This window comes from Canis lupus, chromosome 15 (assembly GCF_048164855.1).
Source record: "Canis lupus baileyi chromosome 15, mCanLup2.hap1, whole genome shotgun sequence".
Taxonomy (NCBI): Eukaryota; Metazoa; Chordata; class Mammalia; order Carnivora; family Canidae; genus Canis; species Canis lupus.
Genome location: NC_132852.1, coordinates 3,655,576 through 3,727,664, shown reverse-complemented (window position 1 = coordinate 3,727,664; position 72,089 = coordinate 3,655,576). Strand labels below are relative to the sequence as shown.

The 72,089-nt window shown below is 42.5% G+C and overlaps 1 long non-coding RNA gene across 1 annotated transcript; it reads left to right on the top strand.

Moving 5' to 3' along the window:
* Positions 1-20,632: 20,632 nt before the first annotated feature.
* Positions 20,633-47,889, top strand: LOC140605430 (uncharacterized). Its single transcript, XR_012008091.1, has 2 exons — positions 20,633-20,751; positions 47,397-47,889. It is a non-coding gene; the product is annotated as an uncharacterized lncRNA (long non-coding RNA).
* Positions 47,890-72,089: the final 24,200 nt, after the last annotated feature.

Sequence of the window (72,089 nt, the reverse complement as noted above, 5' to 3'; positions counted from 1 at the left end):
GGGAATTGTTGGGTGTGGGGAAAACCCAAGAAGTATCCTGGGTGAGCAGCAGAGGAAATAGGAGACCTCGTTCTTTTCACGTCTAAATAATCCCAACACTAGCTACTGATTTATTCCTGTTCCATGTCAGAACTGTCTGAACGACAACATCTATGAAAACAAAAATCAAGGTTTTGGGAATTCACTTGGTGCACATGGTCGCTTTGCAGATGTTGAAACACACGCCTGAAGATGTGAAGGGACCTCACGGTGGTCAAGCCAGTGCTGGCAGATGTGCCCGGTGCTCTATCACCTGCCGTCCTCCTGCACCACACAATCTCTCCATGGCCCAAAGATTTTGGAAGTTTGGCTTCTGTTCTAGCTGATACTGTGTGAATCGAAGTCAGAACCTCCCCAGGTGGCCCCAGATACTTGGCAGTGATCACCCCGGTGATATTATGTGCATTGAAGTTTGGAGACCATGGTAGAAATCAGGCTTGGGGACAGAAGGGTTTTTGGGACTTGACTCCCTTCTACCTGAAGAGCGCGGCCCTTTGTCCCTTCTCAGTGTGGCGGGCTGTGTGAGACTCCCTGGAAGCAGGCGGCCCCTTTACACTAAGGAGGCTCCTTGGCCAGAGATACCCTCCTCCTCTCCTCTCCCTCTCCCATTTGTCCCATCTAGCTCGGGGGTGCCTGCATGGCTTTCCGGGTCAGCTCCGGGTGGCCTTGTTCATCGAATCTTGTGTAGCCCATCTGGCAGCACTGAACGTGAGGCCTTCGTGCTTTCCTCCTTCCTGGTACACTGGTACACTTCTTCCATGGCACTGACCTTCTTCCTGTCTGACCTTCGTCACCCGCTGCTAGGACGTGAGCTCCCTGAAGGCAGAGACTAGACTTTGTCTCTTCAAAGCAAACCAAAGAATTTGGCCCTAAGCTCTTGAATGAATGAATGCATGCATGAATGAATGCATGGATACATGAACTAATTTCTATCTCTTTCCGATATTAGCTGTGTTATAATGAACAAGTCACTGAACTACTTTGTCCTTACTTCCTTTTAAAAATAAGTGTTTTCTTTAAAACTTGTTACAATGACAAATGAGAAAATATTATGTGATAGTGCTTTGTGGAAGCATCTAGTATTTTCTCATGTGGTCATTGTAATATATATATCACACCTATTACAGGTCATATATGTATGTATGCTGGACATTCATCCCTTCTTAGGGTTCATGTCTATACAATAATATATTCAAAGAAAAAAAAAATAATAAACCTAGTCAACCACCAATCTGTCAACCCAAAAAAAAGCAAGAAAAGGAAAACAAGCAGTCTGGTAGTAATCCCTCAAATACTTCTCCCTGTTTTATGCAAACAACCAATTGTGCTTACTCTTCTCTTTCTCATTGGTCTCCTCAACTTCTGGATGAATTATACACCTTTCTCTGGAAACTCTCTGCCTTTGCCAAGTAAATCAACCTGGCCTGTCAGTGTCTTTGGTTTGGGCTCTAGATTTGTTGTGCCAATTTTTCACACGAGTCAGGAAAGCCAGTCTCCCTGTTGGGGGGCGGGGGGCAGGGGAAGGGGCTGAGATGATATGTATTCTGTTTTCCTGGCTCATACACTCACAGACTCCTACATGCCAGTGCACCGCCCACAAATGCAAGCAGGAAACCGTTCACCGTGTGTGTTGTGACTACTTCTTTCCTGCTGTTCTGGGCGCCTTGCTGGGTCTGGGGCCTTAAGAGTTGAAGGCCATCTTGCATCCATGGACCATCTTGCATTCATGATTCAGGCTGAAACGTGAGAAGTGGGACATGTGCAAAGCAAAGGAGCACATGTACTAATCGGGGAGGTGTACCTTCCACCTGAGGACCTCTGTGTGAGTGGGTGTGATGTGTTGAGTTTGCAGCGCGCTCACGTGTTTAAGAGTCAAAATGACATGACAGGGTGTGGCGCCCCTTCCCCCTTTGTACATGGAGGACATTGTACTGTATGCACAATCGTGCCTCTTCTCCGTACCCTTGTCAGCGCATTTCCTGCTTCCTTGTGAACGCCACAGCATTGTTTTTCTCCTGTCTCTTGGGTTAGCCGATCTCATTCTCTATTGATGCATTATAGTCAGTCTCTTGCTTTTATGCTGATACAATTAAATCATAGCCCTGAAAACACCCTTATTTATGGCTTCTAAGAGCACTTGACATAGTCTTGATTGTGCTTCTTCCGACAGCATCTCTCTCCTCCTCTCTCCCTCCCTCCCTCCCTTCTACCATGTATCCCCTACCCCCATCTACTACACTTACTCTTCTTTCGAACAAATCCTTGCAGCTCCAACCTCTACCGAGGCTAAGAGGAATCAGAGGAGTCTTATTTCATGGATACTCTGGATCATCATCCTAAATTCCCTTCTTGATCTTCTTAAATTGATCAGGAAAATGAACATTTAATCACAAGCGTTGCATTGACATTTTCTGTGTTATGTTGACCATTATCCGCGCCGGAAAATGAGAGACTACTCGTTTGGATAGGTTCAGTGAACTCTCCTTCAGTTCACTGATTACATTTTACTCTAAAGCATTAGGCTGCGTTCCCCACGGGGAGCGGTGTGGGAAGACAAGAGCAAATAACCATTTCTTGCCATTATCAGCTCATCATTGGGAAAGGAAGACTTTGTTTCCCCATGTTCTATATTAGAAGTAGTTATTAATTCAAACTTCTCTATTGAGCAATTAGCAATTAATGCTTGCATCAGTCCAACAATACTGGACAATGGAGCGTTTCACTCAACATAACTTTTCTACATTGTCTCACTTTACCCGGAAAGTGTTAAATCTTTTCAAAGGGCCCCATCATTTTGGGTAGAAATTTTCCTAAAATATATTACAAATGTTTCTACCTTTAAGAAAGAACGTATTATAATGTGACCTTTTTTTCCTCACTAAAAATTGGGAGAGGCTATGTAAGACCTCTCCAAAATCCTTCTGCTTTTGACTTTGCACAGTTCAAGGATGACTATTCCATCCATCATTGCGGGGCGGGGGGGTGGGGGGGGAATGCCATGCTCGCTGGGCCTGCTGAGAGTCTGGTATGCTTGCTCCTACAATAAATGGTCCCAGGTAACTGCTTTAAAAAAAGAAAATTACTAATGTAAACACAAGGCAAAGAAAGCTCTGGAACTGCTAGGTTCCTGTCTTTGGCTATCTTCTAAATTTTTTTTGAAAACCAGTCACTTCAGATAATGTATTGCAGCATCTTGGTCTTTATATTTTTTTTCTTGACTATTTATTATTATTATTAGCTTATATTGAAAGCTTTGTCTTCCAGAAGTACGTGCCATTGCTAATGTCTGTGTTCTCTTTTGAGTTTTTACTCTTATTTTTTAGTCCTGCTTTCCAGGGCTTAATGCTGTGACTATTTTATTTTATTTTATTTTATTATTATTTAATATTATTTATTTATTTATTTATTTATTTATTTATGAATGAATGAATGAATGAATGATAGGGGCAGAGACACAGGAGGAGAGAGAAGCAGGCTCCATGCCAGGAGCCTGACGTGGGACTCGATCCCGGGACTCCAGGATTGCACCCTGGGCCAAAGGCAGGCGCCAAACCACTGAGCCACCCAGGGATCCACTGCTGTGACTTTATAGCTTTGTGTTTTGGGCAGGGGCTTGTGGTTCATCATATGGAGCCTGTGAGTTTTAGGGCCCTGCAGATGGATCTGGGAGCACAGGTTGGGGTGGAGGGGTACACTATAGTTAACTCTGTACAGTACCCCCGAGCACTCCTGCACACGCAAGGTGTTCCCCCGACAGCCAGGAGTGCGTGGAGGGCTTCATGGCTCTCTCACTTCCAGATTCTCTCTGTTACATCTCTGGGTTCCCTTCACTCCTGCAACTGGACCAGACCTCAGGCCAGCAGAGAGGCAAATGTTTCCCGTTCATCTCTCACAGAATTAATAATCTTGGCGATGTTGCCGCTGTGAGAGTTTGGTCCCCACCTCAAGTCATGTTGGCCCCTATGCAGTAAAGCTGCTTCTCTTGGTCACCAGCTCTGCTCCCCTCAGATGCCATCTCCATCAAGTAGTTTGCTGGGTGAGCTGCTCATGGACCTCCCCCTTGCTTACCCAAATGCTGCTGGCATGTCACAAATAAACACTTCTCCATGCATGTCGGCTATCCCTCAGCCTGTTCGTGCAGCCATAGCTGGAAGTCCTGCCTTTGAAAGACCTAAACATGGGAGGAAGGACGTAGAGATCTGGGGATGTTAGAGGGTCAGCTCCCCATGTCTTCTCATTCCTTTGTATCTACGTACATTTCCAGTGGCTGTAATTCTCCTGTTTCTTGATGAACTTCACTTAACACTTATTTCAGGGCAGAAAAGCAATGATCTCCTATATAAAATTTTTTTTTTTGGCTGAAAATAAATATTGTCTGGCTTTTAGTTTGAAAGCTTGTTCACTGGACAAAGGGTTCTCGGTTGACCATTTCGTTTCTCTTTCCAGGATATGAGTGTTTCGCCCTCGATTCCTGGCTGTGGTATGTGATGAATCACCTGTGATGCGTGATGCACTCATCCTCCCCAGCCCCCCATTAGACGTTTATAACATTTTCCTCTTTACCCTTGGCGTGCAGCGACATGATCAGGATTGCCATGGAGTGGTCTTTGCATGTTTGTTCTGCTTTGGATTTGCTGAATTTGCTGAATCTTTGGGTTTAGATTCTATATAAGTTTGGAAAAAGTTGGCAATATTCTTAAAATATTTGTTTTCCCTCAGTTATATATAAATCTAATATACACGAAGGTACACCAAGGTCTGTTGTACGATTTTTTTAAACTTTTTTTTTTCTTTCAGTGCTTTATTTTTAATAGTTTTTATGGCTGTGTCTTCAATTTTTCCAGTCGTTTCTTCTGGGATGTCTAATCTGCTCATCTGTGGTGTAGTTTATCCCTGGTGTTGAAGTTATCATATCTTAGAGAATTTATTCAGTTCTTTTTTATATATTTTGTCTCCTCACCACACTCCTGTTTTTCCTCAGCCTTCTCAAACATAAGGAGCCTATTTCTAATTAGTAAGTTTTATTTTCTGCTAGATCTATCATCTCTGTCATTTATGGGTCTCTTTCTATAGTTGACTTTACTAGTGCTCATGAGTTATATTATTCTTCAGCTTTGCATACCTCATAAATTTTGATTGGATGCCAGACCTGGAAAATTTTATGTTGTTTGTTACTGGATTTTGTTTCATTAATGTGCCGTAAGATTTTGTTCTAGCGTGCCCTTGGTCACTGGAATCTTTCAAGACTTCCTGTTAAACTTTTTTTAGGGTGGGTCCAGAGAAGCTTTCAGTCTAGCATAAACTTATTCCTGTGGTGAGGAGCATCCTTGTGAAGATTGGCCCTACGCATCTCAAAGCGTTTTTGCCACGGGCGGAGCCCTTGTGAGCTCTAGAATAATGCTTCTTAGGGTTCTTTCTCCCCTGTAGATATTTTCTTCTTAAACGTGCACCATTAGAACTTCACCACAGACTCACGAGCCCCTCCACATGTACCCAGAGCTGTCGCTGAAGACCTCTTGGGCTCTTCTGTGCTTCGCACTGCAAATTCTCCATCTGACTCTTTTGGTGTTTTCCCAATCTTTACCCCAGAAACTGCCTTCCAAACCGTCAATTGGTGTAAATGCATGATTTGTTTATTTTCCATCGCTGGGGAATGATGGTTCTACTCAGTCTTTTCTCGATGTCTGTAATATTTTGTGCAGTTTCCTACTTGACACTGACTTACAGGTAAATACAACCCCTATTGCTTGGCTGAATGCCAAAGTCCTGTTGACTCCTATTTTGATGATAGGCAACCTCATATTTTTAAAAGAAGTTCTATTATCTTTAGATTTTCCTCTTACTATTTTGTTGTGTTCTCTCTACTTATGTTTGTGGAAGATTTTTTACTTCTAGAAACCCAAAGGACACTAGGTTTCTCTCTATGAGCCCTGGAAGACTCATAATGTTCAACGCAATTCACCAATAAAGATGTCTGTACTGATGGCTTGCTTTTTTTTTTTTTTTTTTTTTTTTTTTTTTTTACTGATGGCTTTTTTCATGGGGCAAGTTTTTACAATAAATTCAGTTTCTTCCATAGATTATCTTGTGCCAATTTGGCTAGATTGTACATTTCAAGTAATATATCCACTTCATCTGAGATGTTGAATTTGTTGGCATAAACTTGTAATAATAAATTCTCTTGCTATCCTTTCAGCTTCTGTATGATCTGTCATGAGAAGTTATCCTTTTTTTTTTTTTCCTAATATTTGTTTTCTTACTCAGGTTAGTCCAATCTATACCAATTTTGTTGATCTTCCATAACCAGGTATTGACATTGTTTCTTTTCTCTTTTACTCGTCTTCTATTTCACTGATTTCTGCTCATTGTGGTATTTTTTCCATCTTCTTTCTTCATATTTAATTTTCTAATCTTGAGGCGGTAACTTAGAGAAAGTCTCAGATCCATATCCTACTTTCTTTTTTTTTTTTTTTTTTAAGATTTTATTTATTCATGAGATACACAGAGAGGCAGAGACACGGGTAGAGGGAGAAGCAGGCACCATGCAGGGAGCCCAATGTGGGACTCGATCCTGGGTCTCCAGGATCATGCTCTGGGCAGAAGGTGGTGCTAAACTGCTGAGCCACCCAGGCTGCCCCATATCTGACTTTCTAATAAAATTTAAAACTACATTTCCCTTTAAGCACTACTCTAGCTGTTTCGAAGAAATGTTAATGTAAATTAATTTTTTTTATTAGTTAGTGTAAACATTTTTTTTTTTCCAATTTCCTTTGTGATTTTTTTTTTCCCCCTTTGGCTCATGGATGATTTAGGAATGTATTGTCTAATTTCCAAAAGTTTGAGGTTTTCCTATGTATCTTATTGGTATTGATTTTTATCTTAATTCTGTTAACACTTGAGAATGCACTTTGTATAATTTCAGTTTGTTAAAATGTACTTAGACTTATTTTGTGGCCCATCTAATGGGTCTGCCTTTGTGAGCATGTCTACACACTTGAAATGTTTATTCTTCAATTCTTTTTTAAATTTTGTTTAAGATTTATTTATTCATGAGAGACCCAGGCAGAGACACAGGCAGAGGGAGACATAGGTTCCATGCAGGGAGCCTGATGTGGGATTCGATCTCAGGACCCCCCGGGGTCACGCCCTGGGCTGAAGGCAGACGCTCAACTGCTGAGCCACCCAGGTGTCCCTATTCTTCAATTCTTCAGTGTTGGTTCTTCTAGATGGCAGTTAAGGTAGTTAATTGTGCTTTTTATATATTCTGTCTCTACTGATTTTCCTAACTTTTCAATAAATTGCTGAGAGAATCTTAAAATCTCCAGTTTTAATTATGGAATATTGTAGGTCTTTTCTGTCAGTTTATTCTTTACATAATTTGAAGCTCTTTGGTGCAGACACATTTATGGTGCTTATGCCTTCGTGATGAATTGACTACAACATCATCATGCAGTCATCAGTGCATTTGGGAAGACCCTAACTTCTGCTAGAGTCTACATTATCAAATATGAATAAAGCAGCCTCCCTATTCGTACTGTTTGTCTGGTGTATCGTTTGTATCGGCTTACTTTCAACCACTATGCATCTTTTTATTTAAAGTGCATTTTTTATAGGCACAATGTAGTTCTTGCTTTTTATATCCAACGTGATCATCCTATTTTACTTCATTGAAATAATATATGTACACCAAAAAAATTGTATTCACATACGTATTTACATACTATTTTATATTTAGTGCATTTTTTCTATGTATTGATGTACTCTTTGTATTGTCCCATTGTATTTTCCTCATTCGACTCCTTTTCCCGTCATTCATTAAACGTAGATTTCCTACCTATCGCATTTATACACATTAAAGCCTCATGACATGATTATACTTTTTGCTTTAAAAGGTATGTGTATTTAAATATTTTAAGATGATAAAGTAATCTGTTTATTTTTATATTATATAATTGTGTTAGCAATACATATAAACAAGCCATATTAATAAATAATCATGTATGGATATTAATGCATGTTTATAATTGATATGTTTAGGGTATGTTTTGCATTTCTAGGATTTACATTTTTATCCTTGAACTTCTCGGTGATATTCCTGCAGAGTTGAGTTTCCCCGTGTCATCCTTTTTCTTCAACTTGGAGAGCTTCCTTTAATTCTTCTTGTAGAGCAGATGTGAGGTGTTGTGGTTTACTCCTGGGCCCCACAGTTTGAGGAGAGTCCCGTCACTCACAACAGGTATCCTGTGAGGATGGTGTCTCCTCTTGCTGCCTCCATGGCTCTCCCCTCATCTGTCATCTGCAGTACGTGGCCTCTTATGTGCCTTGGAGTGGGGCTATTTGTATTTCTCCCCTTTGGGTTTTGCTGACACGATTGAATCTAAAATACATGCCACCAATTTAGAAGTTTAAAGTCACTATTTTCTCATAATTGTTCTTCCTCTTTCTCTGCCTTCTTTCCTGATGCGCTGATTGTGCTTTCATTGTAATTTTTGTGGTGGTGACAAGTTTCTGAGGCTCTTTTATTATTTTTTTGTATTTTTTTCCTCTTTAGACTGCATGGTTGTATATATCCCCCTTCAAATTTATTGACTCTCATTATCATCTCTATTCGCTTGTAGATGCATTCAGTAATTTTTTTAAATAAAAATTCAGGTACTGTGTATTTTCAGTTCTGTGTGTACATCCGTGTGTATTGATACTCAAGCATATTTATATGATCTATCTCTGAGCTTTACTAATGTCTTATTTATATACTTATGTGCTATTTCCCTTTGCCCCACTCACCATGATTGTAATCGCTGTTGGAAAGTCTTCGCCTGGCCATTGTGACATGCAGGTTACCACACCATGGATTGCGTTTTTCTCTGGAAGTATATTGAAAACCTTTTCCTGCCCCTGTATCTTGAGGAGTGGTGGATTCCTCTGCCCTGCGAATGTTAGGTTGCAGAGATTTGGATTCCTTTGTTCTTTCCAAAAACATGGAAGATTTGTGTCTACACACAGCAGAATGGGCTCTACCCAAATTCCAAGCTCCATTGTGTACGTGGCAGGCAGCCACTCAGGCCTCTGCACTTTCCCACCTGCCCTGCACACCAGGCTTCATAGGTGGGCTGCAGGGGTCCCGGGGTTTATGGCCAGAACTGGGACTTCAACCTTATGGCGCTCTCCTTTCTGCAGCCCTGTGGTCCCAGGGTCCCTGTCCTGGTTCCCTCAACCAGGACTAGGACAGCTTGTCCAGCAGAACCTTCCCATCCCTGCCACCTGCCTGAGCCAGCGGTCAGGGGAGAGCTGCAAACAAGGGGGGCTCACCTAGAGACAGTTGCTTCCTTCCAGTCTCCACACTCCCAAACCATCTGCCTGCTTGTGTGCAGGCCTGAATTCACTCAGAAAGGTTTTCTGTTTGTTTTTCATTTTTCCCAGAGTTTACAGTTGCTATCTGAAGGCAGGTTGTTTTGCTAGAACTCCCTCCTTCATATTAGAAGCACAGTCTCCTGCCACCTGATTTGAAAGTGAATTTCTCCAGAAAAGCTTTGCTTCTGCTGGCTTCTTGATAGCTTATCACTTGGAGGCTCACATAAAACTGTACCTTTCTTTGCTCTTTTTTTTTTTTTTTTTTAAGGGAAGGTACTGTATTAAGTGTGGATTCATGTGCAGGAATTTCCAGGGGTTTTATATATATATATATATATATAAATTTATATACATATTTATATACATTTATATATATTTATAATAATTTATATACATATTTATATTTATATACATTTATATATATTTATATTTATATATATTTATATGTATATTTATATATTTATATATATATTTATTTATATATATTTATATATATTTATATATATTTATATATATATTTATATATATTTATATATATATTTATATATATTTATATATATATTTATATATATTTATATATATATTTATATATATTTATATATATATTTATATATATATTTATATATATATTTATATATATTTATATATATTTATATATATTTATATTTTATTTTTATATATTTTTATATTTATTTATTTATATTTATATGTAAATAATATATGTGTGTATATGTTTTTTCCTTTATCCAGAGGTAAATTTGAGGCAGAAACATACTCCTGTAGTTTACCTTGGGAAGTGGGGGGAGAAGTCTTGTTCTTGTGATTGTCTTTCCCCCCCCCCCCCTAAGTATCTCTGTGTCTTCATGCCTCCCCCTACAGTGGCCTCAGATTTCTCTTCTATTCCTGGATCGTGCACGTCCTTTAAACCCAGACTTCAGGGCACCAGAAATCCCGGGTTATAGACCCCTGAATCATTCAGGGCAAACCCTGGCTCCAGTATGTTCTTATCCCTGTGGATTCATGTGCGTTTGTTTCTGCCCCCTGAGGAAATCACCTGTTCAGCCTCCAGATCAGAGGGGTGTAACAAGAGATTTTGAAAAGCAGATTGTATCCACTAGGTTTAGGCCATAACAAAAGATGTTAGCTGGACTGTTAGCCATCCTTCTGCTGAATGCGACTGCCTCCACTTCCAGAATTTTCTCTTGGCTGAGAGTCTTTGTAGTAGAGATACACCTCAGGTATATGTTGTAAGCAACTGCATGGAGTCCAGTTAGGAAGACCAATGTGTAGGGGGTTTCGGAAGTCACTGGGGGGAAAACAGTGAAAATATTCCACTTTTATGATGTTACTAGTTATATATAAAATACTGTGCGTGTTTAATAGTGCCCAAAACTTTTTAAAGCTACTTTTTGTAATCTTTGCCGAAATCCTATGTTACCTATTCTCATTTCGCAGATAAGAAAGGTGAGGCACAGATGAGTTAGCTCATCCAGCATCCCACAGGTAGCTAGCTAGCCATCTTCCTAGTGACTGTCAGAGAGGGTTTCTGCTGGGCTTCCACCTGTGTTAGCTGCCCAGATTTCCTTAGGAGAGGACTGACTTATCTGCTCCAGTAAATTTTTCCATATTCTGGAAAACCACAAGATTGATCAATGAGGAAGTCCACCCAAGGTTCCACATACTGTGGCAAATTGTGATTTCCAGAGATGACCACAACAATATTTCCTATATCCACATATTTTTGTTTTTTGTTTTTTGACGTTTGCTTGCCACTCCTCCAAGAGGTGAAGTATAATTTTGCTTAGATGAGTCTGTACATTGGGTATGTACTCTGAGCACCAAATGCTAAGCCAGTCTTCAGAGGACTCTGGTCCTCATCCTCAGCTTTGGAGGTTTCCCTGCTGAGGTTCCAGACACCGTGAAGACAAGCCACTGTTGCTGGTGCCTTTCTGAAATCCCAAACCACGGAATGCATGTGCACAACTAGAAAGTTGTTTGTGCCTCTGAAGTTGGGAGTGTTCTATTATGTAGCAACTCAAACACATCCCTGAAGAATGAGTGAAGCTCAAGTGCACAGAATAAATCTTCAGAGCCTAGAAGCCTCCTCCATGCTTCGCATTGTACCTGTGTATTATCGTTTTGGCTGCTTTTATGACCGAGCTTATAGTGGCATGAACAATTTCAGATATTATCATGAAGAAAAGAGTGGGGAAAATGGCCCCAGGTAAGATTCCGTGAGATCAAATATCTCCAAAAATTCATGTGACAGAGATACAGAATTACGCCTTATCTTCGGAATAGTCTACCTGTTAGGATATCAGATCAGAGTCTACACATAAAAACTTTCTCCATTAGCAAAGTATATGAATTTTGCGGCATATTTTTAATAGGACCAATTATAGTCCTTAGAAAAAGTGTTTTTATTGGTTTTCACAGCAAATAAAGGCTCACAAAATGTATTTATAACTTTGTTATATCTGAGAGGCAATTAAAGATTCTTTTTTCCTCAGGTATCACATAAATGCAATCACTTATTTGCAGAGAAGTGGTCATTTGCAAATCAACACAGCAGTTGGAACAGGAGAGAATGGAAGCACTTGAGTGAGTGGTTGAGTTGTGCCCACTGCATCACCACAATTTTTAATAGTTGATTGACCTGTGTTCAGGTTAATAAGTTTGTTTCCTGAACTTTCCAGGCTCTGCAAGAAAATTCATAGCACTGTCACTTTATGCTTGAATCTAGAATGTTCCAGGGATTTAGTCAACCCATAAAATATGGTTGCTTTAAGACAGCAAAGTACAGCAGGAAGGACAAACTGTTTTTTTTTGCTGAACACAAAGCCACAGCTGATCTTCTTTGGTTTCTTTTGTCCTCTTTTATCACCTTGCCTGTTTCTTTGAAACTTAAAATAGGAAGCCATTCCAAATCAGTTTCCATAAGCAAAAATCCACTCAAAGTCAACTCTATCCATATTAAGAGAAAGGGAAAGATTAAGCACAAAAATTATGGAGGTTAATTAAAATTTTGAAACTTTTGCCAAGAATTTCGGCAAAGAATGCAACAAACCTGCCTTTGTGGTTCCCTTATAACCACTTAGGGGAATGCCACCTGAAGAAGAGTTAAACTTTGACGACCCTCCTTGGTCTATTTAGAAGTGGGCCAAAAGGCAAGGGGAAGTAATTAAGAACCCAGAATGCTCTTGAACATTTTAGGCGTTTAAATATCGAAGCCAAATTTGCTGGGGAATGGTGGTAGGCAATGAGAAACTTCTTTGCATTAATTAGAAGGTAGTGTTTGGTGCTAATACAAATGGAAGCCATCAATATCCAGTTCTCAGCCTGAACAAAGAGGGACTTCCTACCTCAAGGTACATTTACCTTAATTGCAATTCTCAGAGCCTCGAAGTGGTTTCCCATTGAAATTATATGGGCTTTTATCAGAAATGAGGTCAGCATATTCATGACATTTGTTATGATTGTCTTTTCTTACACTGACTTTCAGCCACTTTAATATAGAAATCTTGTTCAGCAATATATGTGTTTTCTTTCTCTAAGATTGAACTTTGATCAAATTTGTTATAATACCTGTAGTGGCTCCCAGAGATTAAATTAAAACACCGTGTAATTCATACTAATGCAGCTAATTAAGTCATGATCCATTCTTTGAATAGAACTAGCTGCTTCAGATCCAGATAACAGTGTGGTGTGCTGTGGAGGAAGTTCTATTACTAGCCTCCATGATAAGAAGCTGGGATTTGGAGCAAAGTGATTGGACCCAAATGGCAAAGTGACTCTTAGAGCATTTTTGTTTTGTTTTGTTTTTTAATCCCTTATGTAAGAAAAGATAGGAGGGTTCAAAGCCAAGGGCCAAATAAGAATTCTTGGCCTTATAACCCCTAAGTGGTTATAAGGGAACCACAAAGGCAAGTTTGTTGCATTCTTTGCCAAAATTCTTGGTGCAAAAAGTGATTTTATTAACACATGAGGACAGGGCTGGGGGTAGAAAGCTGCACAAGGAGTGACTGATGATATACTTTCAAATTAGGAGGGGATTTGGGAGAGCATAAGTCTCTAAGCAACTTGGAAGCAAGGTTCCCAGGATCCCGAGGGGGCGTGCTATTATTGGGAAGAGATCATTCACTACTATCGAATAAAACCTGAGTCATGAGACCTTTCAGATACATATCAGTGGGCCATGTGCTTGGGGATGATCGCCAACATTCACCTTGGGGAGTTAGAGATAAAGGAAATTTCTAAAGGAATTTTTATATGTTAGAGTAGACTCAAAAGGATCCTGGGGATTGGCTTAAGATTGCCTCTTACCTTCAGCAAAGTATTAACATCAAGGAAGTTGAGTCCCTTGAGGATGTCCAGGATTTCATTTCAAGGATTTGTCAATGGGCTGTGAATAGTAAGGACATTCAATAATTTTTCTTCTGCCTTTGTTCCTACATCAGTCCCTACTTAAATGTGATTGCCAAAATTCTCAGTGGATCAGAGCTACAGTTACAGAACTGGAAGGTCTAAGTAGCATCTAGATCAATTCCCTCACAAGTTATTTGGGATAAGTCTCAGTTAGGTGGGAATGAACTTTCCCAGATAACCACCAAGTCCCAACATGAACCTGGCTTACTCCATCCTTGCCTGGTGACCTACACAAGCTGTTAAGGGGCTAGTGTGTGAAATGCGTATGTGAGCTGGCGTCATGTGCCCTTGAAAGTTTAACTAGAACTGGACTGAGTTCTCCATCCTTCAGCATCTAGAAAGTCCAAGGCTTCCTCCAAGCCTTCTCTGAGGTTCCAAGGATTTATATCCTCATGAAGACATCACATCTGATCTTGACCACCAGACTCTTAGCCTAATCAGGTCCTACCTCTAGGGTATGTTCTTATTTCTCTGCCTCACACTTCCCCGGTGTGGAAACTGTCCTTTTGCTTTGATTCCCTACAAATACTATTCTCACAATGTAGTGGTTTTACTTTGACATTGTGATATTGTGATTTTTTTTTTTTTATGAGAAATATATATTTGATCCTCTTCCCTGTTTCTGGCACAGAGCTCCTAGACCCCTGAGGATTTCTTTTGTTAGGTTGATCAGGTGACTTTTAGAAAGTTCCTAGATAACCTGGGGCGGGGACTGGTTGCTAAGGGAACCAACCTTGTGTAAGAGGGTTGCAAATTTCAGTCCCACCCACTGACCTTCAGGGAGGAGATAGGCTGGAAGTTGAATCAGTCACAAATGACCAATGAGTTAATCCATTTTGCTTATGTAATGAAGCTCTCCTAGAAACACAAAGGAAGGGGTTCAGAGAGCTTACAGTTGGTCAGTCAGAAAGCGTCCATGTGCGGCTGTACTTGGCCCAAACTCCAGGAAGATAGAAGCTCCTTTGTTAGAGCTCTTGCCCTCTGTATCTCTTCATCTAGATGTTGATTCTTATACTTTAATATCTTTCATAATAAATCAGTAGTCTGGTGAGTAAATGGGTTTTCTGAGTCCGGTGAGCTACTCTAACAGATTAATCAAACCTGAGGAAGGGATCATGGGAACCTGATTTATGGCCAGTCAGAAGCACAGGTGACAACCTAGATTAGTAATTGGCATTAAGTTGGAGACGATCTTATGGAACTGAGCACTTCACTTAATCCAATGGTATCTCTGGGTAGATAGTGTCAGAATTGTGGTAAATGTGGGACACCCAGTTGGTGTCTGAGAATTGCTTGTTGTGGGGGGAAAACCCTCCATATAGTGGAACTGGGTGCCGAAGATCTGTAGTGGTGGGAAGGGACGCAGCATCACATTGTATGGGCAACAGTGAAATGTTAGATACTTCTCTATCTTAACATACCTATTTTCTGCAGCTGTCTGGAGCTCTGTAAGACCCTGCCTAGGATTCTGATGGTCTCCTGTCTTTTCTGAGCCCTTGAACATGCACTTGCTCCACCTCGGATTTGGCCACTGAGATTAAATCCATGTGGGACAATCCACATGGTAACATCTGTTGAGGTGGCTTCTCTTGCCCATCCCTGTCTCTGGTAAAGTGCCTACCACAAGGCAAGAAATCAGTTGTTCATATATTACGATGTGAAAGCATGTGTGGGAAGCTTATTTTCCATGAGGTAAAATTTTATCGAGGAGATAGAAGATTGAAGATGCCAGCAGATTAATTCCCTCTTCTTCCCTTCCCCTTTATGGATTATCCCAAGGCATGTTGTTTCTGTAGAATCATCTGAAAATAGCCTTCAAGGCCATGTGACAAGTAGAGTTTCCTTCAGAAGCCTTGGGTAGCTTGGTCAGGCATCATGAGGGTTTTCCTCCTACCGTCCCTCCCTGTTACTCCCCAGGGTTGTGCCTCCTCATAAAGCATTAGCTTGTAAGCTTTGCCTCAGGGTATTTTAGGGAACTTTGCCTGACTGATTCTGGAAAACAGGCCCTCAAAGTGGGACCTTGCAGCTGTATTGCCTTCTGTCTGAGAGCAGTACTGGCACAGCAGTGAGGGCACAACTCTTGGCATGTGGGGCAGCACAGTTTCTTACCTTCCACCTGTAGTCAGCTAGAGTAAGGGGTGAGTCCTGGGAAAACAAATAGCTACAGTGTGTATCTAAGTATGTGAGCAATGATGATTATACAGTTTGTGGGGGGATGCCGTTTTTTGGGGGTCTTTAAAGGCAAGTTTTATCAAACATTTAAGCAAAAAAAATCCACTCTTAAACTATCTTGGAGTATAGATAAGGAGATGATATCCCTGATATGATATTTTGAATATCATAGAATAATTTTGACAGGAGTATCACAAGAAAGGAAAATTATAGGTCATTCTCACTCATTAACACGTATACACAAGCTGTCAAAATCTAACTGTACAAAAATGTTAACATATCATTACTGAGTTAGGTTTATTCCTTTGGTGAAAGGTTAATTTAAGAAAAGTTATGAAAACTTAAGGAAATTATGTAATTAGTTTAATAAATAAAACTGATAAAAATTAATCTCCATTTGAATCTAAAAACCTCCACTCTCAAATTGCTAGAACTCCTACAGCAATTCGGCAATGTGGCAGGATACAAAATCAATGCAGAGAATTCAGTTACATTTCTATACACTAACAATGAGATTGTAGAAAGAGAAATTAAAGAATCCTGTTTACAATTGCACCAAAACCTATAAGATACCTAGGAACAAACCTAACCAAAAGGTAAAGTATATGTACTGTAAAAACTACGGAATGCTTAAGAAAGAAACTGAGAAAGACACAAAGAGATGGGAAAGCATTCCATGCTCCTAGATTGGAAGAATAAATATTGTGAAAATGTCAGTGCTACCCAGAGCAATCTACATGTTCAGTGCAATCCCTATCAAAATACCATGGACTTTCTTCACAGAGTTGGAATAAATAATCCTAAAATTTGTATGGAATCAGAAAAGACCCCAAATAGCTAGAGGAATGTTGAAAAAGAAAACCAAAGCCGGGGGCATCACAATGCCGGATTTCAAGCTGTATTACAAAGCTGTGATCATCAAGACAGTGTGGTACTGGCGCAAAAACAGACACATAGGTCAATGGAACAGAAGAGAGAATCAAGAAATGGGCCCTCAACTCTGTGGTCAACTAATATTTGACAAAGCAGTAAAGAATATCCAATAGAAAAAAGGCAGTCTCTTCAATAAATGGTGCTGGAAAAACTGGACAGCCACATGCAGAAGAATGAAACAGGACCATTCTCTTACACCAGACACAGAGATAAACTCAAAATGGACAAAAGATCTAAATGGGAGACAAGAATCCATCAAAGTCCTAGAGGAGAACACAGGCAGCAACCTTTCTGACCTTGGCCACAGCAACTTCTTACAAGGCACGTCTATAAAGGCAAGGGGAAAAAAAAAAAAGAACTATTGGGACTTCATCAAAAAGCTTCTGCACAGGAAAAGTCAACAAAATTAAAGACGACCTACAGAATTTGGAGAAGATATTTGCAAATGATAAAGGGCTAGTATCCAAGATCCATAAAGAACTTATCAAACTCAACACCCAAAGAATAAAGAATCCAGTCAAAAAATGGGCAGAAGACATGAACAGACATTTCTCCAAAGTAGACCTACACATGGCCAACAAGCATATGAAAAAAAATGCTTCATGTCACTTGTCATCAGGGAAATACATATCAGAATCACAAAGAGATACCACCTTACACTGGTGAGAATGGCTAAGATTAAGACAGGAAACAACAAATGTTGGTGAGGATGTGGAGAAAGGGGCACCCTCTTACAATGTTGGTGGGAATGCAGACTGGTGCAGCCACTCTGGAAAATAGCATGGAGATTCCTCAAGGAGTTAAAAATAGAGCTACCCTATGACCCAGCAGTTGTCCTACTGGGTATTTACCTCAATGTTACATTTGTAGTAAAATGGCAGGACACCTACACCCCAGTGTTCATGGCACCAATGTCCATTATACCCACACTGTGGAAGGAGCTGAGATGTTCTTTGACAGACGAATGGATAAAGAAGATGTGATATATATGGAATACTACTCAGGCATCAGAAAGCATGCATACCTAGCATTTACATCAATGTGGATGGAACTGGAGGGTATTATGCTGAGTGAAATAAGTTAATCAGAGAAAGAACAGTTATCATATGATTTCACTCTTATGTGGAATATAAGAAATAGTGAAAGGGACCATTAGGGAAATGAGGGAAACTGGGGAAAATTAGAGAGGGAGACAAACCATGAAAGACTCCTAATTCTGGGGAAGCAAAGGGTTGCAGAAGGTTGACTGGATGATGGGCATTAAGGAGGGCACTTAATGGGATGAGCGCTGGGTTTTAATTCTATATGTTGGCAAATTGAATTTAAATAAAAAAAATGACCTCTGTTGTCCATAAACAATCTATGAGCAGTCTAAGAAATAGAAGACGAATGACTAAAACCCTGAAAATATTCCCTGTAAGATTATATAAACTACAAGGGTGCATGTTGTCACTACCTGAGTTCAATGTTAAATTAGACAGACATCCTAGCCAGAATGATAACCCAAGAAGTAAAAGGAATAAGGACTGGAAAGGAATGATTCTAAGTATGAGGAAAACTAAAGTAATTTACAAATAAATTGTTGTATGCATGTGTTACTTCTTTTAATTAATTATAAGTAAAAAATGACAAATATCTATAATTATAACACTCAGAAGTAACTAGAAGTAACATGTTGGTATATCTTGTAATTTTTTTCCATTTATTTTTTAATAGAGCTTGAGTTTTATTTAGATGAGAACACAGAATAGCTGATTCACTAGTTTTTTGAATCAACTGATGAGATAAAATTATGGTTAGAACAATCAGTTTAACCTGAAGAGCCATTTATTTTAGACCATACCTTAACAGGAAATAAAATAATATTCAACTTACAGGATGATATCTTTAATTGGTTAAAAAACAGAGCCGTTAAGAGGATTTAAACCTCTTCTTGAGACGCCTGGGTGGCTCGGCAGTTGAGCATCTGCCTTCAGCCCAGGGCATGGGCCCTGGAATCCCGGGGTCGAGTCCCACATCGGGCTTCCTGCAAGGAGCCTGCTTCTCCTCTGTCTCTGACCCCCTCTCTCTCTGTCTCTCATGAATAAGTAAAATCTTTAAAAATAAATAAATAAACAAATAAATAATAAACCTCTTCTCTAACCATTAGGGAGAGCTTTATATGTACTCAGGAATTACTGAAATAACCTTTCTGATGGATCTTTTTTTTTTTTAAGTTTTAGTTTAAATCCCAGTTATAACAGTGTAATATTAGTTTCAGGTGTACAATAGTGATTCAACACTTCTATATAACACCCTGTGCTCATCACAACAGATTCCTTCATTCATCCCATCACCATCCTCCACGTACCTCCTCTCTGGTCACCATCATTTTATTTCTGTGGTTAAGAGTCGGCTCCTTGGTTCACCTCTGTTTTTCCCTTTGTTCATTTATTCTGTTTATTAAATTCAGAATGAAGTCACTTTTCACAATGGCCTTAGAGGTAATGCAGAAAGAAAATAATGGAATTATGCCAACTCATTGCCTAATTAGGACATGATCTGAAAGTGAGAGCACCTGAATATCCTCTCTGGAAGACTTCAATCCTGCAGCCACAGGACACTGCTAAAAATCCAGACCCAGCATCTGATCACAGTGCTAAAGGATCTGGATCTAAACACACAGATGTAGGAGGCTCCTGTGTCAATGTCACGTCCCTCAAAAGATCCTCAAAGCCACTTGAGGGATGAGATTGAGCATTTTGAATACTTGGATTCCCCTGAATCCTTCCAGTTGACAGAAGCAGATCTTTTAAATTACCGGAAACAAACAGCCTCATGTCTCCTGGAGAAGAGGTGGTGATACCTCCTAAAGGAGGGGCCTCACAAGATAGAGATTGCACCCTCACCTCATTGATTGATACCCAGAAGGAAGTACAATCCCTGCTTCAGAAAGAAATAGGTTAGTTGGCCAAAGGTACTCAGGACCTGGATAATACGTGGTGGTAGATCTGAGGGGGGTTGTCACAGGTAAGACTGGACCTCCTGTGTGTTCAGTAGGGAAGAAATGTGAACTTATGGGGGATTCAGAGGGGTATGCACTATGACTGAGGATTTAAAATTTTGTTAGAAACCCTTGGAGCTTGTCCTACAAGTTCAATGGTATGGTCCCTCATACATTAAAATGGCTCAAAAAGGAGAAGATGGACATGTCAGACTTTAGGATGTTGTACCACATAAATTTCCTGAACAAATGATATGTGACATAAATTTCATGAACAATAGACGTGGACAGCCCTAAACCAAAAGGGGTGGTCCCGTGAGTTGGAGCTCATGCTGAATGCCAGATGTGGTATTTTGGCTGGAGCAGACATAGCCTGTCGGCTTGGTGTGCAGCTATCGACGGGACGATGTTTCCATCTCGATGCCATTCACTAGGCCTAATGAAACGTGATTTGTCTTTGCACGGCAGGGCGAGTGGTACAACCTGTAGTCAATACCGCAGCGCACCTCATCACCAGTTCTGGATGTTCAAGATGTTCTGGAGAACATCTTGTTGGCCCGCTGTATGGGTGACAGCCTCTTTGAATCTCGCAGCAGGGTATCTATCACGTTTGGGAGGACTGCTCTAATCCCTTTATCAGGTGACCCAAAGGCCCCCGGATTCTAGGGCACAGAACTGGGGACCCTGTAGCTACAACCGGCTGTGATTTGCGTCCTTTATCACGTAAGCCGTGACGTCAGCATGCCTCTCCCTGCTTGGGTTCACTGTGGGGCATGAGGCTGTTGAGTGAAGCCTATCAGTCCCTGGGAGGTATGTGGAGCTTGGTCTCCCTAGAGTTCACGAGCAAGGTTAGTCCCTTCTCAGGCTAAAACACTCTCAATTTGAGAAACAGCTTGCTTTATTATTCCGACTGTAGTATAGACTGAGGCATGGCACACAGCATGATTATGTGATCCAAGCCAATCATAATACTCTGTGTGGTGTTGAAACCAGTGAGCCGAAGTTGGGGAGGGCTTGGCAGGTCTCCGTTGTGTGATTTAAGTGGTACGTTCAGGATCGGATTTGAGCAGGTTCAGGAGGCGTGATGTCGTGCCAGCATTCTGTTTAAATTATTCTTCTCCCTCAAACCAGGACTAACAGGAGAAAAGGACTTGAGTCTGGGTCCTAGGGGATTGGCATCACATACATCTTTTTTTCCTAGAGCTTCTGTAAGTGACTTCCCCAACTGGGTGCCTTCAAGCAATAGGAGTTTACTCTCTGACAGGTCTGGAGTCTAGAAGTCTAAATCCAGGGGCCTGCAGGGTCATGGTCTCTCTATAGGATCCAGGGGACAAGGGACTCTGGGTGGCTCCATGGATTGAGCATCTGCCTTTGGCTCAGGTCATGATCTCAAGGGTTTTGGGATTGAGCCCTTTAGTGGACTCCCTGCTCAATGGGAAACCTGCTTCTCCCTCTACCTTTACCCCTCCCCTGCTTGTGCTCTCCCTCTCTCTCTCAAATAAATAAAACCTTCCAAAAAATATGTTTAAAAGATCCAGTGGGGTAATCTTTCCTTGCCTCTTCCAGCTCCTGGTGTTTGTAAGCAGTCCTAGTGTTCCTCGGCTTGTAGATGCTGCCCATCTCTGCCTCTGTCATCATGTGGCCATTGCCTCCCTGTGTGTCTGTCTCTTTCCAAATTTTCTCTTCTTTTAAAGGACATCAGATTAGGGCCCACCCTAAGGACCTTATCTCCAGTTGATTACCCCTGCCATGTCCCTATTTCTAAATAAGATCACCTTCGCAGGTATTGGGAGTTAGAACTGTAACATGTTTTGGGGGACACAGTTCAACCTGTAGATTTAGCTGGCTTCAAATGTACTAGTGGCACATTTTATCTGCAGTTTAGGGAGGCTCTAGAAATGCAGCAGAAAGGAAAGTCTTTCCAGTCAGGAGGGCTTTGTGTTATCTATGCTGATAGAGGGAAAGGCGATCTTTTTTTTTTTTTAATAATAAAATTATTTTTTATTGATGTTCAATTTACCAACATACAGAATAACACCCAGTGCTCATCCCGTCAAGTGCCCCCCTCAGTGCCCGTCACCCAGTCACCCCCACCCCCCGCCCTCCTCCCCTTCTACCACCCCTAGTTCATTTCCCAGAGTCAGGAGTCTTTATGTTCTGTCTCCCTTTCTGATATTTCCCACCCATTTCTTCTCCCTTCCCTTATATTCCCTTTCACTATTATTTATATTCCCCACATGAATGAGAACGTATAATGTTTGTCCTTCTCCGACTGACTTACTTCACTCAGCATAATACCCTCCAGTTCCATCCACGTCGAAGCAAATGGTGGGTATTTGTCGTTTCTAATGGCTGAGGAATATCCCACTGTATACATAGGCCACATCTTCTTTATCCATCATCTTTCGATGGACACCGAAGCTCCTTCCACAGTGTGGCTATTGTGGACATTGCTGCTAGAAACATCGGGGTGCAGGTGTCCCGGCATTTCCCTGCATCTGTATCTTTGGGGTAAATCCCAGCAGTGCAATTGCTGGGTCGTAGGGCAGGTCTATTTTTAACTCTTTGAGGAACCTCCACACAGTTTTCCAGAGTGGCTGCACCAGTTCACATTCCCACCAACACTGCAAGAGGGTTCCCCTTTCTCCACATCCTCTCCAACATTTGTTGTTTCCTGTATTGTTAATGTTCCCCATTCTCACTGGTGTGAGGTGGTATCTCATTGTGGGTTTGATTTGTATTTCCCTGATGGCAAGTGATGCGGAGCATTTTCTCATGTGCGTGTTGGCCATGTCTATGTCTTCCTCTGTGAGATTTCTGTTCATGTCTTTGGCCCATTTCATGATTGGATTGTTTGTTTCTTTGGTGTTGAGTTTAATAAGTTCTTTATAGATCTTGGAAACTAGCCCTTTATCTGATACGTCATTTGCAAATATCTTCTCCCATTCTGTAGGTTGTCTTTTAGTTTTTTGTTGACTGTATCCTTTGCTGTGCAGAAGCTTCTTATCTTGATGAAGTCCCAATTGTTCATTTTTGCTTTTGTTTCTTTTGCCTTCATGGATGTATCTTGCAAGAAATTACTGTGGCTGAGTTCAAAAAGGGTGTTGCCTGTGTTCTCTAGGATTTTGATGGAATCTTGCCTCACATTTAGATCTTTCATCCATTTTGAGTTTATCTTTGTGTATGGTGAGAGTGGTCCAGTTTCATTCTTCTGCATGTGGATGTCCAATTTTCCCAGCACCATTTATTGAAGAGACTGTCTTTCTTCCAGTGGATAGTCTTTCCTCCTTTATCGAATATTAGTTGACCATAAAGTTCAGGGTCCACTTCTGGATTCTCTATTCTGTTCCATTGATCTATGTGTCTGTTTTTGTGCCAGGACAACACTGTCTTGATGACCACAGCTTTGTAGTAGAACCTGAAATCTGGCATTGTGATGCCCCCAGATATGGTTTTCTTTTTTAAAATTCCCCTGGCTATTCGGGGTCTTTTCTGATTCCACACAAATCTTAAAATAATTTGTTCTAACTCTCTGAAGAAAGTCCATGGTATTTTGATAGGGATTGCATTAAACGTGTACATTGCCCTGGGTAACATTGACATTTTCACAATATTAATTCTGCCAATCCATGAGCGTGGAATATTTTTCCATCTCTTTGTGTCTTCCTCAATTTCTTTCAGAAGTGTTCTATAGTTTTTAGGGTATAGATCCTTTACCTCTTTGGTTAGGTTTATTCCTAGGTATCTTATGCTTTTGGGTGCGATTGTAAATGGGATTGACTCCTTAATTTCTCTTTCTTCAGTCTCAGTGTTAGTGTATAGAATGAAAGGTGATCTTATGTACAGATGTCAACTCCTGGGCAGTCGCCAAGGGACCAGTCAGACCATCAGGAGCCTGGATGGAACCTGATTGGTATGTTGGGAACAAAAATATCTGGAGAAGAGATGTGTGAGTGAGCTCCTGGTGGTGGGTATGATGTGTATGGACTTCTCATGTCTCTCAGCCTCAAGATTTATGCATTGAGTCCATGGATAGAGCGGCCTCAGTAACAGGGATGGAAACTATATACAAGTGCAAGACGATGGGTACCTCACAAGGCTGATCCTTCTAGAAGCAGAAACCAGTGTGAAGCCTCCTTTTGCAGGGAGACTTTCCAACCTCTTAGTGGTAGGTCAGTCTTGCATTCAGCTCGTTTTATCTTAGGCGGGGCAGCATTTTGTACCAGAATTGCTACGTGTTTTTAGATACTGAACTGCCGTCACTGCCAGCAATATAATCTGGAAGTATCGACACCCAAAGGTGTATGGAGGGCCTTCGCCATCAATATCATGCCTGGCATGTCACGGCCTTAAACCAAGAGATTGACTTTTAGGTGAGGAAGTTATCCTGTTGGGCTCATGACTGTCGATTTCCCTAGTCCTATTACGTGCTCCCACGCAGAAGCTGCTGATGACCTAGCTAGGATGCTCAGTTGGAGGTTAGCTCGGGGACAAAGTTTGTGGGGATGGAGAACTGTGCTCTGGGGTATATGCTTGGTACAGGAATTGTGGAGTATGGTGCTGTGGGCTGTTACGGTACAGCCTGTCGGGATGTAAGTCATTCAACTATCACCCCCCGTGACCAACTCTTGGGCTTATGTTTCCCATTTCTCTTCCAGATTAACATAAGTTCTTCCCAGTTAGAACTCTTAGTTCTCAAAGGAGAAATTTCCTGTCTGGAGAAGGGTGGGCTCTGACCAACAGCTGACAAGTTTGGTCTAAAGGGCAGGCGAAAGGAGTTGGCTTTCCGTCTGGAATCTCTCATTGTGTAACCATTCCCCTGAGGAAGCATCGCAGTCGAGGGTGGACTGGGGCTGCTGAAGCCAGCAGGTGACATGTGCTGGAAGGGGGAAAGATTCAGCTTTAATTGTGTGTTGTGTATATATTTTGTATTTTCTGTATATTGTAATGTTTGGGCATCATAAGAAAACCTTTCTGACTGCCAGCTCCTGGGATAGCCAATTCCTAGAGCTAACAAGGGCTCAGCTGGGAGCATGCCTTTGAAGAAGTAACCTGTGCGGAGCCATTTCTTCTGTCTCTGGTCTGTGTACCCCAGGAGTCAGCATCATTCTGTCTTAATCATCCAAGGGCCTCCAGACACCAGGTGACAGGAGAGTGCCTCTATCGCTGAAAGCCTGCCATAATTAGGTAAGCTGGCCAATCCTTAACTCCTTACTCCACCTTGCCTTGCCTTTTGCGTGGAAACCCCAATGAAAGTCATGGCCTAAGCCCTCTCCTTGCCTGTCTCTTGCCTCCTAATAGCCTCCTTCGTGCTTCCCCACGTGGTCCCGAGGGCTATGCTGGGCCTCCCGTATCTAGGACCTGTGAGTAGAACAGACTTTGCTTCTCTGAGCCTCTCCTCTGACTCCTCTTGTGGCTGCACATGACTGACCATGTCATAGAACAATGTAAAACAAGTTGGGACACATCTTGACCAATAGGGGATTGAGATGGGAGATTGCTGGCAGATAAATTTCCTCCCCATTTCTCCCATAAATGGACTATCTGGCAGCATGCTGTCTCATGAAACTATGCCCAAAGACACACCATGGGGCTGAATGCTGGCTGTTTTGTTTTTTTTTTTAATCTTCATGAATGTAATTATTCAATTACACATCACATATTTCCTTGACATCCTTTCCTAACTCATGCCCATTCTCCCATATATTTGCTGTCCTGGGATTGCACTTTCTGATCAAATATTAGAAATGAGATTTTTATTAAGTGTTATTTTCTTGGGATCTCCCTGGCCAAGTATCTTCCCTAAATCTCCTACCTCTCCATGGATGGTGTGACCAGTCTTTCCCAAGACTTTGTTCTTCTCTTCTTGAGCTACAGAAAAGTCATTCAGTTCCTGCTCACATCTTCATAACCGAGCAGGTCAGCTGTCTTTCCCCTCAGCCTGTGCACCAAAGATCTCTCATCTTGTTTAGTATGCCTACACTTCATCTTTGTTTGAAAGAAAAACATGGTTGAACTCCATGGCAAGATCTTCCCCCCTTGACTGAATGTGTATGTATTTTGAGGTGCATCAAAAGGCCTGTCTCCCAAAATAGTCTCTTCTTCGCTGCTTTGTCCTCAAGTTCTCATCTCATTGCCAGTCTGTTCTTGCTTTGGATACAATGCATGTGGGGATGCAGAAGCCATTTGCTGTGTCTGAGGGAGTTGCCTAGGAGGACCTCTTTGCAGTGTTGCTTTCTTTTCTCCAAGACCCCAGAGATTGCCAGTAGACTACAAAGAATTATTTAGACAGGATCTGGATACAGAACAAATCCTGCGTCAACAGGACCCTCAAAAGTCCTGAAATTCAAGCCTGGTTGAGTGTTCAGCTTAATCGACATGGCTTTTTCGAGTCTAGGGCTACTCTTTCAAATCTTGGAGATCCTTTCTTTGAGGTTGGTGTACCTTGAAGATTTATTGGCCTTTGGATCACCATTGCCACTCGTAACCCCCAAATTTATAAATTTTAAGTAAGTATGTACTATTAAATGGTCACTGTGCTTAGGTATCTGGGATGGGGATTAAAGCAGCTCTCAAGGTTGGTCTCTGCCCTTGGAAAGGTGGACACTGACACATTATTAGAAGGAATTATATGACTGCCAGGGTAGAGATGCCTTATAAAGTCCATAATGATGTGGCCCCGTCACTGCTGGGACTACATTGCCAATGACTTTCCCCCCAGCTCATGTGGCTCCAGCCACACTGGCCTCCTTGCTGCTATTGAACACCCCAAGTGTGCTCTCATCTCAGGTCCTCTTCACCCCAGTTTCTGTCATCTCCAGTGCTCATATGGCTTCTCCTTTGCTCCCTCCCTTGTACACGTCTTTAGTCAAATGTTCACTTTTGAGCAAGGCTTTCCTTGACCACCGATGGAGAATAGCAAGCCTTCCCTCACTCCTGCCCTCTCCACGGCGCTTCTCCCCATAAGAACTGCACCTCCTGCCTTGGGTTTTGGTTATTTTCTTCCTTGGCTCAGTATAGTCTTCTCGAAGGCAGTGTGTTTGAAATGCTTTGTTCAGTGTTCTCTCTCAGCTTAGAATAGTGCTCAGCACATCTTAATAGCTCCATAAATATTTGTTGAACGAATGTAAGAATATAAGGAAAATTTTCAGAAGGTTTTTGCTGTTTTTCTTCCATCTTGGTTTGGATGTTTGACCAGTTCTTAAAGTTTGTGTCTTTGAATAGCTTGAGCATTTTTTGTTTTTCCCATTTCCGTATCTGGGGTCAACAGGCACACACTGGGGCTCTGCAGCACTCAGGGATCCCGTGAAGACAGGGACGGGGATATTTAGCTGATGGGTATGTGGGAAGGCCTGTGGAGACACTCTAGTTCAAAGGAAAATTAGTGGGCTGCACAAAACAAATGTGGGCAGGTTAACAGGCGGCTCAGCACAACCTGTTCCTCCAGAGCTTGGTGAAAAGGAATTACTTGTAAATATGAGCCAGCTGGTTGATTCAGTAAGTCTTGTCTATCAGCAGCAGCGTGGATTCAATCTGGGCCAGGCCAACCCCTCCACTGGGGCTGAGAGACAGCCTGGGAGAAAGGGACAGATAAACCAAAGACATCTCCAATCCTGAAGGCGCTTAAAACCCAAGCAATTGGTTGGCTGGACTAGCAGTGAGTGGCACAAGTAGAGAAAAAGAAGAAAAGAAAATAGGATTCTGGGTATCAGCATCCTGAAAAATTTCCTTTTTCTCCACCTGCAGGAAGCTCGTTTATACCTGTGTGCCCACACCCCTGTAGTTCCCTTTGCCTGGCAGCTACTGGCAAGACCCTGTTCAGCGTGTGCCTCACTCCCCACTGCCTGTAGGGAAGCTTGCTCCCTCCTCCAGACCCTCAGCATGCTTTGTGATGGTCTTTATTATCACTGATCAATGTGTGTGTGGGGGTGTGCGGGTGTGCCCACTCGCTCAACTCTAAACTCCTCCCAGGCACAGACGACTGTATCTTCCTTCTCTTTTGAATCTGCTGCAACTCCTCCCCCGATGCCAACTCCTACACCCAGAGATCTGGTTCTGAGCTGGGATCCAGGCGTGCGTAGGTGTTCATGCTCCCCAGGTGACTGAGAAACGCGCCAATTCAGCCACCCAAATGGAAAGTCATGGTTGCTGACCTGTTGGACGGTCTAGGTCTGTTCACAGGAGAGGAGCCTACTGGTGGTAGGAGAGGAGCCTACTGGTGGTAGGAGAGGAGACTACTGGTGGTAGGAAAGGCAGATCCTTGCAAGTAAGAACTCTGAAACACTCCTTATAGGCTTATCTATATGCCCTGCCAACCCCCCAACAGAGAGACTCAAAGTCCTGAAGTTGCTCAGATTCCACTTTTTGCGAAGCTCATCCAGCAGCGTGGGTCTTAGCAGTGAGGAGTGTGGCAACATCTCAGTGGGGCCCAGTGGCGGCGACCCTACTGGGAGATCAGAGCCAGAGAGCCTGGCGGCCACGTGTGGACATCAGCCAGAGTAGGAAGCCGGACATTTGGAGAAATTCCAGGGATAAGGGGACGACTCTGACCCTCCTGTGGACAGGTGCTGGCTTCTCTGGGAGGCCAGGCCATGTCACTGCCCTGGGAGATGGTGCATAATCCAGGGGAGCATCTGCAAAGATGCATCCAGTTCCCCAGGACCTCCCCCAGATGGTCGGGTAATCCCCCGAGCACTGGGCACTTAGCAACGGGGCACAGAGCCGAGAATCCCAGGAGTGCGCTTTAAACTTGTTGCCATCATTCTCCCTTCAGGACACCTGGGGAGGCCCAGGCGGCAAAAGCAAGACAAGAGCTATTCCTCTTCTGTTAGGTGAACCTGACACTCCACGGACTCTTAATTGTGTTCCTTTGCTTAAATAGATCCTGCATTTGGAAAGAAAACCGTGTACTCTGGGCGGAGCAGAGATTGGGCCTCTTGCTCCGTTTGCCCTCCGCCACATGCCACCTGCAGGATCATGACTTCACGTTCAAATAGCGCTTTAGAGCCGCTTGTAGGGCTGCTGGCAACACCTGGGTCCCGCGTGCCCCACGGGCTCCCAGGAGCAGACGGTGCTGTTTGTGGTCTACAAATACAGCGGAAGCCACAAGACGTGGTTGCACACCTGACCGGGCGGCCTTGCTATGGGGGCCACCTGCTGCTGAGCTGATGGCCCTCCCTCAGCCGGCCTGACTCCCAGCAGAAATGGGAAATGGTGTCACCCAAACGGCCCTGGGGGGCAACAGCAAAGTGACTGTAACAGAAGGCAGTTGGATTATTAAATAGGGTTTTGTGGGTTTGTTTGTTTGTTTTTTTTTTTTAATTAAACAGGTTTTGTAGCTGAGGGGAAGGTCCCAGGCAAGGGGGTGCCACATGGCCAGCAGGAGTTGCATGGCCAACAGGCCAACATCTTGTCTTCCAACCCTGAGAGGAGATGAAGGGTATTCAGGATGTGGTTGAAAGTTGGAAGGGCAGGTGTCCGGGGAGGCAGTCAAGCAGTGGTGACCTTTGAAGGCCACTGAGGCCCAGAGGACTAGGGACAGAGAATCAAGAGAGAAGACTCAGGAGCGAGCAAGTGACGGGTGTTGAATGTGTAGACGGGAATACCGTGTCTGAGTAGCTCGAGGCACAAAGGATTTGCTGGAGATGGTGTAAGCTTTACTCTTGGAATTCTGCTTCCCTTTCCCTGACGAAGTAGAGAATATCTCACCGGGGATAGTCCTAATATAAAATGATCATAAATTCTATCAGGAATAGTGAAGGAAAATTGAAGTTGCTATGAGAGAATATGAGAAGGAAACCAAATTCGAGTGGGGGCAGAAAGACGCCACTCATCAGGGGATGTGGCTTTGATCCAAAACCCTGAACTTGTGCAGCCTAAATCTTGCGTGGTCTGGAACCTGCTTTGGGGTAAGTGTGAAGTTGCCATGAATGTGTAGTTCAGTATGTCTTTTCTAAGACAGGAATTATTTCATTCTATTACAGGTTTTCATTCAATATTGGATGATAGGTTATCAGTCTCAATATGCAAGTGTGTGTACACACACGCGACACTGAGAGCCAAGTTGTCAGAAAATAGGAGTATTAATAGAATTACCTACACTGATGAAAACTTAACCATCATCAGCTCTACAAATGAAGTACTAATTCTGTTTTTCTTGCCATGCTGGCCTTGTAGGATGAATTTGGACAGTTTCCTTCCTCTTCTATTTTTTTTTTTTGAATAGTTTGAGAAGGATACATATTAATTTTTTCTTTTAAGGTTTAGTAGAATTCGCCCATGAAGCCATCTGGTCCTGGACTTTCGTTTGTTGGGAGTTTTTGGTTGACTGATTTAACTTCCTTGCCAGTAATTGGTCTGTTTAAATTCTCTATTTCTCTCAGATTCAGTTTCGGAGGGTTGTAGGTTCCTAGGAATTTATCTATTTCTTCTAGGTTGTGCCAGTAGTTAGCATGTAGTTATTTGTAGCGTTCTCTTGTGATCCTTTGTATTTCTACTGCATTGGTTGCTCTTTCTCCTCCATTTCTGATTTTCCTTATTTGAGTCCATTTTCTGCTTTTTTTTCCTCAAGGGGTGTGGAGGTGACTCTGACTAAAGAAAGGTTCATCAATTTTATGTATCTTTCCAAAGAACCAGCTCCTGCTTTCATTGTCTGTCCTATTGAGTTTTTTTTTTTTTTTTTGTATTTTTTTTCTTTTTTAGTTTGTTTCTATCTGCTCTAATCTTTATTATTTTCTCCCTTCTACTGGCTTTGGGTTTTGTTATTTTTCTAGCTCCTTTTGGTAGAAGGTTAGGTTATTTATTTGAGGTTTTCCATACTTCTCAGGGTAGGCTCGTATTGTTACCATCTTCCCTCTTAGAATAGCTTTTCTGCATCCCAAAGATTTTGGACTGTTGTGTTTTCAAGATGATTTGACTCCAAGTGTTTTCTGATTCCCTGATTGACCCATTCACTGTTTAGTATTATGTTTTTTTAGCCCGCACGTATTTGTGTTCTCTCCAGATTTTTTTTTCTTATGTTTGATTTCAAGTTTTATTCCATTACGGTCAGAAAACACACATGATGTGATTGTTGAGTTGAGACTTGTTTTATGGCCTAACAGGTGATCTATTCCGGAGACCATTTCGTACGTACTTGACAGAGTGTGCATTTCACTGTTTTTTGATGGCATGTTCTCAATATATGTTAGGTCCATATGGTCTAATGCATCATTTCAAGCCAGTACTTCCACTCCAAAAATAAAGTATTAATTCCTCCACATTTTTGAATACTTTGGGCAGTTCAAGAGAAAAGAATCCGTGCCTTCTAAAACTTTACAAGTGTATTTGCAAGTCGTCTTAGAAGTGTGTTTCTCACTCTGTCTCAGAGCTTCTGGGGTCTTTAGAAAAATGTATGTATAAGTTACCGAGTGGTGTAAGCCAGACTAATTCAGCTCCAACAGAGGTCAGGGCTAGTATTTAACATGAGCGAGCTTGTCTCAAGCATTGATGTATACCAAAGAACGTACACCATGTTTAAGTTTTTAAAAATATTTTTTTATTGGAGAGACAGCACAAACAGGGGGAGGGGCAGAGAGAGAGGGAGAAGCAGACCCCCGGCTGAACAGGGCTCCATCCCAGGACCCCGAGATCGTGACCTGAGCCAAAGGCAGACACATAACCAATGGAACCCCCCTGCCCAGGGCAGTCCATGTATACCAATTTTTTTTAAATTTTTATTTTATTCATTTATGATAGGCACACAGTGAGAGAGAGAGAGAGAGAGAGGCAGAAACATAGGCAGAGGGAGAAGCAGGCTCCATGCACTGGGAGCCCGACGTGGGATTCGATCCCGGGTCTCCAGGATCGCGCCCTGGGCCAAAGGCAGGCGCCAAACCGCTGCGCCACCCAGGGATCCCTATACCAATTTTTATATCATTACCTTCCTCGCCCAAACTCCGGCAGTTCCCCCATTTCCTTCTTTCCTATTTCTCAAGGTTTGGGATTTGTGGTCTGGTCAATGGTGGCCATCCCTAGACTCCCGCTCCTGTGTCTCTGGCCCCATTGCCGACTGGCTCTGTCTTTGCACGCTGGATTCGTCAAGCATTCTTAGTCGCCAGGCTCATGTTCTCTCTAAAGGCAGAAGCTGGAGCTTTTTATATAGAAAGGGGGAAGAAAAAATCAGTGTGCAATACCACTGGAGGAAATTCCCGATAGTTTCCACTAGTAATCAAGTGGCATTTACCTTTAAACCAGCAAGTCTGCATAATAGGATCTTAGGACCCACCGTTAGGGTGAATTGGGTATTTTAGAGATTGTTCAGACATCCTCGTGATCAACACGTGGCCTGTCTTGGAAGCCAGGCTGCGGGTTTCTCGACGACAGGAACTACGTATTATCGTTCTCTCTGACAGCCCGGGAGCTTGCCAGGGTGGACGCATCTGAACAAATGAATGAATGAGTAAATGAATGAGCGGAGTGTGAGACTGTCAATTCCTCTTTGCTGCCGCAGGATTGCGCTTCCTTCCCAGCATGGGGATTCTAACGTGGGGGACTTTGTTCTGCATGTTCCTCATCAATCAGGAGAACCTCTGTTCACTTCAAGGGAAGGCGAATTGCTCCTCCTGTTGGAGGTTGTCATCCAGGCGTGTGGGGGTGAGTGACGGGGAAGGAAGGGCAGATTGCAGAGCCAAAGGAGTCTTGCCAGGAAGCATTGGGAGAAAGTGAGAAAGCCGCGGAAAGCAAACTGTTGCCTTGTTCTACGGTCTTGGTTTTGTAGAGGGAACGTGTTGCCTGAGGAGTCAGGAGTATTCATCCTGGGATGTAACAGCGGGGATGCACTAACATTTGAAGCACAGAATACATTTTATCTTTAAAGGTGTTATGTTAGGAGCATGAGATGCTTGATCTCAAGGTTGTGAGTTCGAGCCCCACGTTGGGAGTAGAGATGACTTGAACATCTGTAAAAGATGTTAACTTACATACTAATAAGCTTCGGTGAAATATAGAGGAAGAACTATCCAAAAAGTTGTTCAACCAAGCAGGCAAGGGTTAGGAAATTTTAGTGTGGATTTCCACTAATTTGCAATGTATAAAGTACAACTTCATTCCTACAAAAAAAGAAAAATGTCAAGAACCACTATGCATGGGGCCCAGTGTATGTAGTTCAGGAAATGGAGAGAACGTACCTTAGTCCTGTTTGTAAGTAGGGAGAACGGACAAATATGTAGGATAGACAGAGGGTCTGAGGTGCCCAGGAGTGTTGCAGAGAGAAGCTGACGGGGCTGGGCAGCGGGGGTGGTAGGGGGAGAGGCCTTGAGGCGTGCCACGCGTGCGTGGAGTCCTGGGGATCTGAGCGAGGGCCTGGCTGGTACGCAGGGAGGAACATTCCAGACCAAGGGAAGAGTGAGTGCACAGGTTCTAGGACAGGTGTGAGCTTGCTGTGCAGGAACAAGCGAGCCGCTGTGACTTCACACACGTTGCACGCAAGCCCGGTGCCTGAGGGGCCCCCAGCCTCCACTGCCTGTCGTGGAACCCCACCCTACTGGATGCCTCACTTCCTCTCCCTGCTACACACCAGCCCGCCTTCCTATTCCCAAGCGAGGGTGCCAATGAATGACCTTACGTGAAAAAGAGTGACGATAATTTTAGTTAAGCAAAAAAGGCAGGAAATACGTCCTCACATTTTCCTCCTGCATCCGGTGGATGTGCTCGTTCACTGCCTTTCGGGGACCAGTCCTCTCCCCTTCTACCTTCATTCTGTGTCTTGATGACTAATCAAATTCCAGTAGTTCTTCTTAGACCCAGTCTTTGCATTATCTCCAAACTCTGTTGAATCCCAGGCTGATTGCACCCCACCATCCCTCTCCCCAGTACGTGTGGGACACATTTGGACTTCAAGATAATTTAAAATGCAGTTATACGGTGACTTGTCTACTGCAAATACACCAGCCACAGAGAAACCAAGCAAATGCACATGCACACGTGTGTACGTGTTTGCGCACACAAGCCCTCGTGCAAATGCACTCAAAAGGTAGAGCCAAGTTGGATGGACATTTGCCTGGTTATTAGTTACACCAACTAATGTAAAAGTCAAATTTAGAGACTGACACAAAAACCACATGTGGGTCTCTCCTAGGGAGTGAGCGTTGTCTAGTGCGTATCCCGAGAATCTGATGGTGCTAGGGTGGAACGGTGTGTTCTAAGTGCTCGTGAGCAGTGGAGTGGAAGGTGCAGGACTGGCCTTGGGAAAGGGCCACCTCTTCCTACTGCCACAGCCATTGGGCCTCCAAGAACGGCTCGATCCCACAGGAACACCCGAATGGAATGTTTCACTTGAGCCAGGGAAGCTCACTGTCCTTCAATTTTGCTTTCTTTTTATTTTTGCACGTGAAGGATGGACGACACATTTTATATCACCGTCCAGGAATACCCAGAGACACCTCTGGGTGTTAGTCTCCCAGACAAAAATAGAAAGTGATCATCGGGTGTAATTGTAGAAAAGTAATGGAACGCACAGGGAATTATCTCCTAACGAAAGCGAAAAATAAATCAGTGAGAACTTAATGTGAGTCTAAGATCTTAAAACAGTCCGTTTTCTCCTTTCTTTTGTTAAATATGGTCTTAGATTCTCCACTTAAGAGACACCGTGTAGAGGCATATGCCTTGTGCGCGTTTCAGAAAACGGTACGTGCTAACGCTATTTGGTGTAATATATTTTAGATGCGAAGGGGAACATGAGCTTTAAAAGATCCTTTTAGTTGGTCTACATGAAGTGAATGAGTGCTGCTTCCTATTTATCACCGTGTTATATAGTAAGTCATTTTTACAAGCTGGTTTTTCTAAGGGAAATATCCGTGGTGCTATGGGCCATGAAACTTAATTTTGCCCAAAGCATGAAAAAAGTGAATTACCTGTGCTACTCTTCTAGAGATGTGTTGATGGTGTGTTGATGGGATTGGCCCTGATTAGAGCTGTTACTGCCGGGCTCCCCTGGAGGAAAGCAGGGCTTGTGCGATGTAAACATGCCCGCGGAAATGCAAACACAATTTCATTTACTAATTGCTGTAATCAAGGCAAGGCTCATAAATCGTGAGCTTTGAGAAAGTATCAACAGAAATAATAAATTGATTAATCATCCGCGAAGACTTCAGGCTGCATTCGCCATTGAAGCATTTTAGGGCTAGGCCGCGACCTAAGGTAGTGAAGGGCTGTTTTTCTACCTCATTTAGTGGATTGTTTCTGGAGACGCAGAGGATTTGGGAGATTGGCAAAGGCCCCAGGAGAAGAAGGATCAAAGATCACTCCTAGAATGGAAAACAGGAATTGCATTCATGGCACAGAGGACCTTGAACTTGCCCACTGCTTTTGCAACCCCATCAGTTAACAAAAGAAAGGGACCCAGAGGACCCGAGAGCTCCTTGGGAACCAGGGAGGGTCCAGCCTGATGAAGGAGTGCATGTTAAAATTCCCACGGAGACGGTACCATTCCGTGTAGGATTTAACAGGATAGAAAGCTGGGGCATGACCAGAATTAACTAAAAAGGTAAATAGGAATCCCCTTGCCGTCCTGGAACCAACCACTTAAGAAGGAAGACCGTCCCACGCTCAGCTCACCGTCAAATGAAGCAGTCCCGGCGTCCTATTTGGACTTGGTGCATGGGGGGTCCAGGCCTCGGAGAGCTCACCTGCTTGAGGGAATCTGGCACCCGGAGGCTCAGCAGACTCTGGGAGTGTCAGTAGGTGAGGAGAATGGCAGGGGAATTAGGATCCTTTGAATAACTGCCTGTTGTGGAATGTTCTCTCAGAGTTCTTTTCTTTGGTTTTCACTTGGGATTCGTAATTGCAAGTGTTACCAAAAAGGCAAGATAGATAAGAGACAGATGGGAACCCCACCGATGCTGGGGGCATGTTTCTATTCTTTAGGGTCTGGGTGACTAAAGAGAACTGGGTAAGTATAGATCCTTGAAAGCGTGTATTTCTAAATCATGCACGTGTTTATTCAAATCACCTAAGGACAATAGGTGCTAACTTGACAAATTATCATTTACAAAGTGTTTCTTTACATGTTATCCCATAATTAATAATCACATGTAATTATTTTACTGAGGGCTCAGTATATGCCAAATATATTGCCGAGCACTTTATGTGCATTAATTCATTTAATTACAAAATCCCATGAGTTAGAATTTTTTTTTTTTTTTTTTTTTTAAAACCATGTCAACTTTTTGGATAAGGATCCTGGAGCCGAAGCCTAAATGGACTTGTAGAACGTCAGCCTAGAGTGTGGCGTGTCGGGCTGTCTGATTTCTAACCCTGTTCTTCCGTCTATAGCAGTGTTTTCCAAATAGTGCAATCCCTTCTCTTTTATTCTGTTATTTTTTTTATTTAAATGCTGAATGAGACCCACTGAACAAATGTCATGACCCACTAATGTGACTTGCTGTTCAAAAAGTCCTACCCTGAGCGAGATGCTTAATTACAGAGATGTTGAGAGTTTAGGGAATGTTTTTGTGACCGGGCACCTCAGTTTATCCAGTAGTGCTGCCCTGAAGCAGATTGAGTAGATAAGAAAACTGCATTTCAGTGCCCCACCCAGGGTCTCCCGCCTAATATGTGACCCAATCGAGGACTTCCACCTGGGACTCTGGCTCAGCCTCTCCCATCCTGCTCAGCCTGCTGGGCCAAGCCGTGGTGTTCCCAGACTAGGGCCATTACACGCGTCTGCAGCAGGCCCCTCTGCCTGTCTTCATCCCTCCGGGAGCCCATTCTGCACGGAGTGGCCCCAGTGATCCTTGCACAACCTGAGTCCAGTCCCTCCATCCCTCCATCCTCTGCTCCAAACCCCTCGGCTGGTGCAGGTGGAGCGTGCCCTGGAAGGCCCTCGTGACTGGCTCACAGCCACATGTGCACATACACACAGGTGCGTGCACACAGTACACGTGCACGCAGAAGCACACAGAGCCCACCTATGTCCATACATACACCTGTTCACTTGTGTGCAAACACACACGTACCTCCACACACACACTCTGTGCTCTAATATAATTGCTTGGTTTGTTTCTAACTGGTTTATTTTCAGTAAAGAAATCCTTGCCTACTTCTATTTTAAATTATCCTGATGTCTAAATGTGTCTAACACCTACTGGGGAGAAGGATGATGACGGGAAGCGATTTAGCCCGAGACTCCATAGAGTTTGGAGATAAGGCTGAGGCTGGCCTAATAAAGAGGTATTTGAATGTTATTGGTCATCATGACACCCAACGGAAGCGAGGGATATGGAGGGTGATCCCCAAAATGAACTGCCCGGGAATATCTGTTGGATACAGAAAGAAAATATTAGAACTTAATTCCCATATTATTATTTTTTCTAAATAGAACAATTTCTACTAGTTTTCTTTGGTCATGGGTGCCCTCACCTGGTTGCACGGCCAGCTGACTTGTGTCTAGTGGTGAGGACCGAGCCATCCCGCAGAAGAGAGGGTTCCACGTTAGGGGACAGTGGTCAGGGCGCCTCAGGCAATGGGTTGGCTTTTACGTTGGGTCGTCGATGTCTGGTACTGTGGATCTGTAAATGACCCGATTTTAGCCAAACCAGCCCTCGGAAGACTTCAAAACTAATAAACAAAAGTGTTCCCACGTGGAATTTATGGAACAAGGATACCAGCAGTGAGGCAAGCGCAGATGCACGTCAGGAAGATAGCAGGAGCTCATCCTAAACCTCAGACGTCATTTGACCTTCAAGGTAGGCGATGCTTTCACGTCCGAACATCGCACACCTGCTGCGGAGGGAGGGACTATTAATTTGGAAAGAGGGTTTGGGATTTTTCTTTTTCCTTTTTTGATAATTGTATCCTTTTTCCTTTTCTGTTCTTAGTTGTATCCACTATTTCATGATTTTTATTTCAGAAAATGTCTGCTGTCAAAGCTTTTGTCATATATGGGGGGAAAATAGGGATAAACTTCAAAATCTTTGAAATGATGAAGCATATTAAGTATTCTTATTTTTTACAATTTTGGATTTATGGAAAAAATGCCAAGTTGGTACAGAAGGTCTCCGTGTATCCTGCAGAGCGTTTCCCCCATCAGTAACATCTTAGATGAGTGTGGTACATTTGTTACAATTAACGAATCAATATTGATGCATTATTGTTAATTAAGGTCCATCTTTTTTTCATATTTCCCTGGTTTTTACTTCATGCTCTCTTTTCTGCTCCAGGCAGCCGTCCAGAATACCACACTAATTTAGTTTTCGTGTCTGCTTGAGATCTTTTTGGCTCTGATAATTTCTCAGACTTTCTTTGGTTTTGATGACCTTGAGAGTTTTAAGGCATGCTGCGTACTTTCTAGAACCCCCCCCCCCCCCCAAATTGGGATTCGTCTGATGTTGTTTTTTTCCTGGTTTGATGGAGATGATGGTTTCTGGGGAAGAAGACAGGTCAAGTGTCATTTCACTACATAATATTAAGGAAATCTATGATCAAAGGACTTACCTTTGTTTATGTTTACCACAATATGTTTTATACACACTTACAAACATAAAGTGCAACTTCCAACTAATTTATTAGAAAAATTGATATACCAGAGGGAGGATGATAACTTCATAGCCATACTTCTAAACTTTTGTGTGTTTGGGAGATTAGGAGAGTAAGTGTAGCCAGTGATCCCCTCCTTCCACTTTTGAAGTAACAGTGCTTTTTCATTTACGATAACCAGGAAAGTAAATATCAAACTGAATTTAGATCCAGATTTCTAAATTGCCATTTTATAAAGGAATAAAGTTTTTTCCTTTAATGAAGCACATTCACTCATATTCAAAACCATCACATTGTGTTGTTTAATAAATGGTTTTGTTTAGTTAATGTTTTTTAAATTAGTAAACAAGTGAAATGAAGAAGTAAAAATAAGCATGCTTAAGAAAATAAAAACAAATCTATTTTCCTTTTTCCCAAATCTTAAAAACATATCTCTTTTGCCTCTGAAGGATAGAAGCAATCAACTAGGCATTAAAAGGCTCATATCCAGTAATCATCCGAAGTCTTTCTTGTAAACTGGAAAACCAACGCCTGAGCGAGGGGACCATAACTCTTAGGAAAAGAACTAGGATTAGATGCCAATCTTTGGACGCAGATAGATGTGGATTTGTGCCTCCGTTATGAGATTTTAATGACCTTGGACCTATAGTTTAACTTGGTTGAGCCTCAGTTACGAAATGACCCCAATGGATTTAACATATACTTTCTTTATTAAATGCCATCACTATGCCCAATAAACTAACTTGTGACTGATGCACCTTTCTTGTCCTTGCTCTCCAATGACACTTCTCTTTTTTGTATGAACCAACATAAAATCTACCATTGTAAGTGAATTTTCAGTAGGCAGTAGGGTCTTCTTGGCTGAAGCACTGTGGTTTGTGGTGCATCTCCAGAACCTACTTCCCTTGTGGAACTGAGACTTTGTACCCTTTGACCTTCACCATCCCATTTCCCCTTCCCCAAGCCCCCGGCAACCACCATTCCACTCTCTACTTTCACGCATTTGATTATTTTAGATTATATATACCAATGAGATCATATGGTATTTTCCCTCTGTCTGGCTTGTTTCAGTTAATGTCCTCTAGATCCATCCATGTTGTTGCAAAGGGCTGATTTCTCCATTTTATTAAGGCTGAATGTTCCCCTGTATCTGTATGCCACATTTTCTTTTTCTATTCCTCCATCGATGGACAGTCAGGCTGACTGCATATCTAGGCTGTGAGTAATGCTTCAGTGAACGTGTGAGTGCAGGTATCTCCTTGAGATTGCGATTCCAAGTCCTTTGGATAATTTCCCACAAATAGGATTGCTGGTTAGTATGGTCAATACAGGCTAGTGCGGCCTCTCGACATCACTGTTCTCTGGATAATCTCAACCTCATCCTTTACTTTCCAGTTTATCCAAAATTCTATAGCAATTTCCTATATTAAATATGGTGTATGTAAAATATCCCTTGTTGCTGGGGTGTTTTTTTTTTTTTTTTTGGTTTTGTTTTTTGCAAGACAGCTATTTGGTACAATTATATTAACTATGGAAGAGATGTATGTAGTACTGTTTTGAAATAAATATATTCATAATATTGGGTTTTTTTGGATTTAAAAAATTTATTAACTTTTTACCTAGAAATAATTAGCTAGGGATGCCTGGGTGGCTTAGTGGTTAGGCATTCACCTTCGGCTTAGGGCTTGGTTCTGGGATCTGGGATCAGGTCCCACATTAGGCTCCCTTCAGGGGCCCTGCTTCTCCATTTGCCTGTGTCTCTGTCTCTGTGTGTGTCTCGTGAATAAGTAAATCTCTAAAATAATAATAATAAAAATAATTAGCTATAAAGATTATAGATAAATGGAATTTTACTCTGAAAATAATAAAAATCCATGTTGCATACATTTTTGAGCGATCCCTTAAGATTGCAATTTTACTTAGGAAGTTCTATCAAGGGATATAAACTAACACTTCTCAGTTTGTTTTGTCGTTGGAGATAATCTCCAGCAAAGCAGTAGTTTTTCAAACATGAATGGAAAAGGTTAAAACCAAAAGAAAAAAAAAAGTGGGAAGTAGAGAAAATGCAAAAAACAAAAATTAAAAATGTCAGTTTCTCTTTTTTGTTTCTGAGACAGATGGCTTGATAGAGGAGTAAAACAAGGGCTGTGTGTGCCTGTGTGTGTGACAAGGGTGTGCCTGTGTAGTCTCTGCAAAAAGCCGATTTGGTAATAATATGTCAGTCTCTGGAAATTCTAGCAACAAATCAACTTACAATATTACAGTATTTTGAAAAAGTTAATAACATAATTTAAAACATACTGCCCTAGATAATTTTATTATTAAAAAGCCCCGACTTGGAATATTTGAGATATTTTTGTGTGGTTTTGGTAGATACAAAGGTAGTTAAGATGAATGGCAAAAATTCTTCCTTCAATCAGAAATGAAAATCCATTTCTTAGAAATCTCCTCCAAAAGTGAACCAAATGGATTTTCTGCTGATGTAGGTGATCCCAGAGAGAAGAGGGCATCAACCAAGCTCTTCCTGCAGAGGTTGAAATTGTAGCATCCTAAGTCCCTCTTTAAATATGGAAAAATCACTGCAACCTCCTTCAGTGTTCTTGGGCCTTAGCTCCAGAGCCGCAGTGAGTGCGCCATGCTATTTTCTTATGCCTACATGGAGACACCTGTTGCCTCGACCCAAGTGACAGTGTAGCACCTACTCTGAATGTGTACAATGGCCTCGTCCAAGGGTCCCTGGTCGTTATTTCCTGTGATTCATGTATGGACGTGTATGATGGGCACCAGAATTTTTCCAAGTGGTTTGGGTTATATTTAGTTCTATCATCTTTCTCAACTTTGAGAATACTGCAATTATCCTACATTTACTGGTGGTCTGCTCTTAACATGAAATATTAAACAGGTAAAGGTCAAGGTAACTTTTTACTTGTAAGTGATTATATTCGGCAAACTCTTGTCATTTAGCAGGATAAGTGTGCCAGATGGGCCTACGTGCTTGCTTTTTTACAGCCATTTTGTTTTGTTTTTTTTTTAACCTCAGAGCATTATGTCATTATAATGTCTTCACCCTAAATTATCTTTTATTTTGTATGACACAAACATGTGCTTAAAAAACCTGTGGATAGGTAGGTTGCCTTTATGAGCTAATAATGCTTTATCATTCTCTTTGAAGCAAAATTAATGCATAGCTTTCATTCTGGTCTGTTCCAATGACGTAAACATGACTGCATGCCAATTATTAGCGTGGATTACTTCCATTAAGAAATACAACACAGGGGATCCCTGGGTGGCGCAGCGGTTTGGCGCCTGCCTTTGGCCCAGGGCGCAATCCTGGAGACCCGGGATCGAATCCCACATCGGGCTTCCGGTGCATGGAGCCTGCTTCTCCATCTGCCTATGTCTCTGCCTCTCTCTCTTTCTCTCTCTGTGACTACCATAAATAAATAAAAATTAAAAAAAAATTAAGAAATACAACACAGGAGTGAATGTTTCCACTGTAAAATATCCCCATGTTTATTTGGTATCGAAAACAGCAAGTTTACACTTAAATATATGTAAGAAAGTTGTTAAATAGTAGGGAAGGGTATTGTATATTTTCCCAACAATGTCCTAAATAGAAGGGAACAATGAGAGTGCCTCATGTTGGCATACACACTTACCCTGTATATGTCGTCCATACGTTTACGCGTGTACTATATAAGCGGGTAATAATATGGCTGCAAGAATAACCAGAGGGCAGAAAGTTATGCTTTTTTTTTTTTCCCCTTTGTTGTGGTGATTGCAGCCACACTTTGGTTTCTCCGAGGCTATTCTGTGATGTTCAGTGAGACCTTTTGCTGTGTGTTGCCCAACGATAGGAGGAGGTGCTCACTTCTTTCAGACGTTCTAACTGCGGGGTGTGCAGACCAGGCCCCTCATTTGGTCTCTATCCTGACGTGGTCTTTCCATAATCACAATGTCGATCTCTTAAGAAGAAAGTTTTGGAATATATATGGGTTCTCTACTTTCTTTTCACATTTGCCAGCGAGATGACTTTTTTCTGGGATGGTCTATTCTTATGGTGAGTTATCAGATGTAGCTAATCACAATCAGCTCTCACGTAAAACATATGACCTTGAAACACGTCCAGAGCTACTTATTCGTTAATATTTTTCATCTTCCAATTAGCAACACTGAGAGTTTTGCCCATTTTTCTTCCCACCACCTGACACAGAGAATCATTTTCTAGTTCTCTGGAATGGGCCTTTAACTCACCCAGCCCCAAAGCATATTTTGGGTTTTGTTACTGTACTACCCTTCCTCCCACCCCCAATACCAATGGCTCCATCATTCACATGGGTGTATAGCAAATACTCATGAAGACTCAGTGACATAAGGGAGTAAGCAGGTGTTCAGTTCAACTGGGCCACTCCTCTGGGAGATGTGGAGGCTGTTGTGATCCCAGCTCCAGGTGTGACTCCTGCTCTGGCCCAGACCCACACTCTTAGGTCTTGTTCATCAGCCTGGACTAAAGGGATGATGCAAGAAGTGCAGGAGGGCCATCCCAGCCTTGCAAACACAGTTTAAATCTCTGTTCCCATCAGTAGTATCTCATCAGGCACAGCCACGTGGCCAAACCCAAAGTCACATGTGAATGCAGAATTACAGGGGTGAAATTAGAACCAGTGATTCAACCTCACAATGACTTGTTCCTTCACATTTGTCCTCGGCCTCCAATACTGTCTACGTTGTGTTGTCATTACTGACTTGTGTTGCAGCCACAGAATGCTGAGCCACTAAAATCTTAAAATAGCAAACTCTTAATGGTTTTCTCTGCATTTCCCACACCTGCCGTGGCTTGATGTCACCGAGTTGACATTCGACAACGTTGCCTAAGTCTGTTCACTGAGAGCGAAAGCATTGTTATCCGTGATGTCTTTCTACCTATTAGAAGCAGTGACATAAAGGGGGGAAAGGGATTAGTTGGGTCACGGTTCTCTGTGTGACCATAAGTGAGATCTCTTGCTTCTCTGTGTGACCGTAAATGAGATCTCAGACTTGTTGGCGGTTATCAAATGCCTCCTGCAGAAGAACAGGTGGACACTCTGTTCTTTCATGTTTCTCTTGCATGAATTTCTACGTCAGAATGCTTCAAGACACTTCGGGACTCCCTCTCTTTCTTTATTCTCATTTGCAAACAGAGCTACTGAATCTCTCTCTCTCTTATTCTACTCCTATTATGACCAGTAACGATTCAGGACATCTTAGTGTCATTTGAGGAATGCCGCAGGCTATGTAAATGATTGGACATGTATTGATCTCAAGTACATGGTAAGAGAATTAGGACACTTTAAAACCAGTGTAGCCTTTTCTTTCTGGGTATGGTATACTTTTTTTTTTTTTTTCCTGGGTTACTTCTTGTGTTCATTAAAATATGTTCATTTGGGTATATTTAGTCTTACTATAAATAAGAGACATAGGAAATACAGAAACTTGAGAAAATCAGCAAGAACAAGTATAACATAAGAAGAATGGACAATTCATTATGTGTTTTGTCTGCATAGTTTGTACTTAAGTTCTGCATTTTGATTCTCAGCTTCGTTGATGTGCAGTAGATCTAAGCATGAGATTATGGAGTTAAAAGCAAAAAAAAAAAAAACTAGGGAAGAGTAATATGTATATGTTAGGAATATTCTCTTAACACGAAGGTAGCTAGAAGCTGTATCTTGCTAGGAGATTGATTCCATTGAGCAGGTAACTTGATTATTCAGTTTCAGAAGATTAAATTCACTAGTTCTATTATGAGAGTATCATGGAAAAGCATCAGAGATATCTTATTTTCCTTCTTAGGCAGGTCAGAGCATCTTTATTCCCTTGTGATCTTTTTTTTTTTAAATCTTCCATTCTTTTTCATCTTGAGTTCCATTTGAGCTTCACAAGACTGAATCTTCTCTGATTCCAAGTTTATTTACCAAGTACCATTCATCAAAAACAATGATCACAAACCTCACCCATGCAAGCCATTATATGACTAAATCAGGAAGGAAAACAGTAAAATCGTTGTTTGTTTAAAGTTGTTTTGGAAGATAACCCCCTTGTCTCCACTGAGCACATGTGCTGGTGCGCGAGGCTGTCAGAGGCTGTGGTGTGCGGTGTTTATCAGCACCAGCACCAATTCTAAGTCAATAGTCTGTGTCTTTGATCATTTGCAGGAAATTTTGGAGTATCCTTGAAGATTGCCTTGCCTGGAGGTATTCTCTTCGGGTTATAGTACCAGCCTGAAAAAAATATCTTTGGTCGTCTTGTTGATTGGTGGAGCTTTCTCCCCCTCCATGATAAGCTGGGGCTATGACAAATTCTTGCTGTGAGTCACCCATGAAGATCTTTGCATTCTTTGCAGTGAAACTCAGTCTGTGGACAGAATTGGAAAAACTACAAGCTAAGCCATGCCCCAAGATGATTGGGAGCAGGAGGAGGAGGATGGGCAGTAGCTTATTCATAATGAGGAAACTTGCAGAGACCTGGAGGGAACCTCTTGCCAAATGGCTTCAGTGTTCTTCAAGGTCTAAGATGCTGTGTGGGGTCAGAGAGGACAGCTGGTCTATTGAACAAAGACACTATGTGATAATCTGCTTCCTCTGTGAGTTCCTGAATGTTCTGTGTCCTTGGAGTCCAGGTGATCATCTCTATAAGAAGTTACACATAAGGATATGTATGAAGGTGCTCACTGGGGAGTCGTACAGGTGGCAGTCTGCCCGCTGTCTTAGCTTGGGCTGCCTTTGCTGATAACTTGGGTCTATAGGCTTTGGACTAGTGGTCTGAATACACTGCATCTACTCCATGTACCCTTCCTGGCTCTTGGGGACCTTCCAAGGATGAACCTCTTGTCTTTCTGACCTATCTGCTAGGTCCTTCCTGGATAGCTAGACTTTTAGCCTTTGCTTTTTTTGGGGGGAGATGCCTATTGCTGTGTGTCATGGACTCAACGTTTGGGTCTCCACAAAATTCCTATGTTGAAGTCCCAATATGATGGTGTTTGGGGATCAGCTTTTGAATGTGGTTAGGCTCTAATGATGTCGTGAGGTTGGAAGTTAGCACCCTTATAAGAAGAGCCATCACAGAGCTTGTGCTCTTTCTCCTCCTCTTTCTGCTTTGTGAGGACACAGCAAGAAGCTGGCCATGTACAAGCCAGAAAGAAAGCCCTCCCCAGAACCTGGTAATTCTAGAACCCAGATTTCAGTCTTGCAGATGCTAGAACTGTGAGAAATGCATTTCTGTTGTTTCAGTCACCCACTTTATGGTACTTTGTTATGGCAGCCCATGTGGATTAAGACGGTGTATAATTCATTGATGATGATGAGAATAGTAGTAGTAATAGAGTAATACCCCTATTCTGCTGAGTGTTTTTTGTGTCCCAGACTCTAAGTGCTAACCATATTTTAGTCATGAATTCTTTTTCCTTCTCCTACACCTATGTGGTTATTATTTACACTTTCCCAAAGACAAAACAAAGTACAAATTAGGTGAGGTAACTTAGCCAGGGTTCTATGGCTGGTAGGAGGTGAAGGAAGGGTAGGACCCTGCATGTCCTGGTTTCAGAGTGAGGGCCTTTAACTACTATATTGAAATCTGACTTTGTTCCCTGTTTAAAATTTTATTTTATTCATTCACTTATTGAATCATTATTGAGAACTCTTTATGTGCCTGTGACACGCAGACATAAATGACCTCTATTTTCAAAGACCTCATATTCCGGTTTGAGAGAAATAACTTGCTATTGTGGGAATTTTAATAGCTGGACCAAGGCAATAGAAAGTACTCAGTGCTTTTTTGGGGGGGGGGGGAGACACTCTTTTTTTTTTTTCTTTTGCAACACTTTAGCTGAGACATTTAACTTCTCTAAAACTCATTTCCTCATTTGTAAAATGAACATCTTGCATCTTTTGGCATTAAATGAAACAGTGTAGGTGAAAATGCTTTGCAAACTGAAAAGCCACACTCTATGCCAGATGGTATATAATGATAATATGAGTGTTTATACCTACACCTAAAACATTGGCTGCTTTCCTCTTCAACAGCTGAGTGTTTATATGTATCCCAAAAATATTTTCGACCCCCATGTATTACTAGTCCTTTCCATGTCTTGTAATTTAATCTTTACAAAAGCAAGCCCTCTGTTACTATTCCATTTTAAGATTTGAATATTGAGGACCAGAAAGGTTAATGTATTCACAGGAGGTTATGCTTCCAGCAAATGAAACAGCCAGTCAGTGAATCCAGTTTTTTTTTTATTCCGAAGGCTGTGCTTTTTCCACTACATAGGTCTTCTCTTGGGATTATTAATAATGTATATATTCATTCTTTAGGCATCTCACATTTTCCTAAAATCTAGGGGATGATGCTGTGAATGGAATACGTAGGTAGAACACATTACGGAATAGTGAAAAAGGAGCAAGTGCTGCTTTTGGTGGAGACGAGAGGAAAGTTAAGAGTTGACCTAGCATTTTGTTGTGGTCAGGATTCTTGGGTCAAGAAACAGAAGCAAACCAGGACTGGAATTAAGGCCAAGGGTAAGGCACGGGGCAGATGCCAAAAGTGTTTTCCGGAGTCCTGTCCCACGAAGCATCTTACAGCCAGAAGCGCCTGCTTGCTGAGTTCCTATCGATGTGGCTGGTTGTGAAGCTCTGAGGAGGAATTTCCATTTCCACTTCCTTGGCATTTCTCCTAACCCCAAGCATCCCGAAGCAACCTCTATTGGGTGCCCTATTCCTATTGTACCGGCCCTCGGAGAGAGTCCTTTCCTGCAGTATCTTTCCATGTACACGGGAAAGATGATTCTGTCTCCAGCACAGGGTCAGTACTGATTCATCGAAGTGGCTCATGGGAATTTCATCATTATATATAGTCATATACTTGGGTGTGCCCATGTTACTTGGATGGGCAGTACTGGAAAAATTGCCCTTGTTCTTAAAAAAAATAGTGACTTACTATTCTTTTCCAGCCATTTTTGTATCTGGATGCACTATCTGAGCCTGTGGTAGTTATCGTGTAAAACTAGAGAGCCAGCCAGGGGAGAAGGCCCCTATTGGGAACATGACCAAGCAAAATGATAAAGAATGGAGAGACCTGTTGTGGTATCACAGAGTCTCTGGGTTAACCCACCTTGGAGCCACCTGCTTTGTGGACCCGCTGCCATATAGGATGATGAGATGTTCCTAAGACTGTGAGTTTGGGCCTTCAGGTACCTGCAAGAGAAAGGATTCTTACTAACCTACCCCATGTCTTTCAGAAAAGCTGATGCTCCAGGAAGATGCACAATATTAATGTCATGAATTTGTCCTTCTTCCCCCCCACCATGTGTCTTCGAACCCCTGAGATAATGATACCTGCATTTGAGAAACTCAACCACCACCTTCCTCATGGTGATAAGTCATCTGATTTTAAGGTGTGCACTTACTCGTGATAAGACATATAAAACATAAGCTTGCAAAATATGCGTTTGTTGGTCAGTTGTAATGAATGATCTTCCTCTTCTGTGCATATGTGTGGGTGTAATTTGGTGAAGGTGTTCTGTCTTAGCGCAAGATTTAATTTTGATTTGGGGGATTATATTCAGTTTAATTGATAAATGTGTTTGGTGTGAATAAGCATGTCTTATGAAAGCGATTTCCCCCCGAAGCCTAAGAGTATGTAAAACACATTCACTGTACAATATAAACAAGTTGTTTTATTTGTAACATCTTAAATCCCTGTTTCAGTGTACTGTTCAACTCAGTCTCTACTCTAATTTTCAAACAAGGGTTTTGATATGTAACATGAGGAAGGACCCCTGGGGGGCTCCTCAGAGGCAGCAGTGGAAGCCAGAGATTTTCTTTTCCTGTTTTTTTTTTTTTTTTTTGTCCTGTGCCAGCAGCTGTTTAAATAAGGTGGAAGAAAGATAAATCATCTGCATTTTTCCCCCTCTCAGTGGCTCCTTTAAAAAATAAATGAGATACTTATTTGCACTAAACAAAGGAATATTTTTCCTTTCGTGAGTTATGAAGTTTAGTGGAATGAAAGTTATTGGTCATTTTATATACATCAGTATTAATTCTGACATCTTTTTTCATGGCTTAATTTTTTTTTTTTTCTATTAGGATTTGGGTTCTACATACGGTGCTAACAATTACTTGGGGGAAGATGTAATGAAGCAACTTGAATTGAATCCTAAGTCCCTCTTTTAAGACCAAATGCTAAAATACGCCTTATCTACTTTCTGGAAATTCTGTTAGGGACAGATTTGTCCTCATAATATTTTTGTTTGAATGGAGTGAACTTTTCTTATTTTTATGTTACAAATCCCATTCATTTCTAGAGGAAAATGGCTTAGTATTTAATAGGAAACCTGTAACTTTTTTCAGTTGGGATTTTTGGGGTAATTCTTCTTTACTTCTGGTAAGTAATATGCTTAAATATGACAGATGGGACATGACAAAGAGAGAACAATTTCTGTTCGTACACGGGTGGAATTAATCTCATGTTAGAAATGTCATCTGTCTGGCATGCAAGCTATGTCCTCAGAGCTGCAGTCTCCATCCACATCTCTTCCTTGGGTCCCTCCCCACATTTTTCACCTTATAAAATACTCTGCTTTTTTTATTTTTTAAAGTGGCACTGGTTAGTAGAAAGAGCTCTGATCTTTGAGTCTGAACTGTAGTTTTCTCACATCCTCATTTTGACCCTAACATTATTTTGTTTGAACTGCCATTTCTGCCTTTAGAGACTCAACTCCATAGGGTGGTTTAGAGTATTAAATGCACATGCCTCATGGGCAGGAACAAAACCGATCATTGAGTCCAAGGGAGACCAGACCATAGAACGAACATTTGCTGAATCTTATTCATCAGATACAAAATCAAAGAATCTCCAAATTGGAAGAGCTAAGGGATGTTCCAATCCATCTTCTTATTTCACACATGTGAAGACTCAAACTCTGAGATAGGGAGTAATATGCAAGGGTCACAGAGCAGCACCCTAGGGACTGAACAGCAGAGGACCCAGGCCCTGTATGTGTTCATGCCCTTGCCAGTGGACAGGCCTTGTCCCAACTACCTGGGTTTGCATTTACCCCGTGTATCCAACAAAATGCCGACTGCAAATGCCCTTTCAAAGCATTAAGCCACTTCATTATCTTCCAAAATTTAATTTGATGGTCTGATGCCAACTCACTGCCGGATCTAGACATTTCCTGTTTCAGAAGGTGTAATTATTTGTATACTTTGGGTTTGTTGCTGATAGCAGCATTGTTTGTGGGAGCAAGGACGGGTTTTGGATGAACATGCACACTCAGTCTGTAAAGAATTCTTCTGCATTCTATTTTCATCTTATCCCAAGGTGTCCTCTGCCTCCAAGAGTACTGGCTTAAATGATACAATTGCTTTTTCCTGATTTCGAACTGACTGAACACCATACAAAGAGTTTTCAGGACTTTTAAAACAGTCACTGTGAGAGGCTGTTCGAATCACTACTAGTCTAGAAGCCTTATATTCACTCTTTACTATTGTTAGGAGCCCAAGTCAGTTATTGTAAACTGTCATCTCTTCGTCGATACAAAGAAATAGGATATAGGTGATGCCATCAGTATGCTGGGTCTTTGATAAATCACTTAGGTATTTGAGAGTAAGACTGGGCCTCCAGTAATACGTGGTCCTCTGCAAGAAACAGAGGGGTCCTTGTGTGGGTGTTGGACCTTCCTTATCCATCACCTTTTCCAAACCAACATGTTTAAAGAAATAGTCCCTGATGGAGAGGGGTGGGCCTGCCATGGAATGAGGGGGGAAAGAAAAAGTCTTGCTGCTGCAAGACAAGGAGGTCCCTCAGAACACAGGGTCGGGCACAACGAAAGGGAGTCCTGTTACTTCAGGTGCTCTGCTCTCCCCTGTGAGACCATTTCTGCTCTTGGATGCATCAGCGAGCCTGCCTTCAGTTATTAAACACAGAGTTTTAAAAATTTTCTCTTGCCTGTGCTCATTCTGTGCTTAACAAATAAATATGTATGATTTAGCTTTCCAGCAGGTCTGTGGCTCAGGCCACTCTTGCCACTCTTGCCACTCTTGTACTATGTCACAGGTCACCCTGAATCCATGGCTGTGAGTAGCAGTTGTTTATTGTCATGACTGTGTCTGAGTGTTGGCTGCAGGCTGGACCCTTCAGCCTGGGATCAGCCTACTGGCTCTGCTTCCCCCTTGCAGGTCTGGTCGGATCTAGGTCTTGCTGGAGGGCTGGCTCGTGTTGGCCCCACAGGATGGACGGTGGACAAAGGGGTGGCAGCTGCCCTGGGAAGCTCTCCTCATCATGGTGGCAGAGCCCAGAAGGGCAAACCCAACCTTGAAGCACACCTTCAGTTCTTGGTGTGTTGCATCTACTCATGTCCCCTGGGCGCGAGCATGTCACATGTCGCATGCCTGAACTGAGCAGCAATGGGGCAGGGAAGGTGGGTGCCCCCAATGAGGGTTGGGGTGGGGAGAGAGTGGCTGGTATCCCTGTAGGAATGTTGTTGTGGTTACCCAGGTGCAGGTGTTCCAGTTCCTTAATGCTCCTGTACCCTGGACAGGACACCTTGGTTACTATGACCTTTGTACTGAAAACTCTCCTTTGGGGAGCACTTGAAGGTTTTGATTCTTCCTTTGAGAGCAGCTCCCAGAGCTGACTTAGCAGCTGGGGCATGTTTCCTCTGCGCATCTGAGCCCCGACTGGCTCCCCTGGAGACAGGGCATGATTGCAACTACACGCACGGGTGAGGGGCTACAGTAGGAGCGACTGGACACCACCAAGGAAGCCCTCAAAACAGCGTGATTATTTCTAGGGCTGAAATAGAATCAGTAAAAGGCCGGAAGAGATGAAGGCCTCACCTGTGCTGGTGGTTTTAGAACTTCCCAGCTTCTAAGTTCTAAGGAGCAGAGCCCCTTCCTTAGCGTCTTCTCCTGTGCTTGCCCTGCTGCAAGCCTGGAAGGGGCAGTTCTGAGTGAGGTGGCCCAGGCTGGATGGATAGCATTCGGGTGTCTGTCCTGCCGGGCCTGTGGCCAGGGAGCCCCTCTGACTTCAGGAGAATGGAGCTTTGGTCACCAGGGAGCCGAGGACACAGGAGTCAGCTTCTCCGGGCCTCCACAGACTCTGATGTAAGGTGAAGCCGTGGGAGGTTGGTGTCAAAGGGTACCTGGTATTGTCCTCACCTGGGTGACGGCCTGTGATTCCCTTGGTCCAGGATCAGCCTCTGGCATTGCATGTCCCAGCTTCTGGGCGGGGGAGGGGGAGAGAAAAGTAAAATGCTGGACCGGGGGGCATAAGAAGGGCAGTTGGGGTGCCTCGGGGGTACCTCAGAGCTCTGTCCTTACCCCCTCAGGCCACCACTTAGCATCACACCTGGCGATCTCTTCCTTTTGTACTATTCTCTGTTTGGATAAGGGGTGTGACCTGAACGGATGGAAGCCGCGCAGCCAGCCCACGGTGCCCATTAGGGGCCGCAACCCTGGGACGCTGTGTTGATGGGGTCACCCCCAAGGTGATGGTGCTGGCAGCGGGGCCATGCAGGGTGATCAGGTCCTCAGGGTGGGGCCCTAATGACGGAACAGACCCCTGAGGCTGCCTCCCCATCACCGGGAGGCCTGGGCCACCGCCCCAGAGGTGAACTCTCAGCAGATGCCTTGCTCTCCGGTGCCCGGCCTGTGCCAGATGGGTTAGTGTGGGGGTCGAGGTCCCCCCCCCCCCCCCGGCCCAGGGCAGGCTGCTCGGCTGCGGCACCCCCACCCTGGTGCCGACCATGCCCGGCACCCCCCTTCCTGGCCCCCCCTCCGCAGCCCCCCGTACCCCCTTCCTGGCCCCCCCTCCACAGCCCTCTCCCCCTCCAGCGCCCCCCTCCCGGCACCCCCTCCATGGCCCCCCCACCCCCTTCCTGGCCCCCCATACCCCCTTCCTGGACCCCCTCTGCAGCCCACCCCCCCTCCCGGGGCCCCCCTCTTGGGCCCCCCTCTGCAGGCCCCCCCCACCCGTGCTCCCTTCCTGGCCCCCTCCGCAGCCCCCCACCCCCCCTGCTGAGCCGCCCTAGAAGGAGCCACCCCAGGCTCCTTGGCACTATTAGGGCGGGTCTGCGAGGGCAGGGCCTGCGAGAGGAACCTCAAAGGTGCAGCCTCCCTGCCCTCCTCCCCTCCTCCCCTCCTCCCCTCCTCCCCTCCTCCCCGCTTGCCCCAGATTACGCGCTCGCTGTGCTCACGGTGCGGGAGGGGATGCCAGCCTCTGGGCACTGACATCCACAGCGTTATTTCCTCACTTATTTTGGATCCCATTTACACTTGTCATCCTGAGAGAGGGTGACACGAGGGAGAAACCAAAAGCAAGTCGTAAAAAAAAAAAAAAAGAAAAGAAAAGAAAAGGGCTCAGACTTGTGGGCTGGGAAGGCATATACTGGCTGCCTAAAATGAGCAACTCCCAGAGCGTGATAAAATCCCACCTCCTGAGGGTCTTCCAGTGCTCTAGCTGCAGTTTTACTTTGCGTTTCATTGGCTAGGATAGGACTGCTGCGTGGAAGGAAAAAGAACCAAATTTATCTAATTCAATAAGCAGCTAATAGGTCCCTAGGCTTGCTGGGTAAACAATTTATTGAGGAATTCAACTCATTGGGTTAGTTTTTTTTTTTTTTTAAGATTTTATTTATTCACGAGAGAGAGAGAGAGGGGCAGAGACCCAGGCAGAGGGAGAAGCAGGCTCCCTTCAGGGAGCCCAATGTGGGGCTCGATCCTGAGACCCCGGGTCACACCCTGAGGTGAAGACAGATGCTCAACCGCTGAGCCACCCGGTGGCCCAAGGGTTCGTTCTATTACAGCTCAACCCCCCTGTGTGTAAACCTGTCATTGGCTATATGACCATACACTCATCTCTCTTCTGGCGTAAGAGGGCGGGTGACCCTCTTTTTCCAGAACAGCCTCTCCTTCTGCCCGTTGGCTACGGACACCATCGTTTTCTGACTCACTGGGCCCTGGACCCAGCTGGCCATCTTCTGGTCTGCGCTGCCAATCCTTCATCTCCTCCAGAGTCCCCCTCTCCTCTCCCTCCAATACACTTTTCTCCCCCATCCTAAAATAAAAAAAAAAGATAGCAAACTAACAAAATGCAAAAAAAAAAAGGCAAATAAATATTCTCGGCTACCCACTCAAATAATTGCTCTGTGTTCTCTTTCATGGGATGCTACAAGTTTATATTGAGGGTTGATAGGGGAACCAGAGCTACGGAAGTGATTGTTCTTTCCTAAGCATGTTGTTGAGAATATTTATCACCACACACAGTAATTCGGAAAAGAAGACTCCCAGGAAAGAATTACTATATTTAAATTGATGAACTACGTTGCTTCTAAGTAACTGATTTTCTTCTTCTGTTTTTGTTTAAGATTTTATTTATTTGAGAGAGAGCGAGCATGAGCTGGGGAAGGGGAGGAGAGGGAGAAGCAGATACCCGCCAAGCAGAGAGCTCGATGCAGGACTTAGTCCCGGGACCCTGAGATCATGACCTGAGCGAAGCCATATGCCCACTGACTCAGTGTGGGGCTCACTGAGAGCCGGTGTGAGTCCATTAAATGGTGTGCACTGTTTTGTTGGGCCTGTTCTCAGCTTCATTATATGACCTTCCCTCCTCTCTGACTTATTTTTATGACCAGGGTCAACACGAGTCAATGCATACAGTGTCTACTCCCCACGAAGCGACAGTTTCCATCTTGGCCATGGCCCATCACCGATGGCCCCGCTCTGTCTTTGGGTCTCCACCAATGCTGATGAGCGCTGCATAGTTTCCCTCTACACCTTTTGGCTCCTCTGCTTGCCTGGATGGTTTCTACCCCCGAATGATGCCACCTTTTCTCACTTCCTGATTTGTCCTTTCTGGCTCCTGTCTGTGTCTGCTACCAATCTCATCCCTGTTTGTTGCTATTGTATCTTACTTCGATGTGAATGAACCGCTGGTATTTCTTCTGAGGCTGTGGCTTCCTTCTGTGACTCCCTTCTGCCCTTCTAGCTGTCTTCCAGGATCTTCATTTGTGGCCCTGCTAATTCTTCCTTACTGGTTAACAGGACTCCTCTCACACCTGTGCTTCATGGTTTCTGTTCTACTAACATCCTCCAACGCTGAGTCCTCAGAGCTGACTTTGCTCTTCCATCACTTCTGCCTTGTTGTTGGTCCTCTCTCTCCTCAGCCCCCTATTCCTTGTCAGATTAAGACTAATTTACACTAGACTAATAGCTAGCTTCCTTTCTCATTTATGTGCTGCTGCCAAGTTAGTCACTTTTTATCCATTGGCAAGTAAAAGGAGTGTGGCATAAAGGAATGGACGTGGCCACTGAAGCCAAACAGGCAAGGGTCTGAGTTCATACATACTCTACTCCTCACTAGTACAGCTGAGTTGCTTTATCTCCCAGCATAGCCTCAAAGTTGGTAAGTCATGGTGGGCTGGTTGATTAAATCCAAATTCTCACAGTGACAAGATTGTCCTTTCTTTCTGACATTACATATCCAACCTGGAATGGTAGGGGACCATGAATGGGGACCATGAAGGCAAGTGTCATGCTGTTTTGTACTAGCAGTTAAATGCTGGAGCTCAAAAACAACAAAGGTAGCTTCCTGCTCAGTCTCCTTGCCATGGCTAACTCCGGATGGAGGGAGGGGCCCACTGATGACCCACTCAGGCTTGGATTTGCAATGAGGAGGGATGTTTGTTCTAAGCAGAGGCTGGGTGAGCAACTGTGCTCTGTTCTCTCTTCCACAGACTAGCATTTTTCAGGTAGGATATTTCCCTTAGCCTGAAATAAAATGATGTGGAACACAGTTGCTCTTGACTGGTGAAGAAATTGCAGTGTAATTGAGAAATAAACTTCTGTGATTCTAAGCCACAGAAGTTTGGGGATCAGTTGTTAACGGCACCACGACGTAGCAAGAGCTGATGAATGTAGCTCTAAACAATACTTACAGTCATCACTACTGTTTTACAGCCACAGTGGAGGTGTTCTGCAAACAATTTTGCAGGAGTTGCCAGATTAATTGTTCATAGTCATGGCCTTGATCCTATAATTTCCATTTTTAAACTCCATTTTCTTAGAATAGCCTACTTCTCTTAGTTGATTGCTCAAGATTTGTATGTTATCGCTCCAACCATACTTAAAAACTGTTTATTAATCTCAGCCATTGGCTTTATGCTCAAACTCAACTCTTCTTATAATCCCCTCAGTGTCTTTCTTTGCACTTTCTTGTGATTTCCTTCTTTGGAATTCCTTCTTCTAATGTCCTGTCTACATTTTGCCCTGAATAGAGTTTCCAATCTGTATCCTTTCAAGACTAATTTCCACTGATTTTCCCTTCTTATAAAGTTTCCTGGTCCCTCTGGTAGATGACCACTTTCTTCCTCCAGTTCCTGTGGCATTAGAGCGACATCACTAGCTGGCATATCCCTTTTTTCTTATGTAAATTATGCCTCATCTGTTTGAGAGAGACTCCGTAGGACAGTCTGGATACAGCCTTGAAGAAATGAAGAATGCTTCTTGGGTATTGAATAGAAGGACGACTTCATGTCCAACGCGTTAGGTTCTAAAACAAGCAGAATCTATTCAAAAGATCTTTCAAAATTAAATGACATTTATTTTTTTACTAGGAGGTTTTGCCTTTTGAAAAGAGCCCTTGCAGGAACTACAGAATCCATAATCAGAGTTTGTTAGGTTAGTATCAAATATAGAGTGTATGTAGAAAGAAGATAAAGTAAGTGAAAGATCACGACAGAGTTATTTAGCTGAGGATTGATGTGAAAAAGTCACTTTGACAACTTCAACTTTAATTCAAACTTGTATTGCCTATCTCTTGAGAACAGACATATAGTCATCCTTGTTTTTAAAATACATTTTCTCCTCTCAAATATTCCTCACAAGTCCTTACTCATAGACCAACCATCCCTATTCTGAGCTGTTTTATCCTTGTGAAGACAATATTTCTATTTCTTATTATCTGCACCTCACTGCCCCTCTTCTCTTCAGGGGTCCCTATTTGTGATACAGACTTCATTAGCAGTCTCTGTGTATCAGAGGCAGAAGTGTCGTCTTTTATAAACCCTAAGACTTCAGAGAGCTATTGGCTCTGTTCACTCAGAAGTTCTCAACTTACTGGTCAGTTGGTATTCAGGCTGTCATTAGCCTCAGGGATTTAGGATTCAAATAATTTGTTCCAGATGGTAGGAGAAGAAGCCTAGGCATTGGCCAATAATTAAATCCAACTTTGAGAGTTTAAGTCCAAGATAGGGAAAAGTAACACAGCATTTTATAAAGGAGAAGCGCATGGTAATTTTTAAAATATTATATATCCTACAACGGGCACATGCATGAGAGACTGATTTAGGGACAGATACAGACCTGCTCATTACTGTGAGGAATCAATGATCTGTATAGAAAAGGCAATGGGTAGGTTACATCGTTACGGACACAAAGCTATCAGTTGAGAAACGGAAAGTAATATAACATTGTAATGATGATTATATTCACGGGCCATATAAGCAAAAATAAGTCCTTTTGCATGACCCAGAAAGAAAAATCCACTAACAAAGTTCAGCACTTCAACAGCCCTCTCTGTGACTAAACATGGAGATTAAAACTAATCATGTAGATTTGAATAACACTAGCAATCAGGACCACTTGAATTATTAGATGCACGTTCTTTTTAAATGCACATAAAATACCAGTATAGACCATCTGCTGGGCAGTAAATCCAATGTCAGTAAATTCCAAAGGCTTGAAATCACCAAATGTAAAACACATGAACTGACCACGATGAGCTAAAGTGAGGAATAGTAACAAATGTGTTAGTTTGCTAGGGCTACCGTTACGTAGGACCGTGGCCTGGGGACAGGGAAATTAAGCAACAGAAATTTCTTAACGGTTCTGGAGACTGGAAGAAGTCCAAGAAGAAGGTCCTAGAAGGGTTGATTTCTACTGAGATTTCTCTCCTTAGCTTGTAGACGGCTGTCTGCTCCCGGTGTCCTCGCATGGTCTCTCCTGGCTACCTGTGTCTGTTGTTCCTCCTCTTATAAGGACACCAGTCATATTGGATCAGGACATGCGCACTGTTGAGCTCATTTGTATGTAATTCTCTTTAAAGATCTGTCTCCAAATACAGTCACATTCTGAGGTTCTGGGGTTTAGGACTTCAAAATATGAATCTGGAATGCATTCAATTCTTCCCGGTAACATAAGATAATTAGAAAAGCCCCCACATAGTCGAACATTCAACAATGCATCTGAAAATAGCTTATAGGTTACAGAAAAAGTAACAGGCACAATTTAAGATATTTTGAACTTCAAAATAACATTTCATAATTGGTGGGATGCAGCTAAAACAATGCTAAGAGGAATATTTATAGCTCTAAATACTTAGAAAGCAAAAACAGTCCTAAATTTTACAAATCTAGGGGATCCCTGGGTGGCACAGCGGTTTGGCGCCTGCCTTTGGCCCAGGGCGCGATCCTGGAGACCCAGGATCGAATCCCACGTCGGGCTCTCGGTGCATGGAGCCTGCTTCTCCCTCTGCCTGTGTCTCTGCCTCTCTCTCTCTCTCTCTGTGTGACTATCATAAATAAATAAAAATTTAAAAAAAATCCTTTCTTTAAAAAAAATAATAAATTTTACGAATCTGAATTTCCACCTGGAAAAAAAAAAACATTAAAATAAGGGTAAAATAAGCTTCAAGTAAGTAAATAAAAGGAAATGATATATGAGAAGAAATGAAACAGGAAACAGATAAGTGATATCAAAAATCAAAAAAGCCAAAAGTTGGCTATTTAAGAAGATCAGTAGAACTGGCAAAAAGTAAGACCAGTCAGTAAAAGACAAAAGGTAGAAAAAGGCAGCAATGCAGTTTAATGGGGGAAGGAAGAATATTCAATAAATACTGCTAGAGAATTCTATATAAAAATGGAGAGAAAAAAAATCCCCTATTCATACTCCTACCACAGCCAAAAGTTACTTCCATATTGACCCTTAATCCAGTTATAAAAACTGAAACTTTCAAGCTCATAGACTTGGAGGATTTTTGCAATCCTAGAGTAAGTAACAGTTGTTTAGAGTGCAGAAACCACTGAGCATCAAAAAATCCCCAAAACATTTCTTTTTTAATTGATATATAGTTGACATATAGCATCAGATTTCTGTATATGGCACAGTAATTTCTGTAGTAGGCATTGCAGAATCATCACCAAGGTAAGTCGAGTTAACATCACCACACATAGTTAAAATATTTTCCCTGTGATGAGATCTTTTAAGATCTAGTCTCTAAACTTTGAAATATACACTACGGTATTAATGACTATAGTCAGCGTGCTGTACGTTACATCCCCAGGACTTACCTTATTTTAACTGTCTTCGTGTATATTCCTCACCCCACATCCTCTGCCTCTGACAACATCAGTTCTCTTGTTCTATGAGTATTTTTTAAATTCCACGTATATGTGAGATCATATAGTAGTTGTCTTTTTCTGTCTTATTTCACTTAGCATAATACTCTCAGGTTCCATTCCTGCTATCACAAATGGCAGGATTTCCTCCTTTCTTATGGCAAAATATCTGTGCATCTGCACGCACATGCGTTGTGTGCGTCAAACCTCACATTTTCTTTATCCATTCATTCACCAGCAGACTCTCGAGGTGTCTCTAGGTCTTAACTCTTGTAAACAATGCTGCAATGAACATGAAGGTGCAGCTATCTCTTGAAAATCCTATATTCATTTCCTTTGGGTAAATACTTAGAATTGGGATTGCTGGATCACCTGGCAATAATTAAGGATAAAATAAGTTCCAAGTAAGTAAATGAAAAGAAGTAATAGATATGTGAGAAGAAATGAAACAGGAAACAGATAAGTGATATCAAACATCAAAAAACCAAAAGTTGGCTATTTAAGAAGATCAGCTTAGAATTGGCAAAAGGTTATGTTTTTAATTATTTGAGGAATCTTTATACTGTTTCCCATAGTGGAATATCCACTTACATTCCAACCAACCATGCACAGGGGTTCTTTTTTCCCCATAGCCCTGCTAACACTTATTTCTTGTGTTTTTGATACTAGCCATTCTGACAGGAGTGAGGTGAGATCGCATTTTGGTTTTGATGTGCGTGTCCCTGATGAGCAGCAATGTTGAGTACCCTTTCGTGTACCTGTTGGCCATCTGGATTCTTCTTCAAAAAAAAGTCAGTTCAGATCCTCTGCCCATTATTTAAGCCAACTCTTTTTTTGTTTGTTTGTTTGTTTTTTTAATTTTATTGAGTTGTATGAGTTCTTCCTCTATTTTGGATATTAACCTTTTACGTGATATAGGTTTTGCACATATTTTCTCTCATTCTTGAGGTTGCCGTTTCATTTTGTTGATGGTTTCCTTTGCTGTGCTGAAGCTTTTTGGTTGAATGTAGTCCCGTTTGTATATTTTTGCTTTTGCTGCCTTTGCTTTTCGTGTTAATTCTAAAAATTCATTCCCAAGACTGATGTCAAGGAGTTTACTGTCTACCATTTTTTTCTAGGTGTTATATATTTTCAGGTTTTATTTCTGAGTTAATTTGTGTGTGTGGTATAAGACAGTGGTCCAGTCTCTTCTTTTTTTTTTTTTTTTTTTTGCATGTGATCAGTTTTCTGAAAAAACTGATCACATGTTTCCACCATGAATGGAAGAGACCGACTATTCTTTCCCCGTTGTATAATTTTGGTTTCTTGTTGTGAGTTAATTGACCATGTAAGCATGAGTTTATCTCTGAGCTCACTATTCTGTTGGATTGGTCTATCTGTCCATTCTTATCCTAACACCATACTGTTTTGATTACTGGCTTTTTAATGTGCTTGAAATCAGGGAGCATCATGCCTCCAGATTTTTTCTTTCTCAAGATTGCTTTGGCCAATTCAGGGCCTTTTGTGGTTCCATACAAATTTTACAATTGTTTAAACCATATTTCCTAAATATGTAAAACTCATTCTCATCTAGAGTCAGCATTTAGAAAATAATTAGGCAAACGACAGTCTGAGAGATACTATACGTGATACGTATCTATAACAAAGATTCATATCCAGAATATGTGAAGAATACCTACAAATCAATGATAAAAGACAAAAAACTCCACAATTTGGCAAGAATCTCAGGCACTTTAAAGTGGATATGCGAATGATTAATAGGCAGATAAAAAGATGCTCAGCGTCATTTGTGAAGGAAAAGCAAAAGTACAGTACAATTTTATACATAAAAACACACTTTGTCGAAGATGTAGAGCAACTGGAAGTCTCGCGTTGAGGAGGTTTTAAGTGTTACAAATACAAGGGGAAACTGATATTTATTATTCTAACAAAGTTGTGCACATACCTTATGCAGCTACTCCACTTCTGGATATTTACTACCGCCCCAGAATTCCAAGATATTTTCAACCCGAAACTTCCACAAGCACATCTTATTGCAACAACCTCAATCTGGAAACAATCTGTCTATCCATCAGCAGGAAAAAGTATTAAATTATAATATATACAATAAAATATAATAGGAAAAATTACAGATTCCTTTTATACTCATGGAAGCACAAAAATCATGTTATGCCATTTATATGAAGTTTAAGAACAGATCTCATTTATGACAATGGAAATAAGAAAAGGGTTGTACCTAGGGCAGAGAGGGGACTGGCGCTATGGGGGCATGGGAACTTTGTAGGGTGATCACAACATCCTGTACCTGGATGAGAGTATTGGTGACATGCATGTGTACGGTTGTCAAAACTTATAAACTTACACACTTAAGCTCCATGCATGTTATGGTAAATAATCATATCCCCCAATTTAAAATGAATATTTTAGTGTTTTGAAGGTGACAGTTATGTAGAGCGTTATACAGACTGGAAGTCGCTGTCCTCTGAGGATCCAACTGTGGAAAGTCTACCCACCCATGTGAGGGTATCAGGAGGGTGGGGCCTTTGGGAGGCGCTTATGTTAGATGAGGTCATGAGGGTAGGGCACTGAGCAATGGGAGGAGGGCCCTTCTAGGGTCGTGAGAAGCTCCCTGGCCCCGGTGCTCGGTTCCACCTGAGGACCCAACAGGGTGTCTGCCATCTGGAAACCAGGAAGAGCGTTCTCACCACAGCTCATGCCCGCACCCCAATCTGACTCCCAGCTCCCTACCCCTGAGACTGTGAGAAATAAAGTTCTCTTGTTTAAAACCAGCCAGTCTGTGGTATTTGTTGTAATAGCTCCAAAGGACAGAGACCGGGGCCACAGATGTGCATGATGGGGGAAACCCAAAGAAGTGACAGCAGACCCCAGACTCCAGACAAGGGAGAGCAGGAAAACCTGGCCGACGACGGACCCCAGGCAGAGAGGAACATTTGTTTGCTGGATTTACGCTGACAGAAGCATTGCAGGTAAAGTGGATACTGTCTTCATGAATTCTGGGAAGAAATATTCAACAAGCACAACAGGCAAAGGCACCCTGGTAGGATACAAATGATACTTGAAAATTTATTATTTTGAGTTGAGATACTGAGATAGGATTATGTAGGATGTTCTTTCTAAGGGTATTTTTAACTTGAAGATTGTTAGCAGAAGCACCCCCTCTGCTTACATGCTGATGACCATGGGGGTCCCTAAGCACCACTGGTTTTTGTATTTTTTTTTTCTTGCTAAGCAGCCAACTCCCTGCCCCAAAATCATCTTCCTCAGATATACACTCAGTTTAAGTAAAAACCTGGAGTTTCTTATGTAAATGTAGAATGAGGGAAAGTCTTTTGTGGTCTTATCCCAAATTTCTGAAACTAGAATCCTGTTATTTGAAAATTCAGGGAGCCATGGCGTAAAAATCCGAGGAACCCTTGGTCGCGTGGCCGGTGGTTTCTGCTGTGTGCCCCTCGGGCAGCACCTGTGAGCTGCTTCAGAGCTATGGGTTGTCCGCCTTTCCTTCCAGGCTACGTGGGAACGACAGATCTTTTAATGAGTAGGTTCAACAAGAGCCGACTTTCCATGCGGAGCCCTTTCGGGAATGCTGGGAAGCACAGACTCTAAAGAAATCCATGTTACTGGAGGGTATTATGCTGAGTGAAGTAAGTCAGTCGGAGAAGGACAAACATTATATGTTCTCATTCATTTGGGGAATATAAATAATAGTGAAAGGGAATATAAGGGAAGGGAGAAGAAATGTGTGGGGAATATCAGAAAGGGAGACAGAACGTAAAGACTGCTAACTCTGGGAAACGAACTAGGGGTGGTAGAAGGGGAGGAGGGCGGGGGGTGGGAGTGAATGGGTGACGGGCACTGGGTGTTATTCTGTATGTTAGTAAATTGAACACCAATAAAAAATAAATTAAAAAAAATATGTATAATAAATATATGCTTAATCAAATGTATGATTAGCAATAAATTAATTGTTAATGCCTGTAAAAAAAAAATCCATGTTAATCTCATTCTTCCTTTTTTTTTTGATTTTAAAAAATATTTTATTTATTCATGATAGGCAGAGACACAGGCGGGAGAAGCAGGCTCCGTGCAGGGAGCCAGATGTGGGACTTGATCCCGGGACCCCAGGATCATGCCCTGGGTCGAAGGCAGGTGCTAAACCGCTGAGCCACCCAGGGATCCCCTCATTCCTCTGTTATTAAAATAGCTCACAATTCTTGGCACTGTCTTCAAAGGGCGGTTTTAAAAAAAGTTCCCTAAACCCAAGACTGAACCTTCTCCAAATTATCCTGTATTAACCAACCACTTCTATTTGCTCCAACTTGTTAAACCTCGCAACCCTGGAGGTGACTAACGACACAGATTCTTAATGTACCTCAGCTACTTGGACTCTGGACCCTGGATCAGCGTTTTTCAACATCAGGTCCCTGGAGTTCTGGGGCTGCCTCAGACCTCCTCAGGGTTTTCCGTCTGCAGGGCTGAGCAGGCCCGGAAACTTGGGACGATGAGGGAAGAGAGCCTTCCTCAGGAGCCTTGGAGACTCTGCGGTCCACGGGCAACACAGCGTGAGAACCCCAGAGGCCCATCACTCAAGAGGCGCCAGCGCCAACATCTCAGAGCTAGTGATTTATTTAGAAGAAAAGTCTTCCTGTTACATAGTCTGATGAGGAGGTGCAGAGATCAGAGCCCTACGTTGCTCTTGATGCTTGCGGCAACTCTCCCCTTCTCATGCTGCAAATCCCAGCCCTTCCATCACAGCCGCCTTCACGGGTCTCTTCCTTCCCCGAGCTCTGCAGACCCTCCGGGTTAGGCTCCCAGCTGCCCTGCCCAGGACGCCGCTTTGCCCACAGGGTCTGGAGGGGGCATGACACGTGTCACACCTGTGCAGACCCCAAGGAGGCCACTTTGCATGAGAGGAGGAGTGCCACCGTGCTACTGGGGCGGGAAGGTCCCTGTCCCCCCTAGAGGGAATGCTCTTGAGCCTCAGGCAGGCCCCGAAACACTGGGCTGCCACTGCCAGCCATGGGGGGCCAGGGGGACAGGGCCTGGGTGACGCCTCGCGGTGTCCTTGACAACCACGATTCCTGCCCAGCTGCGGAGGGAGGCCACGGGCAGTCCAGGGACAAGGGCGGACACGAGCAGAGCTGTGTGGCTGCTTCTCGACGCTTCCCTCCTCCCCTTAGCCCTGCGAAATGCGTCCCAGGGGCACCACCTGAACCCCTTGCATTTGGAGGCTTCCAGACTCCTCTCCAGGACCCCTTCCTCTGATATCCCTTTCTTTCTTTCTTTTTTTTTTTTTTTTTAAGATTTTATTTATCCATGAGACAGAGAGGCAGAGACACAGGCAGAGGGAGAAGCAGGCCCCATGCAGGGAGCCCGATGGGGGACTCGATCCTGGGTCCCCGGGGTCACTCCCTGGCCCAAAGGCAGGTGCTCAGCTGCTGGGCCACCCGGGGATCCCCTGACATCCCTTTCTTGACAAGTTTCTAGAGAAGCACACGATCCAGTTCTCTGGAGCATGAAGTTCAGTGTAATGTGAAATCCTGTTTTCTCGTCTGTCTCCATTAAACTGTCAGGCCTTCTCGTGGGGGGTGGGGGGGTGTAGGACGATATTGTTCTGTATTCCCAGCACCAGTTCACGGGCTACAGAGCACAGCAGCGTCGCTAACTACCTGGCCGTATGGAAGCAGGTTCTGGAAGCCTGGAAGAAGGGAGTGTTGGGCTGAAGGAGGGAGAGAGGTCTGGAAGGGAGGGGAGGGTGAGTGTGCATCGGGCTTCTGTGTTCTGGCTGAGGGTGGGGGCCGGGCAGGACTTGGCTTCTGGAAGACACGGCAAGGGTTTGAAAGCACCACCGTAGGGAATGGAAGACAGAGCCAATCGAAGGCTTGAGAATGATATTGGAAACTCAGTAATTATTATTATTATTATTATTATTATTATTATTATTATTATTTTATTTTATTTTTTTACATGTAAAGAAGTGACTCCAAATGTTTGTTTGCTTGGCCAGACATAGTTGGAAAAAGGGCAGGCAAAGCGGGTCCAGCAAGACTTCAAAAGGGAAAAGAAATGAGTTGGCTCTGAGAGAATAGGGTTGAAATACTTGAGCCGATGGAATAAAGTATTGTTTTTGAAATATTTCAGTCCAAGGATAATTTCAAATGGGAATCTACCTTCCTTAGTGTTTTTTTTTTTTTCCCTACCATTATGGGAGGAAATGGGAAAACCTTCAGAGATTGACTAAGGCCACGGCCTTTCAATGAAATCGCAACAGGGTATACGGTCTGTTCAACAACCCGATGTTGAGCTCCCCGACGACAATGGGAGTCGTCCCATTGCTTATGCAGGTCCTGACTTGGCACCAAATGGGAAAAACCAGCAGAGTGGTGACGCACCCAGCAAAAGCGTAAAGTGCATTGTGCCCCGTTGAGAAGGATTCTCTCAAGGAATCATTAAATGCGCGAATGTGATCTGAATGATGAAGAACAACACAGGGGAGGCCATGTCCGTGTTGGCTTTGGGAGCCTGAGTTCCCACGTGAGCGGAGGGACCATGGCTGAGACCCTGAACCCCGAGGGCTGGATGTGATGCAGGCCACGAAAGCCTGGGAGGCTGGACCAGGCCTGGGAGTGTCCAGGACAGTGTGTGAACCTAACGGAGAGAAGTAAGATTCTGGGTTTGCCCTCCATGCGTTGGGGTGGGGGTGGGGAGGCTTGTCCTAGGAACTTGGACTAATGGCAGCCCTTCAGAAAACACCGTGAGTGGTGTGCAAAATGCGGACAAGACTGTGGGAGGAGGTGGTGTTTCCCGAGGTGTGGGTGGCTCCTGGCCCCGTGGCACTGCTGTCTGGTGCTCACACCGTTGCCTTGTGTAAGAGCCCAGCAGTCAGCCCAGGAAGTTCATCTGCTCTTCAACTGCGGGGAAGCTCTTGACGCTTCCTTTTGTTCCAATAGATGGTGGGATTTTTTCTTTGGGGGGGGGGTTTGGGGGGCGATGGGAGGGTAGGTGTTGCCTGTGCATTTGAGAGGGTATATTCTCCGTGGGCAGAGGATGACGTGAGAAGTCTCTCCACGAAAGCTCCAGCGGTTGGATGGACGACTCCGGCCTCCTCCGTTCTCACTGTAGAATGTTCGCGTCCCGTCTCTGGGGTCTTCATCTGTCTCTCCGGCACCTCCTTTCCTTTATACCCGGTCAACCATGCTTAGGTAAAGGTTGCATTTACTCTGTCCTATCAAGGCCCATCCCTTGCTGCTGCTGCTGCTTCTTTTTTTTTTTTTAAATCCAATTCACTTTGCTTTTACTGGTGTCTCTTTGCAGTGCAGAGTTAGACTTTTCTCAGCCAACTACCCTACGAGTATTTTTTAATAGTGAAGTTATGCTCACTTATACTTATAAATGTCATATCTTTATGTTATTTACTGGATATACATATTGCATTTACTGTTTCTTTCTCTCTTAACTGTTATTTATCTCTATTACTTACTGCGTTTTTATTCTAGTGAATATCTTTGAAACACTTTATGTGGTGACCTGAGTGCTTTTTTCCTAACTCAACAACCTCCTACGTGTGAAGTCCAGTCCTTATTTACATGATAACAATGGGCTTAATGTATTTTGTCCTCCCGCTTCCCCTTTGTTCTACCTTGTTACCTTGACTTTGTCACACGCTGCCTCCATTCTCACCACAGCTTCGATTTACTTTGAGGTCTACAGTAAATGCGTGCAGTGCCCACACCTGGTCTTTGCTGAGGGTCTCTCAGTGAACGTCTCGATTCCATGAAGCTCATTCTCTAGTATGTTCCCCAGGAAAAGATCTTGACTGCAGTATTCCTTGCGTTCTTACATTTTTAAAACCTTTTCCCTACATTCATACTTGAAGGATTGCTCAACTAAATGTAAGAGTTGGCTAACTCTCTCTCATTGAAAGTATTTAAAATGTTGCTTACTCCTACCTTCCTTTCTATGCTGCTTTCAGTAGCTCTGACATCCGCTGGATCTTATTTTCTTTGTAAGTGACTTAGCTTTTTTGCCTGGAGGCCTGGAAAATGTTTCTTGACTTTAAAGTCAAAGAAATGGGGACGACTGGGTGGCTCAGCAGTTGAGTGGTTGCCGATGGCCCAGGGCATGATCCTGTGATTCCGGATCCAGTCCCACATCTGGCTCCCCGCAGGGAGCCTGCTTCTCCCTCTGCCTTTGTCTCTGCCTCTCTCTGTGTGTCTTTCATGAATAAATAAATTAAAAATCTTAAAAAAAAAAAATCAGAGACACATTTAGGTTATATCTGGGAATCTAAGTCCATTTCCTACATACCTGGTGGGTCCTTCCAATATGAAGACCTATGTATTCACTTTTTGAAATGCTTTGGTAGGTTATAGCTGTAAACAGTCTGTTGCATTGTTTTGGCGTTTGATTCTTTGAGGTTTCTAATTATAATTTTGCTGTATCTCCTCTTTTATAGCAACTTCCTCTTTGAGACTTTAAATGCACTTCTTTATATCCTGTTTCTTTCATTATTGTCTGTTTGCATTCCTTTTTCTTTGGGGACTTTCTAACTTAATCTTTATTTAAAGATGTCATTTTTTTTTTCTCCTTCAGTTTCTTTCCTGAGCTCAAGTGACTCTTAGTTCATATCTTCTTCTGTTGGCCCAATTCTGTCTAAAGTTCTAAATTTCTGATTGAAAGTGTTTTTGTATTTACAAATAGTTGTTTAAGGATGACTAATTATGGGCAGGATAATTTGTGAATGTATTCCTTTATTTTCTGTTTGATATTTTTGGAAAGTTTTCTTTTATCAGCATCAGCCTCTGGCTGGTGACTTCTCTTAATAGCTTTATATGGAAGCCTGCTGTGGTTTCTTATGCCATTTAAAATTTTTGTTTAGGGCAGCCTGGGGTGTCTCAGTGGTTTCTTCTGTCCAGGGCCTGATTCTGGAGGGCTGGTGGGGATTGAGTCCCACATCAGGTTCCCTGCAGGGAGCCTGCTTCTCCCTCTGCCTGTGTCTGTGCCCCCTCTCTCTCTCTCTCTCTCTCTCTGTCTCTCATGAATAAATAAATAAAAACTTAATAAATAAATAAATAAATAAATAAAATTTTTGTTAATTTTATGTATTCATGAACCAGGTGTGGGTGAAGATTTTGGACTCTAATTCATTGTTTTCTTTCTTTTTTGTCTCAGAAGGGTCCTATTGGCTATTTTTTCCTTCTTTAAGTTTGCCACATCTCCAAGGATGACCTGTTCCAAGTCACTTAGAGTTTGTGGCTTCTGTGGGCTGCTACCTCATTCTCTGCACATTCCCAGATCCCTCCTTTTTAAGCAAGTTCTTTGCTCTCCCAGGTCTCAGACCTGGTTTCAGTAATTCTTTATGGAGGGTAGGAGCCTTTCTTTCTAAAAGTGATTTCATTTCTGTTCTTCCACCACTAGACTCCTGGTATTAATACTCATGTTTTTCTGGAACATATATGGATGTCATGCATGATTGTGTAGATGTTTCCTGGCATACACATGAAAAATTCCTTCAAGGCTATATGCCAGCAGGATATTAGTTGTGTGGGAAACTATAAAATGATCAAGAAAGAACTCTTATCCCTCCAAAAAATTACTCAGAAATTGTAAAGGGTGCCTAAGTGTGTCACAGGGGCTCTCAAAAATGCTAATATATTACATTTCTGCATGTGTGAAGTAAAACACAAGTTAAGGACATAAGACTTAAGGAAGCGATGGCAAAATCGTGGGGAGAAATAAAACTTTAGCTGGCAGAGATCGGAAAAGAAATTAAAAAAATTGGAAATAAAAGCAATATACGCATTATTAGAAAGAAGATAGGGAAAGTAGACATTACCAGGTGCACAGAAAGTTGACTTCTCTATAAGATCAAATTCTTAGTCATATAAGAAAAACTTGTAGATCAACTATTTATCTGTGCAAACAGATATAGACACAGAAACATAAGACCCCAATGAATCAGTCTGCATGACTGATTTTTAAGTCTATAAAACACAAAGCTTAAAATCATTATACAACAGTTATAATACCAACATATAAATGAGAAGGAAGGGAGATCAAAAACCCTGTTTGTGAAGTCATACGAGATACTTTAATACTTGAGAAACTCAAAAATAATGAAAACAATGGATGTGGAACACGAACCAGGCAAATGAAAATACATGAATAAATAGCACGAGGTAGGTGGAAACATGCTTAGCTAGAAATCCTTATCTTATAATCAGACAATGTCCTGTTTAGGCTAAAGACCACTGTTTAAAACAAAAGAAGCATCTACAATGTTATTCACAATTGAAATATAGTATTTGTGGTCTCAAACTCTCATAGTATAAAATCGTCAAGAAGCAGGGTTCCTGAGTGGCTCAGTCCATTAAGCATCTGGCTCAGGTCATGATCTCAGAGTCATGAGATGGAGCCCCCAAGTCAGGCTCTGCACTCAACATGGAGTCTGCTTGTCCCTCTCCCTCTGCTTTCCCTTTCCCCAGTTAAATAAATAAAATCTTTAAAAAAAAAACCTTCAAAAAAGAAAATGCTACAATCTATATAAGTAGAAATAAATACACAATAACTGTAAGAGACATTGTTGGACCCTTCATTTCACGAGAGATCAAGAAATGGGAGACAATAACAACACAGATCAAATTGCATTCTCAGTGTGAAAAATGGGTACATCCAGGTTTCCTTTTTTTTTTTTTAATTTTTATTTATGATAGTCACAGAGAGAGAGAGAGATGCAGAGACATAGGCAGAGGGAGAAGCAGGCTCCATGCACTGGGAGCCTGACGTGGGATTCGATCCCGGATCTCCAGGATCACGCCCTGGGCCAAAGGCAGGCGCTAAACCGCTGCGCCACCCAGGGATCCCTACACCTAGGTTTCCAATGTCTATCACCTACTTATAAAACTGATCACACACACACAAAAAAACCTCTCGTTGTATTAAAAAAAAAAAAAAAAAAACCTAAATATTTCCAAACAACAGCTAAACTCCCTTATGTGGGGGGGAGGGTAGCCTTTTAATTCTGTGTAAGTTTGGAGCTGTTTCTTATTTTGTTGAATTAATCTACAGAACCGTTGGAGATTGGGAAGTTTTATATAATTACTGGTTCAATTTTGGCAGTGGATTATAGACTTTTTCAAACATTCTGTTTCTTCTTGAGTCCGTACTACTTCAATTTTCATTTGCCTGATGTCCAGTAGGAAGGAATCACCCTTGTTATTACTCAACCACGGAGAAGTCCATGCATTTTCTTAGAATCAGAAATATGGCTGCATTCGAGCAGAGATGAACTCATGAGATGAATTTATTAATACAAGTGTCAGAAGGGTCTTGCTATGTAAAAGCACTAAGATACCAAGATACAAAGTTGTCCTGGAAATACAGGATTTATAATTTCATGTGTTTTAGGTTTGTAGCTAAACCTGTGATTGTTGTTAATTTCCTATTAGTTTTCTTCTGAGAGAACCTGCCCTTTTGTTTATGAGCAATGATTTATCTGCTGTATGTTTTACATACATATATATGTTTTAAATGTATGATATCTGCACGATCGAAAAATCTGTCACCTTCCATATGCAATTTAGTAGAAAGAATAACCAACTAGCTGATGTTTACCAACATTTATTGATTAGATACTGGATATAGTTCTAGAGATAATTATCCTAGAAAGTAACAGGGAATAGACATACATATAAAAATGGGCACGTAGTACAACTTAGCATGTGATTAGAATGGATAAACTATTCAGATAATAGATAGTACAAGATGATAGAGCAAGGTGATATAAATAATTTCTGGAGTATTTGGGAAGGGCTTCAAAGTAAAAATGAGATCTAATAGAATTTGAAGAAATTGTCCGTTGTGCAGAAAGTAGTTGTAGATTCTGTTTAGGTTTTTAGGAGCTCTTTATGACTTACACAGAAACATTAAGACATTGGTTCCAGTTTCCTTTCATGAAAAAGGATTCCCTTAAGGTAAACATAAGAGCTTTTGTTGAAACAACTCCTCAAAATGTGGAGAGTTCTCACTAGAGAACTAGATGAGAAAAGTTTCAAGGAGGGACATTTCTCCTCGGCAAGCGTGGTGGCAAGGACACTGCTCGGGAATCTGGGAGGCCGAACTTTGTGTTATTGTTTCAAAAACCAGGAAAGGACAAATATGCCTCCCTGCCAAGGATTAGGATGTCTGCCCACCTTTCTCTGTTCAAGTCTATGAAATACGTGGTGGAATCTTCAGAGGGGAGTGTGCCAAGACCAAGTTCGTAGAAAACAGGTCCTTGCTGGCTTGTGAGAGGAGCACCATCAAGGATCCAGTAGGGAAAACTCTGTGAATGGGATGTAGACATTTCGAGGAAGTGAAGACCACCCAAAATAAAAGCAGAAAAGAGAACCTTCTACCCAGGGTTAAGGTCATCTGCTAAAAATGTAAATGAAGAGTTGGCCCACCAAATTGCATATATTTACGTGGCTTCTCTAAATTGCCTCTTATCTAGATGTTTAGTAATATTTCTGTATCACAGTATCCTTCTGATATAATATTTTATTCATATGTCTCAATTGATAAAATATTTTGGTCTCAATATCATTTTCTTTCTAATATTAAAGAATTGTCATATTTATACATATTAGCTATTTTATTTAGCATATTTTCTTATAAAACCTTATTTACTTCTCTTTTGCAGATAGTATCTGCAGGGTTTTCTAATTTAAACTGGAGAAACACCTGAACTCCAGTTAAATAAATATATTTGTTTGTTAACCCTGTTATAAAATGCTTCAAGGAGTAGATGGCAGAACACATTCTCACTGTTCATTACTATTGAAAGGGAATAAGGAAACGAGAGTGAATTTTCTTGATTTCTTAGGGGAGATTTAGAGGAAGAAAGGTTCCTGAGGCATAAAAATAGATAAGTAAATGTAGTACTGTGAAGTAAAGAGATTCTTTTAACTTTATTTGACCCAAAAAGTCATATGAAGATACTTAAGTACTTTATTGATGCAAAAAGTATGGAAAAGAACCAGGATACAAGGTAAGACAAATAGAAGAGTGCTTTAAAATTCAAGGGGAGTTAAATCCTGAATGGTAAGAACTGAATTCACCTATTATTCAGTGGAGCAAATTCTGGCAGGAGAGCTTTGGTGAAGGTGTCCTGAAAATCACAGCTAGTTTTAACTTTATGAAGTGGAATCTGAAAAAAAGTTATCTTCATGTATAAGAAGTTTTTTATGGCAT